At 37.3% G+C, this 72089-nt stretch overlaps 1 non-coding gene across 1 annotated transcript; it reads left to right on the top strand.

The window, feature by feature from the left end:
- Positions 1-42354: 42354 nt before the first annotated feature.
- TRNAS-GGA (transfer RNA serine (anticodon GGA)) lies at positions 42355-42426 on the top strand. The gene has a single exon. It is a non-coding gene; the product is annotated as a tRNA-Ser (tRNA).
- The last annotated feature ends 29663 nt before the right edge of the window (positions 42427-72089 follow it).

Raw genomic sequence — 72089 nt, 5'->3', positions numbered from 1 at the left:
TCCACTCCAGTATTCTTGCCCGGAGAATCCCATGGACAGAAGAGCCTGGCAGGCTACAGTCCATAGGGTTGTACAGAGTCATACACGACTAAAACAACTTAACACATAATAGGTTTATAAATTCCTATGGTTTATGCCAACTGAGTTCTTTCTTATACCCAAAAGTATACTAACTGAAAAGAAAATTTAGATGATAGAGAAGTGTATCGTTGCATAAGGCATAGACACATTATGGTGGATGGGGTGTTATAAATGTTTTGAAAAAAAGGAGGTATGATAAATTTGGGCAATTAAAGAGGATGTATAAAGTAAATATTTGTAGAGTTTTGCCACCCAAAATCATATCTCCTTTCCTATGTCTGGGTAATCCTCCCTCTTATATAAAGCAGAAATTTCTGCTATGCAAGCCAAAAAAATTAAAAAAGCCACATATGGATTTCCTCAGACTTTCTTATTAAAGAGATTACAGTATTGAGCACAAGACCTTGTATGTTGATCCAAGTCTGGACTCTGAAACTAGTTCTATGAAACAGATGAGGAATCCATTCTTGCAAGGGAGGTGTTCTGCTGGCAGTAAATCCAGTATTGATGGTATTAGAATCTGGTTCTTCAGAATATATTTATAAAAATCATTCTGTCACGTGACTTCAGGCTTGTTTTGGTTTCATAGTCTCAAACGCTAGACCTTTAGTTTTTCTGGAGTTACGAAATATGATTTTATCATTTCCTTTTTCATCTTAAATTAGTCATATTTAATCTCTGCTGCTTGCAAAAACAATGTCTTAACTGATATATTAAATGAACTTCTGAGATCTTCAAAGGAAATTATTCACAGAACTTAGATGCTCAGATGAAAATCTGAGCTCCTGCTTAGTTTAATTGAACCCAGAGATTAGACTGCTGAGATTCTGCCTTTTTTAAAAAAAAAGAGCAGATTCTGTAGAAGGAAGGCAAGTCAGGCCCACCAGTATCAGTAGAGCAAGGAAGTGAGGTAGGCATGTTCAAAGAGAGCATGGACTATGGTACACTTTGATGCTGATGTTTTGAGTAAAAAGTCAAATCCCAGAGGAGATTAGGGAGGTTTTCATGCAGAACTAAATTTTACTTTGAAAAAATTTTCAAATGTCTAATTGCACAGGTTTTAATAAGAGTGAAATAACCATTGTAAAGACACAAATTAAATTTAGGCAAAGCCTCACTTACTGTGGCTGGATTAAGATACCTGAATATTCTCTAAAAAAAAAAAAAAAAAGTAATTACTTTAAATGTATGACTTTTGTCTCTTTTAAATTACCTCCATCTCCATCTCCTGTAACTCTTTGAATACAAGGAGCTTGGAATGCGAAAGTATTTGCTAAAACGAACCATTGTAGCATGAACAAGATACAGTGATTATAGTGACTATTAAACCCAGAACTGTGTTTGAGTTAGTATTTTTTAAAATGTATATCATACACACTTTGAGGTACCTCTTTCAAAACGTTGTGATGCTCAGGAAACTAGAAATTCCCCATTGAAAGGAAACTCACAAACTGGTATATCACAGTAAAAACTAATTTATATTTTAAAATGTACCCTGCCACAGGCTGAGAGTTTAGGATCGTAAAATCTCAGAGTTGAAGAAGAACCTAAAAGTCTTCTGGTCTGTTGGTTCCTATGACTATTTCCACATCAAAATGAATTTGGGAGCTTAAAAAACACTTTAAGCTTCAACTTAGATAGATTAATGCAGTGAGATTTAGGAAGTACTAATCCAGCCAGCTCCGACTCTACAAGTTTCAGACTCATAGTAGGTTAAAATTAACAACAACACATATTAATTGACAGTCTAAAAGTATATAAGAAAGATAATTTGGAATAAGTTCCTGTTATTTTGATGAGGTCATAAGAAGTAGCATGAAGACAGAAAAGAAGACAGTAGTCAACAAGCAAGCTGAAAGGATATGGAACATCCAAGTGTTTCTTGTTTTTAAAATACTTGAGAGTATCCAACTCTAACACAGCTTAGTCATTTTTACATGCAAAATACATTTTAGATCCTAAGGGAAAAAAGTATATGGAAAGTAAGAGGGAAGTTTCTAAGCTACTTTTTGCTGTTCTGAAAAAAAAGCCACAATTATTGTATCAGACAGAATTCGCCGTAGAAGGGAACAGGAGGTTCAATGTAAACTACTTGATTCTCTCAGCAAACGCCAGAGTTGAACTGAAGAATGATAATCAAGGTGGAAGGAAAAGAAAATGAAATGCCAGCCACACAACTTTGTCTCTGCGTGGAAAGTTTTCTAGCTCTTATTTCATTGTTAAATTTTTTTCAGCCATATTACATGGTATATGTTTCCAAGCCTCCATCTTAGCTATTTATTCAATTAGTAGAGAAAAATCTAAAATACAGTCAACATTAACTCATTTCTTTCTAGAAGGGAATCAGTGATAGAATGCTAAGCTCAGCTAAGCTGCTCAGTCCTGTCTGACTCTTTGCGACCCCATGGACTGTAGCCCACCAGGCTCCTCTGTCCATGGGATTCTCCAGGCAAGAATACTGGAGTGGGTTACCATTTCCTTCTCCAGGGGATCTTCCCGACCGAGGGATTGAACCCATGTCTCCCACATTAGAGGCAGACGCTTTAACCTCTGAGCCACGAGGGAAGCCTCTCAGAATGTTTAACAACTATAAAATTGAGAATAGGATGATAAGGGATAAAATTATCCAAAGATTCTCAAAAGCTGCTGTATTCACTGTATTATTCTTTACTGAGAAACATGAACAAATCGGAAAATTATTCCCTTTGAATGTATGCATATAGCAGCTGTTGCACAGTAGGATTTCCTCATTTTTATAGCTGAATAATATTCCATTGTACACAAACACACACACACACACACACACACATATATATATATATATATATATATATATATATATATATATATTTATAGTCAACTACAGTCAGCACTCACCAAGATCACTGCAGACAACTGAACGAAAAGGGCATTTGCCATCTGCCTCTGTGGAGACTGAACCCTACACTGTAGCAGCTGATGACCTTCAACACGCCCTGAGGGAGTTCATGGTGGAGTAGGGACACTGCTCCAGGTGGAGTGAGGCACACTTCTCCAGGCAATCTGGTAGGGTAGGTCTTTCAGTTCAGTCTCTCAGCCCTGTCCAACTCTTTGCAACACCATAGACTGCAGCACACCAGGCCTCCCTGTTCAACTCCCAGAGTTTACTCAAACTCATGTCCATTGAGTTGGTGAGTCAATCCAACCATCTAATCCTCTGTATCCCTTCTCCTCCCCCTCTTAATCTTTCCCAGCATCAGGGTGTTTTCACATGAGTCAATTGTCCATATCAGGTGGCCAAAGTATTATCATTTCAGTTTCAGCATCAGTCTTTCCAATATATATTCAGGACTGATCTCCTTTAGAATGGACTGGTTGGATCTCCTTGCAGTCCAAGGGACTCTCAAGAGTCTTCCCCAACACCACAGTTCAAAAGCATCAATTCTTCAGCACTCAGCTTTACAGTGCAACTCTCACATGCATACATGACTACTGGAAAACCATAGCTTTGACTAGACAGACCTTTGTTGGCAAAGAAATGTCTCTGCTTTTTCATATGCTGTCTCGGTTGGTCAAACTTTTCTTTCAAGAAGTGTCTTTTAATTTCATGGCTGCAGTCACCATCTGCAGTGATTTTGAAGCCCAAGAAAAGAAAGCCTGTCACTGTTTCCACTGTTTCCCAATCTATTTGTCATGAAGTGATGGGACCAGACGCCATGATCTTCGTTTTCTGAATGTTGAGTTTTAAGCCAACTTTTCACTCCTCTTTCACTTTCATCAAGAGGCTCTTTAGTTCTTCTTTGCTTTCTGCCATAAGGGTGGTGTCATCTGCATATCTGAGGTTATTGATATTTTCCTTGGCAATCTTGATTTCAGCTTGTGCTTCTTCCAGCCCAGCGTTTCTCATGATGTATTCTGCATATATGTTAAATAAGCAGGGTGACAATATATAGCCTTGACATACTCCTTTTCCTATTTCGAACCAGTCTGTTTTTCCATGTCCAGTTCTAACTGTTGCTTCCTGATCTGCATACAGGTTTCTCAAGAGGCAGGTCAGATGGTCTGGTATTCCCATCTCTTGAAGAATTTTCCACAGTTTGTTGTGATCCACACAGTTAAAGGCTTTGGCATAGTCAATAAAGCAGAAATAGATATTTTTCTGGAACTCTCTTGCTTTTCCAATGATTCAGCAGATGTTGACATTTTGATTTCTGGTTCCTCTGCCTTTTCTAAATCCAGCTTGAACATCTGGAAGTTCATGGTTCACATTGTTGAAGCCTGACTTGGAGAATTTTGAGCATTACTTTGCTAGCATGTGAGATGAGTGCAATTGTGTGGTAGTTTGAGCATTCTTTGGCTGCAAAGAATATAATCAATCTGATTTTGGTGTTGACCATCTGATGATGTCCATGTGTAGAGTCTTCTCTTGTGTTGTTGGAAGAGGATTTTTGCTATGACCAGTGCATTTTCTTAGCAAAACTCTATTAGTCTTTGCCCTGCTTCATTCTGTATCCCAAGGCCAAATTTGCCTGTTACTCCAGGTGTTTCTTGGCTTCCTACTTTTGCATTCCAGTCCCCTATAATGAAAAGGACGTCTTTTTTGGGTGTTAGTTCTAAAAGTTCTTGTAGGTCTTCATAGAACCACTCAACTTCAGCTCCTTTAGCATTACTTGTTGGGGCATAGATTTGGATTACGGTGATATTGCATGGTTTGCCTTGGAGACAAACAGAGATCATTCTGTCGTTTTTGAGATTGCATCCAAGTACTGCATTTCTAACTCTTTTGTTGAGCATGATGGGTACTTCATTTCTTCTGAGGGATTTCTTCCCACAGTAGTAGATATAATGGTCATCTGAGTTAAATTAACCCATTCCAGTCCATTTTAGTTCGCTGGTTCCTAGAATGTTGACATTCACTCTTGCCATCTCTTAATAGACCACTTCCAATTTGCCTTGATTCATGGCCCTGACATTCCAGGTTCCTATGCAATATTGCTCTTTACAGCATCAGACCTTGCTTCTATCATGAGTCACATCCACAGCTGGGTATTGTTTTTGCTTTGGCTCCATCCCTTCATTCTTTCTGGAGTTATTTCTCCACTGATCTCCAATAGCATATTGGGCACCTACTGACCTGGGGAGTTCCTCTTTCGGTATCCTATCATTTTGCCTTTTCATACTGTTCATGGGGTTCTCAAGGCAAGAATACTGAAGTGGTTTGCCATTCCCTTCTGCAGTGGACCACATTCTGTCAGACCTCTCCACCATGACCCGCCTGTCTTGGGTTGCCCCGCGGGCAAGGCTTAGTTTCATTGAGTTAGACAAGGCTGTGGTCCTAGCGTGATTAGATTGACTAGTTTTCTGTGAATATGGCTTCAGTGTGTCTGCCCTCTGATGCCCTCTTGCAACACCTACCATCTTACTTGGGTTTCTCTTACCTTGGGCCTAGGGTATCTCTTCATGGCTGCTCGAGCAAAGAGTAGCCGCTACTCCTTACCTTGAATGAGGGGTATCTCCACATCACCACCCTTCCTGACCTTCAGTGTGGGATGGCTCCTCTAGGCCCTCCTGTGAGAAGCTCTATACAGCCAACAAAAACAAGACCAAGAGCTAACTGTGACTCAGATCATGAACTCCTTATTACCAAATTCAGACTTAAATTGAAGAAACTAAGGAAAACTGCTAGACCATTCAGATATGACTGACCTAAATCAAATCCCTTATGTTTATACAGTGGAAGTGAGAAATAGATTTAAGGGACTAGATCTGATAGATAGAGTGCCTGATGAACTATGGAATGAGGTCCATGACACTGTACAGGAGACAGGGATCAAGACCATCCCCATGGAAAAAAAATGCAAAAAAGCAAAATGGCTGTCTGGGGAGGCCTTACAAATAGCTGTGAAAAGAAGAGAAGCAAAAAGCAAAGAAGAAAAGGAAAGATATAAGCATCTGAATGCAGAGTTTCAAAGAATAGCAAGAAGAGAAAAGAAAGCCTTATTCAGTGATCAATGCAAAGAAATAGAGGAAAACTACAGAATGGGAAAGACTAGAGATCTCTTCAAGAAAATTAGAGATACCAAGGGAACATTTCATGCAAAGATGGGCTCGATGAAGGACAGAAATGGTATGGACCTAACAGAAGCAGTAGATATTAAGAGGAGGTGGCAAGAATACACGGAAAAACTGTACAAAAAAGATCTTCACGACCCAGATAGTCATGATGATGAGATCACTAATCTAAAGCCAGACATCTTGGAATGTGAAGTCAAGTGGGCCTTACAAAGCGTCACTACAAACAAAGCTAGTGGAGGTGATGGAATTTCAGTAGAGCTATTTCAAATTTTGAAAGATGATGCTGTGAAAGTGCTGCACTCAATATGTCAGCAAATTTGGAAAACTCAGCAGTGGCCAAAGGACTGGAAAAGGTCAGTTTTCATTCTAATCCCAAAGAAAGGCAATGCCAAAGAATGCTCAAACTACCACACAATTGCACTCATCTCACATGCTAGTAAAGTAATGCTCAAAATTATTCAAGCCAGACTTCAGCAATACGTGAACCGTGAACTCCCTGACATTTAAGCTGGTTTTAGAAAAGGCAGAGGAACCAGAGATCAAATTGCCAACATCTGCTGGATCATGGAAAAAGCAAGAGAGTTCCAGAAAAACATCTATTTCTGCTTTATTGACTATGCCAAAGCCTTTGACTCTGTGGATCACAAGAAACTGTGGAAAATTCTTCAAGAGATGGGAATACCAGACCACCCGACCTGCCTCTTAAGAAACCTTTATGCAGGTCAGGAAGCAACAGTTAGAACTGGACATGGAACAACAGACTGGTTCCAAACAGGAAAAGGAGTATGTCAAGGCTGTATATTGTCACCCTGCTTATTTAACTTCTATGCAGAGTACATCATGAGAAACGCTGGACTGGAAGAAACACAAGCTAGAATCAAGATTGCTGGGAGAAATATCAATAACCTCAGATATGCAGATGACACCACCCTTATGGCAGAAAGTGAAGAGGAGCTAAAAAGCCTCTTAATGAAAGTGAAAGAGGAGAGTGAAAAAGTTGGCTTAAAGCTCAACATTCAGAAAACGAAGATCCTGGCATCCGGTCCCATCACTTCATGGGAAATAGATGGGAAACAGTAGAAACAGTGTCAGACTTTATTTTGGGGGGGGGGCTCCAAAATCACTGCAGATGGTGACTTCAGCCATGAAATTAAAGATGCTTACTCCTTGGAAGAAAAGTTAAGACCAACCTAAATAGCATATTCAGAAGCAGAGACATTACTTTGCCGACTAAGGTCCTTCTAGTCAAGGCTATGGTTTTCCAGTAATCATGTATGGATGTGAGAGTTGGAGTGTGAAGAAGGCTGAGCGCCGAAGAATTGATGCTTTTGAAGTGTGGTGTTGGAGAAGACTGTTGAGAGTCCCTTGGACTGCAGGGAGATCCAACCAGTCCATTTGAAGGAGATCAACCCTGGGATTTCTTTGGAAGGAATGATGCTAAAGCTGAAACTCCAGTACTTTGGCCACCTGATGCGAAAAATTGACTCATTGGAAAAGACTCTATGCTGGGAGGGATTGGGGGTAGGAGGAGAAGGGGACGACAGAGGATGAGATGGCTGGATGGCATCACTGACTCAATGGACGTGAGTCTGAGTGAACTCTGGGTGTTGGTGATGGACAGGGAGGCCTGGTGTGCTGCGATTCCATGACTGAGCGACTGAACTGAACTGAACGGTGACTTTTTTCATTATGGAGATTTCCTTGTGCTGTGTTCCATATTGTTTTTTAGTCACTAAGCCGTGTCCAATTCTTTGTGACCCCATGGACTATAGCCCGCCAGGCCCTTCTGTCCATGGATTTTCCAGGGAAGAATACTGGAGTGGGTTGCCATTTCCTACTCCAAGGGACTTTCCCAACCCAGGGATCGAACTCACATCTCCTGCATGGCAGGCAGACTCTTCACCCTGTGAGTCTGTTACCTTTGTTCCTCTTGGGGGCTGCCTTGCATATCAGTCATGTGTGAATATCCTTGAAACTCACTGGTGGTAGGTAGAGGATAGAGATGATTCAGACTATCAGAACTCCATCTCCTTTTTCTCAGGAGAGATTTTTCTTTGAAACAGATGGTGATGCAGGTGAGTTTTTGAAGAGAGAATTTTCTTCTAATTCTTCCTGCCAGAAATGAGGCACTGTTTTAAACTACATTTTTCCATTTTGTCATGGACCCCAGAGATGAGCTGCATTGCTTTTGGGTCTTTGTTCTGCATGTTCTTTGACACTACTAAAATGTATCCGATTGATTTTAAATACCAGATTGTAAATTTCACTAATTTGACAAACCAAATACTGAAAAACTAAAATTCTTTTAGCATCCATTTCTAGAATAAACTCAGACATCAGGACCTATGATATAACTTGTATTCTTATTCATTTAAAAGCCAAAAATAATAACAAGGAAAACAAAGAACAATAAGCATTATATATATATATTTACTCAGTAAGAAGTTACTTCTTTCTCCAAAGACAAAATAATAGAAAAGATTTTATTCATCCATTAATTCATTCATTCATTTATCCTTCTAGTGAGAATTTGTCAACACTCACTAAGAAGGGTCAGGAATCTATTGAACCACTCTAATATCATGATATTTCCAAATTAATACAATAAAAAATCAAAACTACAATGATATTAAAACAGGATGACCCAATCTCAAGAAGTCTCATATTCATAATGAATGGCACCTTCCAGGAAATTGATTGTGTTCTGTCTTATAATATCTGCTGTTGCTGAACTATTTAAGTGGGTATTGATTTAAAAAAACCTAATCCATAATAACTCCTGCATTACATGCCTACCATGTATAAAATAGCCAGTGGGAGGTTTCTGTATGGTGCAAGGAGAACAGCTTGGTGCTCTGTGAAGACCTATAAGGGTAGGATGGTGGGGGTGGAAGGGAGGCTCAAGAAAGAGGGGATATTTGTATACTTGTAGATGATTCAAGTTTTTGTACGGCAGAAACTGACACATTTTTAAACAATTTTACTCCAATTAAAAAATAAATTTAAAAAGTAAAGATTTGGCAGATTGTATACAGAGTCATATGCTTTTCCTTTGCCAAAATTATCCTTTCACTTTATTTCAATGTTTATGTAGAAGTAGCCATAGCTTATAAAGGAATGAACAGATAAGATTAAAGTATATGGAAAAGAACCTCCTGATAATTTTGATTCCATAAGAGATGCAGAAATTATTGCTGGAATAATAATAAGAATCAATAGAAAAGTAAAATTCTTTTTACAAGACAATATATACTTTTAAATTTTAAGCTATTTTGTTAGGAATATATTTAGTATTTTTTAAAAATCTATCATGAATCTTAATGCATTTAGAATTAAAATTAGAGTTCTGAGATATGGATTAAGTTGAACACTCTTTCCATAGTTTGTGGGTATAAGGCTGAAGCTCATGTCTTCTCTGGCTCTATTCCATGAGGCCTACCATTCTTCACCAATGTACTCTGCAAATGAAGTTGTTATAAGTCTGATACGCATCATTTGATGGATAAGGAGCCTAGAAAGGGAAAAAGATATATTTGTTTCCTCAATGGTGAATTTATCTTACTAAGAACCAAGAGCTTATCTCCTCTCTCCTTCCCCCTCCTCTGCTCTACCTGACATTATTTCAAAATAGCAACATTATTTTGAAACACATTAATGAGATTTTAAATGAGTGTGTAATTTATTATGTAATTATGTTTACATTCTTTAGAGAAGGGACTGTATACTTCAGGCTGCCAACTTTTCTGTAGCCTGTGCCAGATTGTGGGGGTAGAGACGCTGTGTGTCAGGGAGATGAAAGCAAGTCATCCATCTTGGTGTCCCTGCAGCTGTTCAGGGTGTTGGAGAACACTCTACAGCTAGGGACAGGAAGCCTGGTTTCACTCCAGCATGGGGGAAAAAAAAATCACTTAACATCAGTGAAATAGGTTCCTTGCCTTCCTCCTAGTGCAATTAAGTGGAGCATTTAATTATGACATTAAAATACTTTCTAAATAAATTTTAGACAGATTATTACTTTCTCTCCTAAAATTAGGAGAAACCAGAAATGATATTTAAGCAGCACATCCAGAAGTTCTGTTAATAACTGAGGACAAACACAGTAGCCCCTGCCAGAGATGCTACAGGTCAAAGATACTATCTTAGCTGACTGAATGAAAGCACGCATTAAAATTAAAGGACTTAATTCATAAGTGGGAAGACCACTGGATTCTAAGTTTGAATCCCTGATCTGTGATATCGGCTATGTGGCCTGAAACAAGCTAACATCTGTCATTAACCCTCTCAAAAAGACAAAAGGAATGAGCAAAATAGCTTCAAATAAACATTTTTAGCTTTTTGACATGATAACATCCAGCTCCCACTCCAAACAATTTATATACCATGACATTATTAATGCAAGCAATTTACGTTTATATATCTCTTCTCAAGTCTCCTGTTTCGAATCAAGTGAATGTTGCTGCTGCTACTAAGTTGCTTCAGTCGTGTCCGACTCTGTGCGACCCCATAGACAGCAGCCCACCAGGCTCCCCCGTCCCTGGGATTCTCCAGGCAAGAACATTGGAGTGGGTTGCCATTTCCTTCTCCAATGCATGAAAGTGAAAAGTGAAAGTGAACTCGTTCAGTTGTGTCCCACTCTTAGCGACCCCATGGACTGCAGCCTACCAGGCTTCTCTGCCCATGGGATTTTCCAGGCAAGAGTACTGGAGTGGGGTACCATTGCCTTCTCCAGAATTAAGTGAAATAGTAATATCTAAATCCAAATCTGACATATAAATACAGAAGGAAGTTAGTCTGGAACTATTGCATTAAGGTTTCAGCCACATAAATTGTCTTCATTTTAAAGATAATTCAGTTAAAGCCTTGAGAGGTTAAATCACTTGCTAACAAGATACAGCTACTAAATGAGTGAGTACTGTTTTCTGCATTCTACAGTTATTTCTCAGCCATTAATAAAAATTTGTCATGATTTAGCAATCATTGTTCAGATACTCATATAAATGCATGGCCCAAAGTCTCCAAATTATTAGCCTGAATATGTTGTACCCTCATGATATTTTTATTTCAAAGAACTCTGGCTTACCATTTAGAATCAAGTTAGCTATGACACTTGAGGCCCAGGTGTTTTTAAACAAATCAATTATGCAGATTTTCTGTGGAAATGAGCTGCTTTTTCACTGGAAAGAAGGTTCAGAAGAAAGAGCTTGGGTTAGCTGAGATCGTGTCTCCTAAAGCGCACACTGAAGAACAATTATGGGCTTCCTTGGTCAGGTTTGTTTTGTTTAGTGATAGTTCTCAATAGTCAATGGAAAAGCCAGAATACTTTTTCATCTCTGGTCTTTCTTTTTGTGAAAAGGTCCTGATGTCCAAGTGGACACGCAGGTGAAATTTCAGGAAATGTGTAATGGAAAACTCACATTAAAAGAGTTTCACAGATTTTAGTTGTCTTTTATTTCCTCCTCATCCAAGTTTGCTCTTAAAGGGAGAGAGAATGAAGTTTACAGATAGATGTACTGAATGTGTAATCTCAGGCCTTCCTAGAGAATTGTATAAAATAATTCTTGTCATCCTATTCTTGCTGACACTCCATCCTGTTTCTCCTTTTCACTTTCTTTCTCCTTTCCAGTTCATTGTATTGATGTTAATTTTATTTAATGAATTGTATTTCTGTTGTTGAAGCCCCTTAAAAGTTATTTTATTTCTATTCCTGCAAGAGGAAAATGTCCAGAAAAGCCTTCTTGATTATTAGCACTAAAACTGGCTTTTCCATTGACTATTGAAAACTATCACTTTGCTTAGCTTCTGAAGGAAAAGACCACTTGCCTAATTTTAACTTCACTTACCTTTCCTCACATTGATTGCCCCATTACAACTTCATCACTTCTATCATTGGCATAGTATCTGCGGCAGGTTGGAAGGCTGTACCTACTCTGGTTTGGACACTAAGCTACTTACACTTGTGCCAATGTATATATAAAGTCTCACTTATTCCTTAAATAAACTTAAGTCACTATTAGCCCCAGTTTATAGATGAAGTAAATGAACCTCACAGATTTTAAGTAGTTTTGTTAAAGACATACACCAGATGAGAGACAGAAATAGACATAATATTTAGTGTTGTTTTTGTCATTATTGGAAGAAATAAAACTATCTTCTGTGTCTGCATCCAGATCTGGAAGGTAATATTCCAGGATTTTTACGTATTCCTTCAAAATTCATTTTCAGACTTGAAAAATATCTGACTGAAAAATAACCCCAAGAAATAAAACAGCAAGAAAACATGAACTGCATTGTTTTCTCTTTCCCATAATTTAGTATAGAGAAAAGTATAAAATGTCATCAATATTTATGTTTTAAAATCAGAGGTTGTTTAACACAATAATACTTGATGAGTAAAGAAACTATTCTTTCTTAAATTTAGGTACAAGCTGTAATTTTTGTTGCCATTGTGATTACCTCAAAATCTTAGCATCATTTCAACTTCTGTTTTCCTTTGTTGAATATGGTTAATTGCCAAGTCCAATTTTGATTTCATATTCCAAAAAGCACCACCTCTATTTCCTTTCCAGGAAGTACATGGTTTTTTATATTGGCAATTATGTGTGTTTGTGTTCAGTCATGTCCGACTTTTTGTGACCCTGTGGACTATATCCCTGTCCATAGAATTTTCCAGGCAAGAATACTGCAGTGGGTTGCCATTTCCTGCTTTAGGGGATCTTCCTGACCCAGGGATCAAATCTGCATCTCTTGCACCTCCTGCATTGACAGGCAGATTCTTTACCAATAGGCCACCTGGGAAGCCCCATTTGGGATTATATCAGTCTTTCCAATATGGCTAAGCCATGTTTTTCTTAACTAGCACTTCCCCTTCCTTATATGAACCCAGTGTGCAAGTAAAACTATTCTTCCAAGAAGATGTGAATTTCACTAGTGTTAGTCACTAGTGTTACCTAGTTTATTGGGGGTTTCTTAGGATATTTTTTCTTATTGGAAATCTTTATTCTATTATAAACTATTGTCTATCAAGCACACAGTTGTCTACATTTCATATATCCCTTTACATTCTAGGATGACTGCACTAAATACAATACTTAAATTTTATCAACTTTCTATTCTGGTGGCCCGATACTTATCATTTATCTCTTCTACTCATTATTTTAGCTCCAAAATGAGGTCAAGACAGCATAATTTTAAGATCCTCAGCTAAAAATGCCCAGGGGGGCAGACCTGAGCTTTATTTTCTACACAATTGTTTACCAAATTCTCTGAACAATATTACCCATTTGTTTGTGAAACCTTCAGGAATCCTCTTGAAAGGAAAGTGAAAGTGAAGTTGCTCAGTCGTGTCTGACTCTTTGCGACCCATGGACTGTAGCCCACCAAGCTCCTCCGTCCATGGGATTCTCCAGGCAAGAATACTGGAGTGGGTTGCCATTTCCTTCTCCAGGGGATCTTCCTGACCCAGGGATCGAACCCAGGTCTCTCACATTGCAGGCAGATGCTTTAACTTCTGCACCAGGGTGCTGGAATTAAATAATTATAGAACATAAGAAATAGGGAATTTAGAGATCTGATATTTCCTAAAATTGGAGAGATACTCTGAAAAAGAAATAAATTTAAGGTAGGAAGCACTCTTAATTTTATTCACTCCATTTCTTTCACACTAATTATTTATTTCAGTTAATATTTGAATGCTATTTTATTAACACTTAAATACTTGAATTTCATTTTATTATCATATATTGTCAAACTATAGTATTATACGATAGTAATAGTAGTAGTGTTAGTCACTCAGTTGTATCCAACTCTTTACAATCCCATGGACTGTAGCCTGCCAGGCTCCTCTGTCCATGAGATTCTCCAAGGTAAGAATACTGGAGTGGAGTGCCATTCCCTTCTCTAGAGGATCTTGCTGACCCAGGGTTCAAACCCTGGTCTCTTGTGTTGCAGGCAGATTCTTTACTGTTTGAGATAAAGGAAAGACCCTATTATACGATAGAGACATTATCTATTACATGCTCCCAGTACTTGCCAAATATTTTTTATAAAAACAAAAGTGTATGAGATGGTCAGATTATTATTTTTCTCTCCAGAGTTTAAATTTTCCCAACTAAAATAGGAAATCTCATCTCAGAAATTATATGCCAGATTTTCTAAAGGTAAGAAAGGGTTAAAATGGACACAATTTTAAAATTATGCTTTCCCTTCATATGGGGGTAAAACAAGTGGATTCTAGTTCATCAACTGTGAAACCTGGATTAAATATCCCTCTATACTAATCTTTGTGAAAGAAACATTAAAAGCCTATTTGATATTTTATACTGTAACACGGTAACACGTGCTTCTTTAAGGATTTATTACTTTGTTTCATCTATACTATCTTTTTTCTTTCTGTCTTAATTATTTTAAAACAAAACTCAGCCTTTATAATATTTTACCCCTTTACCAGTCAGAATGCTGCTAAGTCGCTTCAGTCGTGTCCGACTCTGTGCGACCCCATAGACGGCAGCCCACCAGGCTCCCCCGTTCCTGGGATTCTCCAGGCAAGAACACTGGAGTGGGTTGCCATTTCCTTCTCCAATGCATGAAAGTGAAAAGTGAAAGGGAAGTCGCTCAGTCGTGTCTGACCCTCAGAGACCCCATGGACTGCAGCCCACCAGGCTCCTCTGTCCATGGGATTTTCCAGGCAAGAGTACTGGAGTGGGCTGCCATTGCCTTCTCCAACCAGTCAGAATATATATCCTTAAAAATTTATCTGGATATTTTCCTTTATAACCAAATTTCTCCAATTGCCTCAAAATATGTTTTTACAGTTGATTTTTTCAAACAGAAAACAAGTAAGGTCCACACTTGCCAGCTGGTTGTGTTGCATACATCTCTTTGTATCTAAAACAGTCATACATCGCTTTGTTTATTCATTACATACTATTGATCTGTTGAAGACAACAGATAACTTGTCCTTTAGAATTTCCAGTCTTCTAAATTTTCTTTGCTGTTTGCTTTGTGATGTTGGTTAATTTGTTTCTCTCTCCTTAGTATTCTTAATATCCTAATTATTGGCCCTGCAGATATGTAAAATTTAAGATTAGATGTTCTATGTATTTTTGAAAAAAATACGTAAGTGGTGCTATTTATTCTGTAACATATTTGGAGACTTGCAGTGTAAAACTGTCCCTTCTTAGTAATGTAATGATTGATTTTGCAGTTAACTCAGGTCATAATAGCATGCTCTCTAGTGAGACAAAGACCTCAACGTTAACACAGCTCTCTGATTTCTGGCCACAAATAGTCTAAATCCTTCCAGCTAGTGACATCAAGGTGTGGATTAAATGACTGCACATAATCCCTTTCTGGGGTTCTTAGCCTGGAGGCTAAGGATCTGGGAAATTAATTTAGAAGTTCATGTGTATCCTAACACAGGCATACTGACCAAATTTTAAAAATAAAAACTGACTCATAAGGTTTACGAAGAGTACCAGAATCTGAGAACCACCCCCACCCAGTAACTCTCCATGAACAATACCCTTGAAAGGATACAGATAAGAAGGAAAAAGCAATGATGATTCCAGAAGCTAAGGATGAAAAGAGTGGAAACAGCAATATTCTGGAGGAATATCTTTAAAATTGGATGACATCACACAAAAGTCATTGAGAGCTGATATACCCTTTAATTCTTAAACTAAAAGAGCGCTGATGGAATTTTAGTCAAATTCCATTCATATACCCTAAATAATGAATGTGAAATTTAGTTTTATATAGAGCTGACCTTAGATCTTGGATTCTTGCCACTTATCTGCTTTATAATTCTGGGAAAGTTACTTCATTTCTATCAGTTCGTATTTCTTTATCTATGTAATATGGAGAAGATTTCATTAATTTCCTCAGAGTTTGGATGTTAAAATTAAGCCAGAGAATGGAAGTGCATATAACAGCATCATGTTGCTTTAAAATAGGTTTTATTATTATTTAGAAAAGTTAAGGCTGACAGAGACAACTGTCATTGAAAATACAGTTTATTATTCTTACAGATGCCAAGAGAAAGGGCGCATCAAACTGTGGCTCAATAAGGAGGTACAGAGAAATGGGGAAATTGTGAAGAAACTTTATTTTGGTTTCCATGAGAAGAAACAGGCAAGGCAGGTTAAACATTTTTAGGACGAACTAGCTTGAATAATTCCATGATCTCTGGGATACAGGAGCTGTCCTTAGTTACCTGGTACCTGACCCTGGGGTAATTAAGGCAGGTGAATGATGCCTCATAGCATGAGAATCCAATAGACAAGTTAGCTGGGGTGTGGGTTCTGGATCGCATTAAAAGGCATATGGCTAAATTTTTTTAAATTGAAATCTTCATCCCTTCCCCATTTATCTAAAATAATGCTGTTTTATAAATCAATTTCTTCTTAATTCTTAGATCTATTTTTCATCTGTGCATTCTTTCCCATGGGTCTCCTGCATCCTTTTACACAGTCTGAATTGTAATAGCTCTTCAACATATACTAATTGTTTTAAACTCTTTGTTCTGAAATAATTTTAGACTTGCAGAAAAGTTGCAATAATAATGCAGAGTTCATGTGTACGTTTCAACCTGTTTCCTATGGTAACTTTTTAAAAATTTTTTTAAAAATGTTATTGGCATATAGTTTATTTATGATGTGTTAGTTTCAGGTGTACAGCAAATTGATTCAGCTGTATGTATACATATAGCCATTCTTTCTCAGATTCTTTTCCCCATATGTTATTACAGAATATTAAATACTATTATAGAATACTATGCTATGCAGTATGTCCTTGTTGATTTTCTATTTTATATATAATACTGTGTATTTGTTGATCCCAAACTCCTAATTTATCCCTCTTTCTTCCACTTATGATAACATCTTCAATAAGCATAGTATAAATAATATGCTGATATTAAGTCGCTTCAGTCGTGTCCGACTCTCTGCGACCCCATAGATGGCAGCCCACCAGGCTCCCCCGTTCCTGGGATTCTCCAGGCAAGAACATTGATGGGTTGCCATTTCCTTTTCCAATGCATGAAAGGGAAAAGTGAAAGTGAACTCGCTCAGTCGTGTCTGACTCTTAGCAACCCCATGGACCGCAGCCTACCAGGCTCCTCCGTCCATGGGATTTTCCAGGCAAGAGTACTGGAATGGGGTGCCATTGCCTTCTCCAGTATATATAATATGATAACATCTTAAATAAACATAGTATATACAATTGTCAAAACAAGAAATTGAAGTTGTTATAATGCTATTAACTAAATGCAATCCTTTTTCAAATTTAACCAATCTTTTGCCCTAATATTCTTTTTCTTTTCCAGGATCCAATTTAGGGCCTTATATTGCTTATGTTGTTGTGTCTCCTTACTCTCCCCCAATTTGTGACTTTTCCTCCCTTTTCTTAGACTTTGTGATGTTGACATTTTGAATGAGGGCTCGTTTGTTATTTTGACTCATTTGGAGAAATGCCAGTTTGTTATTTTGAGGGGCTTCCCTGATGGCAATGCCAAAGAAAGCTCAAACTATTGCAAAATTGCACTCATCTCACATGCTAGTAAAGTAATGCTCAGAATTCTCCAAGCCAGACTTCAACATTACGTGAACCATGAACTTCCAGATGTTCAAGCTAGTTTTAGAAAAGGCAGAGTAACCAGAGATCAAATTACCAACATCCACTGGATCATCAAAAAAGCAAGAGTTCCAGAAAAAAACATCTATTTCTGCTTTATTGACTATGCCAAAGCTTTTGACTGCGTAGACCACAACAAACTGTGGAAAATTCTGAAAGAGATGGGCATACCAGACCACCTGACCTGCCTCTTGAGAAATTTGTATGCATGTCAGGAAGCAACAGTTACAACTGGACATGGAACCACAGACTGGTTCCAAATCAGGAAAGGAGTATGTCAAGGCTGTATATTGTCACCCTGCTTATTTAACTTATATGCAGAGTATATCATGAGACATGCTGGGCTGGATGACACACAAGCTGGAATCAAGATTGCTAGGAGAAATATTAATAACTTCAGATATGCAGATGACACCACCCTTATATCAGAAAGCAAAGAAGAGCTAAAGAGCCTCTTGATCAAAGTGAAAGAAGAGAGTGAAAAAGTTGGCTTAAAGCTCAACATTCAGAAAACTAAGATCATGGCATTCAGTCCCATCACTTCATGACAAGTAGATGGGAAAACAGTGGAAACAGTTACAGACTTTCTTTTCTTGGGCTCCAAAATCAGTACAGATGGTGACTGTGGCCATGAAATTAAAAGATACTCCTTGGAAGAAAAGTTATGACCAACCTAGACAGCATACTAAAAAGCAGAGACATTATTTTGCCAACAAAGCTCTGTCTAGTCAAGGCTATGGTTTTTCCAGTAGTCATGTATGGATGTGAGAGTTGTACTGTGAAGAAAGCTGAGTGCCAAAGAATTGATGCTTTTCAACTGTGGTGTTGGAGAAGACTCTTGAGAGTCCCTTGGACTGCAAGGAAATCCAACCAGTCCATCCTAAAGGAAATCAGTCCTAAATATCCATTGGAAGGACTGATGTTGAAGCTGAAACTTCAATACTTTGGCCACCTGATGTGAAGAGCTAGCTCATTTGAAAAGACCCTGATGCTGGCAAAGATTGAAGGCAGAAGAAGGGGATGACAGAGGATGAGATGGTTGGATGGCATCACTGACTTAATGGACATGAATTTGAGTAAACTTTGGGAGTTGGTGATAGTCAAGGAGGCCTGGCATGCTTCTGTTCATTTGATTGCAGAGTTGGACATGACTGAGTGACTGAACTGAACTCCCTGGTGGCTCAGTGGTAAGAATACACCTGCCAATGCAGGAAATGCAAAAGATGTAAATTCAATCCCTTGGTCATGAAGATCCCCTGGAGAAGGAAATAGCAACGCATTCCAGTATTCTCGCCTTGGAAATCCCATGAATGAATGAGGCTGGTTGGATACAGTTCATGGAGTAGCAAAAGAGTCAGACATGACTTAGCAACTAAGCAATGAAAACAACAGTCTGTTATTTTACAAACATTTTTCAATTTAGGTTTGTCTGGTGTTTACTCATCATTATACACTTAAAAAAACAATATACAGGAGTAGCATTAATTTCTTCTCACAGTATTGTATCAATATGTCTTCTTACTGGTGATGACATTGGTAATTTCACTAAGGAGGTGTTTGCTAGATTTTTCCATTGTAAAATTACTATTATATTTTTTCCTTTATAATAAATACAGTGATCGAAAGTAAGGAGTTCAATGAGTTCTGACAAAAGTGTACACCTGAATAACCCACTCAGCTAAGATATGGAATATTTCCATCCCTTCAAAACATTTGCTTATATGGCTTCCTAGCAACCACTCCTCCATGGTAACACCCAAAAAGCAACTCTTCTGATTTCTTTGGATGTACTTCTGGATTCTCTCTGCTAAAATTTGTTAAGGATATTTGGATATATGCCATGAATTATATCAGTTTATAATTACACTCTTTTAATGTTGTCTTATTTTGGTATCAGGATTATTCTGGTTTCAAAAGTAAGTTGAAAAATCCTACCTTTCTGTTTTCTGAAAGAGTTTATGTAACAGTGTTATTACCATTTTCCGAAGTATTTAGTAGAATTCATTACTGAAGCTATTTGTGCCTAAAGTTTTGATGGTGGGTAGGTTTGTAGCAATGAATTCATATTGTTTAATAGATACATGGTTATCTTTTGAAAGTTTGTGTCTTTAAATTGTCAAATTTATTGGCACAAAGTTGTCTACAAAATTGCTTTACTGTGTTTTAATGTTTGTAAGATCAGTAGGAATGTTCTGTCTTTGAACCCTAATCAATAGCTTGTGTTTTTTCTCTTTTGTCTTGATCTGTAGAGCTACAGGGTTTTCCAAACTGATGATCTTTTAAAATTATTAACATGAAAAAAATAAAATAAATAAAATAAATAAAATTATTAACATGTGATTATGTTTTTCCTTTTTGGTATTATATTTTCTATTTTGCTGGCTTTCTTAGTAGTATTTTTTTCCTTTTACTTATATTTGGATTTCTAGCTTATGAAGGTAAAAGCATAGATTGTTAATTTTAAAATTGCACTCATTGTTAATGTAAGTGTTTGAAGATTATAAATTTCTCCTTAAGTGCTCTGTTAGTTGCATTCCTCAAATTTTGCTATATTTCACCTATAAATTGCTTCCAGTTCTTCATAATATCCCACATGTTTTTCCATTTACATTACTGTCTACAATTCTCAAGGATAAACAGCTTTTGTTGTCTTCAATATTCCATTGACCAACATAAATACTACTTCAGTTATTTCTAATATCATACCCTTGTATTCTGAGAATTTCTTCAGGGTACATATACAGGAGCAACATTTTTTATCGTATATCCAACTACCTTAATCATCTGAACAATTTACAAAATATGTTTTTCCTTATTTCTATGTAAATATGTTTCACTTGTGCTTAAAGTGATGTTTTCTTTTTTCAGTCCACATATCTTTATTGAATAGAAGTGTTGTAGCATGTATCTGTCTTAACTAGTTTTGAAAAGACTGTATCTTAGACATTTACTCTGTTTTCAGACTAAACTCTTTCCTAAAATACCATGGTTTTCATCATTAATGAATATTAAATTTTAACAAAATATTTGTAAATATACTGAGTTTATTATATGTTTTTTCTTTAATAGATCTTTATAATGACTTTTTTCCCAGTTGAACCCAATGTACATTGCTGGATAAACACATTCTTGTTATAATGTATTTTTAAATATATTACCTTATATGTTTTACTTTTTTGGAATATATGCTCATAAATGAGATTAGTTTATTCTATTTCTTTTCTCATTCTATCCAAATCTTGTTTGGGCATTAAAACTGTACAGGTATCATAAAGTTGTGGAACAGTCTCTCATATTTTATTCTCTAGAAAAGCCTTTAATTCTATCCATTGAATCTTTGGTATATTTCAACTCTAAAAATAGCTGGGTTAAGCAACTATACTCTAATAAAAATTAATTAAAAAAATAACTGGGGTGTATGAGAGAGTATGTGTGTATGTGTTTATTTAATGGTAATAAACCAATTTTATTCTTTTTTCTGATACAGTTTTTGTAAATTTAATTTTTCTAGAAGTTGTTCATTTGTTTAAAATTTCAAAATTAGCACATACAATGTTTGTTTTGTGTTAGTAGTTAATCTCTGTTTAATTTGGAATTATATTCCTTTTATTTCTGTTGTTATTTTTAGTGGGTTTTCTTTCTTGTCATAAACATTTCATTTTACTTTTTGTTATCTCAAAGAAACATCTTACAATTTCTGCGATTATTTGGTTTCTAATTTTTTATTTTCTTCTAACTTATTGTGCTTCAGTTATTTTACTTTATGTAACATTAAATTGAAGGCTTTTCTCTTTCTGTTAATTAGATAAGGCTGACTACCACCAACAAAAAGAATCCAAGTCATTTGTTGTTCAGTCCCCAGGTTGTGTCCAACTCCTTGCAATCCCATGGACTGCAGCACACCAGGCTCCCCTGTCCTTCCTTGTTCCGGAGTTTGCTCAAATTCATGTCCACTGCATTGGTGATGCTATCTAACCATCGCATCTTCTGCCATCCCCTTCTCCTTTTGCCTTCAATCTTTCCCAGCATCAGGGTCTTTTAAATGAGTTGAGTGTTCGCATAAGACAGCATCAGTCCTTCCAATGAATATTGAGGATTGATTTCCTTTAGGATTGACTGGTTGGATCTCCTTTCAGTTCAAGGGACTCTCAAGAGTCTTCCCCAGCACCTCAATTCGAAAGCATCAATTCCTCAGTGATCAGCCAGTCAGTAGATTCCCAAAATAGAAGTCTCCTTCTTTCTCACTTTATACCCAATGAGCTTACATTCCTCAAATTGATTTTCAACCTCAAACCACTCTGCTTATGTAGAAGGTAGGTCTTCAGAGTCCTCCACAGGATTTTAGTATCCAGGTTTCAAGGAGAAAAAAGAGAGCATGTGTGGAAAAAGCTCTTCATTCCTCAAGGATGGCAGTCATCACAACCATTCACATTTACTCATGAGCCTTATTGTTTGGCCACAAGTCTGTGTAGTAAAGTTGGGAAACACAATCTAGCTGTGCACCAAGCAAAAAGAAAATACAGATATTGGTCAGCACTGGGCCAGTCGTGCCAGAGTCCTTACTTGTAGTCACAAAATATCCACTTTCTCCTTCTCTCTACACTCATATCCTCCTGAGAAACATCCCAAGGACACACCCTATCACTGTATACTGCTCAAAGTCCAGGATTTTAAGTGATTTTCTGTCCTCTCCTTCAAATTCAGACATGATACCTCTTCCAGCAGGTTTTAAGTAATAAAACTAGTTATCTTCTCCTTTCCACAAACCTTACACAATATTAAACCAGGGACAGAAAAACCACTCCACAAACTCTGATTCAAAAAGTATAGGAGACATAAAACAACCATTATTCACCTCTCCTTGATTGCCTCATCTGAGCACACTCTTACCGGCAACACTAGTGGTTAAGAATCCAACCACCAATGCAGGAGACACCAGAGATGAAGGTTCAGTCCCTGGATTGGGAAGATGCCCTGGAGGAGGAAACAGCAACCCACTCCAGTGTTCTTGCCTGGAAAATTCCATGGACAGAGGAGCCTGATGGGCTATAGTCCATGGAGTCATAAAGTGTCAGACATGACTGAGCATGCACACACCACCACTCTTATTCTTATTGAGACATAAATAATGATGTAAGCAAAACTGACTTTGAATTCCAACTCTGCCACTTGCTTTATGGACAGATTTTGTGACATAACTAGTGATTATTTTGCACTAAATTGTTTTGCATGATGAAAATCTAACAGCATTTCTTGCCCTTGAGCTAAACTAAAAATTGATATAGCACACTGTTTCTCAAGGTAGGAGGGGGAACTTCCATATCTTTAAATAAATTTAGTTTTGGTTCTCCCCAAAAGCAGAGCTTGAGATAAAGTCTAACATGTGTGAAGTGATCCCAGGTCATTGGAAACATGGAATTGTAAGAGTGAAATAGGAAGGAAAGGAAGACTAATTTTAATTCTGCTATGAGCTAAATTCCCCTGCAGAATTTCTGAAGAAGACTGAGAATATATCTCAGAATTATCAGCCTGAGACTTCCTTGGTGGTCTAGTGGTTAAGACTTTGCCTTCCAGTGCAAGGGGTTGAGGTTCTATCCCTGGTAAGGGAGCTAACATATCACATGCCTTGAAGCAAAAAGCTTAAAACCTAAAACAGAAACAATTTGTAACAAACTCAATAAAGACTTTTTTAAATGGTTCACACCAAAAAAAAAAAAAAAAGAACTGTTTGCTTAAGAAGAGGGATTTTTATCCCCTGATTCCTGTCTACTACACATCAAGCAAGATACTGTCTCTCTGGCTGTTTCAGAATCTCTATGTGCCCATATTGAGACATAAAAGAACCCCTAGGGCAAAAAGCAAGACATGAAGAAGAGGTGAGATATCTGAAGACCACTGGTTGTCGCAGCAATAACCAGAACCAAAAGGTGGCAGGAATTTATAAACTGGCATAAAGTAGTCCAACCTAATTCCACCTGCAAATTTGGTAATTTGCACACACAGGGTCAATTTGTAGATGTTTGTTCAATGAGAAAATGCAAACTGTTCTTTCATAGTTGCTTTAGATTTCATTCCTCTAGATAAATACAGAATTATCAGACTTCTATTCAAGGGAGAATCCTGACTTTTGAGTTAGGAATCTTGATGCTGGGGAAAACTACAAGGATTGTTCTCTGGATGCCAAGACATATGCTGTTCAAATAAACTGTGACAGCCATAAATCCTGCCTCTGAAACTTTATGATTTATATTAGTTCTGTGAAGTAATTCATTCAGACTTGGATTTTCCATTTGCTTGATGATTATAATATTTGCTGCTGTGGTTGTAAAAAATGCCTGTAACACAGCCTTACAGAACACTTGAACATTTTTTTTTAATGAAAAATGTGTATGTGTGACTTTTCCTTAACCTAAGTTTATTTCTATGACCAGTGCATTCTCTTGGCAAAACTCTATTAGTCTTTGCCCTGCTTCATTCCGTACTCCAAGGCCAAATGTGCAGGTGTTTCTTGACTTCCTACTTTTGCCTTCCAGTCTCCTATAATGAAAAGGACAACTTTTGTGGGTGTTAGTTCTAAAAGGTCTTATAGGTCTTCATAGAGCCATTCAACTTCAGCTTCTTCAGCATTACTGGTTGGGGCATAGGCCTGGATCACTGTGATATTGAATGGTTTGCCTTGGAAATCAACAGAGATCATTCTGTTGTTTTTGAGATTGCATCCAAGTACAGCATTTCAGACTCTTTTGTTGACCACGATGGCTACTCCATTTCTTTTAAGGGATTCCTTAGAATCCCTTAGATATAATGGTCTTCAGAGTTAAATTCACCCATTCCAGTCCATTTTAGTTCGCTGATTCCTAGACTGTCAATGTTTACTCTTGCCATCTCCTGTTTGTCCACCAATTTGCTTTGATTCATGGACCTGACATTCCAGGTTCCTATGCAATACTGTTCTTTACAGCATTGGACCTTGCTTCTATCACTGGTCCCATCCACAGTTGGGTATTGTTTTTGCTTTGGCTCCATCCCTTCATTCTTTCTGGAGTTATTTCTCCACTGATCTCCAGTAGCATATTGGGCACCTACTGACCTGGGGAGTTCCTCTTTCAGTATCCTATCATTTTGCCTTTTCATACTGTTCATGGGGTTCTCAAGGCAAGAGTACTGAAGTGGTTTGCCATTCCCTTCTCCAGTGGACCACATTCTGTCAGACCTCTCCAACATGACCCATCTGTCTTGGGTGACCCCACATGGCATGGCTTAGTTTCATTGAGTTAGACAACTCTGTGGTCCATGAGATCGGATTGGCTAGTTTTCTGTGATTATGGTTTCAGTGTGTTTGCCCTCTGATGCCTTCTCACAACACCTACCATCTCATTTGGATTTCTCTTACCTTAGATGTAGGGTATCTCTTCACAGCTGCTCTAGCAAAGCACAGCCGCTGATCTTTACCTTGGACGAGGTCGCCCCTCCTGACCTTGAACCTGGAGTAAGCTCCTCTCAGCCCTCCTGCACCCACACAGCCACCGCTCCTTGGATGTGGGGTAGCTCCTCTCAGCTGCCGCCCCTGACCTCAGGTGTGGGGTAGCTTATCTAGGCTGCTGACCCTGACCTCGGACAAGGGATAGCTCCTCTCAGATGCTCCTATGCCATTGCGGCCTGGCACTCTAGGTAGCCGCCCCTGATCTTGGGACTGCGGTAGCTCCTCGTGGCCGCGCTTCTGCGCTGTCCCTTGCAGCCTAGCAACACAAGAGAAGACTCTAAACATGGACATCACCAGATGGTCAACACTGAAATCAGATTGATTCTATTCTTTGCAGCCAAAGATGGAGAACCTCTAAACAATCAGCAAAAACAAGACCGGGAACTGACTGTGGCTCAGATCATGAACTCCTTATTGCCAACTTCAGACTTAAATCGAAGAAAGTAGGGAAAACCACTAGACCATTCAGATATGACCTAAATCAAATCCCTTATGATTGTACAGTGGAAGTGAAAAATAGATTTAAGGGACTAGATCTGATAGACAGAGTGCCTGATGAACTATGGATGGAGGTCTGTGACATTGTACAGGAGACAGGGATCAAGACCATCCCCATGGAAAAGAAATGCAAAAAAGTAAAATGGCTGTCTGAGGAGGCCTTACAAATAGCTGAGAAAAGAAGAGAGGCGAAAAAAAAAGGAGAAAAGAAAAGATATAAACATTTGAATGCAGAGTTCCAAAGAATAGCAAGGAGAGATAAGAAAGCCTTCCTCAGCGATCAGTGCAAAAAAAATAGAGGAAAACAACAGAATGGGAAAGACTAGAGATCTCTTCAAGAAAATTAGAGATACCAAGGGAACATTTCATGCAAAGATGGGCTCGATAAAGGACAGAAATGGTATGGACCTAACAGAAGCAGTAGATATTAAGAAGAGGTGGCAAGAATACACAGAAGAACTGTACAAAAAAGAGCTTCACAACCAAGATAACAATGATGGTATTATCACTCATCTAGAGCCAGACATCCTGGAATGTGAAGTCAAGTGGGCCTTAGAAAGCATCACTATGAACAAAGCTAGTGGAGGTGATGGAATTCCAGTTGACCTCTTTCAAATTTTGAAAGATGATGCTGTGAAAGTGCTGCACTCAATATGCCAGCAAATTTGGAAAACTCAGCAATGGCCACAGGACTGGAAAAGATCAATTTTCATTCCAATCCCAAAGAAAGGCAATGCCAAAGATTGCTCAAACTACCACACAATTGCGCTCATCTCACACACTAGCAAAGTAATGCTCAGAATTCTCCAAGCCAGGCTTCAGCAATATGTGAACTGTGAACTTCCTGATGTTCAAGCTGGTTTTAGAAGAGGTAGAGGAACCAGAGATCAATTTGTCAACATCTGCTGGATCATTGAAAATGCAGGAGAGTTCCAGAAAAACATCTATTTCTGCTTGATTGACTATGCCAAAGCCTTTGACTGTGTGGATCACAATAAACTGTGGAAAATTCCTAAAGAGATGGGAATACCAGACCACCTGACCTGCCTCTTGAGAAATCTGTATGCAGGTCAGGAATCAACGGTTAGAACTGGACATGGAACAATAGACTGTTTCCAAATAGGAAAAGGAGTACATCAAAGCTGTATATTGTCACCCTGCTTATTTAACGTATATACAGAGAACATCATGAGAAACGCTGGCCTGGAAGAAGCACAAGCTGGAATCAAGATTACTGGGAGAAATATAAATAACCTCAGATATGCAGATGGTACCACCCTTATGGCAGAAAGTGAAGAGGAGCTAAAAGGCCTCTTGATGAAAGTAAAAGAGGAGAGTGAAAAAGTTGGCTTAAAGCTCAACATTCAGAAAACAAAGATCCTGGCATCCAGTCCCATCACTTCATGGCAAATAGATGGGGAAACAGTGGAAACAGTATCAGACTTTTTTATTTTTTTGGCTCCAAAATCACTGCAGATGGTGATTGCAGCCATGAAATTAAAAGACGCTTACTCCTTGGAAGGAAAGTTATGACTGACCTAGATAGCATATTCAAAAGCAGAGACATTTCTTTAACAACAAAGGTCCATCTAGTCAAGGCTATGGTTTTTCCAGTGGTCATGTATGGATGTGAAAGTTGGACTGTGAAGAAAGCTGAGTGCCAAAGAATTGATGCTCTTGAAGTGTGGTGTTGGAGAAGACTCTTGAGAGTCCCTTTGATTGCAAGGATATTCAACCAGTCCATCCTAAAAGAAACCAGTCCTGGGTGTTCATTGGAAGGACTGATGCTGAGGCTGAAACTCCAGTACTTTGGCCACCTCGTGCACAGAGTTGACTCATTGGAAAAGACCCTGATGCTGGGAGGGATTGGGGGCAGGAGGAGAAGGGGACAACAGAGGATGAGATGGCTGGATGGCATCACTGACTCGATGCACATGAGTTTGGGTGAACTTTGGGAGTTGGTGATGGATAGGGAGGCCTGGCATGCTGCAGTTCATGGGGTCACAGGAGTCGGACACGTCTGAGCAACTGAACTAAACTGAAGTTTATTTCTAAATTTCAGAACTAATATACAATCTAAGATCTTCTATTTGACCTCATCATTCAAATTTCTAAATTCCCACTCCTCCTCACCCCACCTCTGCCATAATCTTTAATAGGATTTATCTAAGATACGACAAATTCATCTAAAAATATATATATACTTGTTTTGGTTTGGGGTTTTTTGGTCAGTATTTAAAAGCAAAATTCACATTTATGAAGGACATATAAAATGTTATAACACAACTTAATTTAGTGAAAGTGGACACGACAAATTACCATTCTCGATAGTTTTACAGAAATAGATGGCTTATAGAGGCATTATGCTTTGTTGCATGTAATACAAATCTTTGGTTTGTAGATTAAAATCCATTTTTAAGACCTGGAATTGTTTAATTAAATCTAGGAAATCAGAGATGCAGAAGTTATTAAGTCATTGGAAGTGTTTTAATTCATTTCACATTAGGCATTTTTCATGTCTCTCCTCAATACACAAGAAATGCATGCCACCTGCAGATGACTAACTTGACAGCAAATTCACACTTTCAGCCTCCCCTTATATCTTACTTCTTCTTCCCAATGATCACAGGATATATTCTTTTTCCTATCCTTCTTCCAACCACTTCTCCTATCAAGACAGTTTTCATTTCATTTCATAAATTACCAAAACCTAATATAAGAAGAATCAGAAAATCTGAACATCCTTGTGTGTTAAATAAATTAAATTTATAATTATAAAATTTCTCACATAGAGAACTCCAGGCCCAAATGGCTTCATTGGTAAAATCTATCAAACATTTAATGAAAAGAAATCCAAGAGTACACAAACACCTTTAGAAAACAGAGAAACTGTATTCATTCCACTTCTCTTTTTATGAGCAAGCATAACCCCTGTGTCAAAATCAGTCATTGATTTTTAGTTAAAAAGAGTATTAAATATGAACATATACAGAGTGACAGAGATATAAATTTTAGTTTTATTGCTTGTAAAGCTGTGTGACATTCATCTGTCAAGTTTTTGGTTTAGAGTCACATGCATCTTTAATTAAAACAGGTGTATTTTTTACATATTGTTTATAATATTTTATTAAGTTTATGTCATGAATACTTTTTCATGTCATTAAATATTCATCTATCATTTTTTAGCTCTTCTCAAGGTACTGTTTCTGTTTAAGCAGTCTTGATCAGCTTTATAGAAGTACTACTTCTGAGTATTCTACACATTCTTTGTTTTGTGTATTAAAACACACACACAATATGAAAAATTCCCATTAGTGTTGAACATATTTTCCTTTAAAAATCATTTTGTTACATTTGATCTAAGTTAATCTCTATTCTTTTTAAAAGTGTTAGCTTTAACAAAGTTTTACATGAGGATTTTGAAAAAAAAATGACATAAATTTTTCAGGATAATAATAAACAGGCCAAAATTACTGAAAAGATGAATAATAAGCAAAAGATCTCACTATGTTATAAGTGTTATAAAAATCATAAATATTTGAAAATTACCAGATGATGGTCTAGGGCTATGCAAATTTTATGTACATGGTATAAATTTTGGGGAAACCAAGACCAAACTCTCTGTGCTGCTCTCTCACCCTGTCTATGAGCCACCAGGGAAGCCAAACTAAACCAAGACTTTTAACCAAACTTTTAAGTGAAACTAACCAAACTTTTAAGTGAAACTAACAGTTTGTTTACAACTCTGTACAGAACTGCCAGCTAATTATTGAGCATATATTACCGGTGTAGAAATAAGAGAACATATTATAAAGATATGATGCCTTTTCAAATGTATTTATATTTCTTCCATAACCCAGGAATATTATGAAATAGCTACCTTAATATATTTCATGAAATAAAGATTGTTTCATATCAAATGGAACCATGTATTTAAAAAATTCCCAACTAGATTCATTCATTGAAGACTCCTGATATCCTTTCAATCTTAATAGTGGTTTAAATGCTAATCAGGAAAATTGACAGTCTCCTAATTTGAGTTCAGATTTTGCTCATGAATTCCATAGAGCATTTTCCCTTTAATGCTGACCATACATAAATATTGTATATTCATAAAGTTTAATGAAACTTAATTTTTAAAATGTACCACAAAAGAGAAACAGCTATAAATCCAAGGTTTTCACTGACTAATGTAACAGGAGTCTATAATCACAGACTCCAATCTTCCCCCAAACAAATTACACTGTGACAAAAACTGTCTGCAATAGAAAAATCAAAATGAATATAATATGGAATCAGCTTCAGTGGATTTATCCAACAGAATAATCACTAAAGATTAAAATGGCATCTGACAGCAAGGCAAGATATGACTCCTGGATCCAGAGTGCAGAGGTTTATTGCCAATGCTGAGCTGGAAACCTGGCCTAGAAAGGGGGGATGTCCAGAAGGAAGCCACACTGGGATTGGAAAGCAGGCTTTTGCCCATAAAGGTTAGTGATGTTGAAACCTCCAAAACCTCAGAGGTTCAAATTGGGCAAGTCAGTATTTCAGAGTGGCAGGGTGGGGTGGCCTGTCTGGTTCTTCTGGGTAGCTGAGAACACAGCATACTGGAGCAAGGCATTTGGAGTTCTGTTCCCAAGCCCTGGCTCTTATTTTCCCAAGAAATCAGTGTCAGCCACTTAGCATTCACTATTCCAGTTTTCTTCTAAGTATAATTAGATGAATACATTGACCACATATTGAATTTACTAGGATGTTACCAGTTGGTGTTTTAAAATAGAAGAGAATAAAATAGACCAGAACAGAAATTATAGAGCTATAAGAGATTTTACAGATCCACTAATCCAGTCCTTTCAACGCTATTGCTTTGAGAGAAGAGACATAGTCCAAATCTAGTTAGTGCTTTGAAAGCTTCTGTTTTTCAATTTGGAAATAAAGACTAGAATATGTCCTTTGAATATTTTATTGTGTCTGGGGTTGGAAAAATAAGTATTGCTTTGTGGAGAACTAAAAATTATGATGTAGATAGATATGCACTGACCTGAAAAATATTAATGATATATACCTTAATGAAAATTGAAGCTTCAATTCTTTTGGCACCTGACATGAAGAGCCAACTCATCAGAAAAGACTGATGCTGGGAAAGACTGAAGGCAGGAGAAGGAGATGAGAGAGGGTGAGATGGTTGAGTGGCATCCCCAACTAAATGATAAGAGGTTGAACAAACTCCAGGAGATGGTGAAGGACACAGAAGCCTGGCGTGCTGCTATACATTCAGTTGCAGAATTGGTTGGACACAACTTAGTGACTGAACAACAACAATCTTAATGAAAAATAGTAAACAATAATAAACATAATACTAGTCTGTTTCTATTAAAATTAAATAGATATGAATATACCTCTAGGAGAAGGACATATTGTCAAGTAGCAACAATAATTTTATGGTGGGATTATAAGTTATTTTTATTTTCCTTTTTTGGCTTATCAGTGATTTCTAATATAAGGAATATGCATTTTGTTTGTAGTAGAAAAAATATTATATTCTGTGTCCTAAAATGCAAAATTTGACTAACTTAGATCTTCATTGTTAGCATAGACTTCTCTTTTAAGCTACAGACACATTTATCCAAATTTTCTACGTATAATTTAGAGCCCCATTGTTCTCTAGTTAAGTCTCCTTTGGGACATTAGCTCTCAATCAATCATAATACTACCCTACCTTTGGAGTGGTAATTGACTACTTTATATCAAGGCCTCAGGCCCACTTTTGATAACAAGGGAAATGAACAGCTAGGTCCCAAAGTGCAAACCTTCTTTTGTCAGCACATAAGCTAGTTTACCTTTCAGAACAATAAGAAATACATCTCGGATTCTGACCACAACCTTCTATAAATTCCAGCTTATTGGATCATTTACCCTCAGTACAGCTGAACTTCAAACTCAGTGGAATCACTGATTTATTAAGTCTTCTGCTTTCCCCCATCTGTTAGTTCTTTACTCTCTTCCTATCCAGGTTAGAGTCTGTGGTTGTTATGGCAACCACTCTCTTCCCTGCCCTCTTTATCTTTCCATTTCACATTTCCAACAAATCACATTCTCCAAATTAATGTGACTTTTTTACTTTTCTATGCCCGTACCCAAGGTACTAAGCATTATTGGGGGGAAAAACAGTTTCCTTATAGATTTACAATCATTAATCTTAAGTCTGCAAGACAATTACTTGGCCCTCTACAGTCTGATTTGCCCCTTACATTCCACCAAAGCTGTTTTCATCATTATTATCAATATCATCTATTTCATCAAGTCCAGGAGAAATGTTTTCTTCCTTAGCTTCTTAGATCACTTAGCTATCTCCAATCAACAGTTAATCACTTTCTTTTTTAAAAAATAATCTGTTCCTTTAGCTTCTAAACCTTAAAGAATTTTAATTTTCCTTTTACTGGCTGTTTAATCTTAGTCTTACTTGAAGGCCCATCTTACCTAATGGAACTATAAGAATTTTCTCAGTGATCTGTGCTAGGCCTCTTGTCCTCTACTCTGCATTTTCCATCTAGAGCTATATCATCTTTTCCACTCCTTTGATTTCAATGAGCACTTATATTCTTGTTGTTGTTCAGTCACCAAATTGTGTCCAACTTCTTGTGACCCCATGGACTTCAGCATGCCAAACTTACCTGTCTCTCATCATCTCAGAGTTTGCCCAAGTTCATGTCCATTGAATCAGTGATGTCATCCAACCATTTCATCCTGTGTCACCTTCTTCTCCTTCTGCTTCAATCTTTCCCAGCACCAGGGTCTTTTCCAGTGAGTTGGCTGTCCATATCAGGTAGCCAAAGAATTGGAGTTTCAGCTTCAGCATCAGTCCTTCCAATGAGTATAGAGGGTTGATTTCCTTTAGGATTGACTGGTTTGATCTCCTTGTAGTCCAAGTCTCAAGAGTCTTGTTCATCACCACAGTTCAAAAGCATCAGTTCTTTGGCGCCCTTGGATACCAAATCTATACCATTAACCCACGCCTCTCTTTGAAGTTCCAGGCCATTTATCCAACTGTCTACTTCACATCTATTATGTTTAGTTGCTTCAGGGACACTCAAGCACAACAGATATTAAAAACATGATCCTCTTCTTGAAGCAGTATTTAGTTTTCATTCAGTGCTGCTCAGCGCTGCTTAGTCAATGACACCTCCTACCAGATATTCAAGACAAAACCTGCTTGTCATCTTTGACTTCTCCCATTTCCTTTCTTCCCCCAACTAGCTTCACCAGCCAATTAAAGCTGTCTCCAAGACAGGTCTTAATCCACACGTCTTTCCCTATTCTAGTGCTCACACCTTAAACTATGCTATTGTTATTTTTCACCTGTAGTAAAGTCTGACAGGGCTTCCGCTTCCTACTCTTATTTTCTTCCAATATATTTCCACATTGTTGTCAGCATGATCTTTTTTTTATTTTTTATTTTAAAATCTTTAATTCTTACATGCGTTCCCAAACATGACCCCCCCTCCCACCTCCCTCCCCACAACATCTCTCTGGGTCATCCCCATGCACCAGCCCCAAGCATGCTGCACCCTACGTCAGACATGGACTGGCGATTCAATTCTTACATGATAGTATACATGTTAGAATTCCCATTCTCCCAAATCATCCCACCCTCTCCCTCTCCCTCTGAGTCCAAAAGTCCGTTATACACATCTGTGTCTTTTTTCCTGTCTTGCATACAGGGTCGTCATTGCATCTGATCATTTCTTTTTCCTACTAAAAATCTTCATATAGCTTCCCATTGCCCATAGGACAAAGGCCAAATTCCTTAACCCTATCTGCAAGCCCTTGCCTGATATGCTTCATACGTACTTTTCTAGTCCCATTCAATGATAGTCACTTCTATAAAACTGTAACAGTGGACAAGAATTATTATCCCTCTTTTATAGCTGAGGAAACGATAATCTGAAAAAAAATTATTTAAATCTGAATTATTTTCTCACCATCAGTGCTTAAATTTAGTAGAGTCAAGATTCTAATTTAATCAGATTGATTCCTACCCTCTTTTACAGAATACAACCTTATCTCTATAGCTCTAAATTCATTTAAAATAGTACATAAGTCTCAAAAGAGGATCATGTTGAAACTGAGCAAATACTTCACATTAAGGAATATGTGTCTGGTATAAGACAAAGATTGACTGAAATAAAACATAAATTATGGATTTTTTGTTTTACCAAATACTAGTAGATACAATATTAATAATAGCCAGGATGTATTGAGCACTTACTCAATATGACTAGTTTATACTCATCTATTCATTTATGCCCCATAAGAACTTCAAGAAGGCCATAAAATTATGAGCCCCATTTGACAAATATCTAACCTGAGACATAGAAAGATAAAATTGGTCCAGAATTACATACAAAATATAGGAGCCGAGGTTTGGACATAAGTTAAAGAATCTGTCTGCAATGTAGGAGACACAGGAGATGCAGATTCAATCCCTGGATCAGGATGATCCCCTGGAGGAGGAAATGGCAACCCACTCCAATATTCTTGACAGGAAATCCCATGGACAGAGGAGCCTGGTGGACTACTGTCCATGGGGTGGCAAAAGATTCTGACACAACTGAGCAACCAAACAACAACAAAATAACCAATATCTACCTCCAGAGCTTATTTTTCCTAATAGTCTTACCTTTCCTAAAAGTCTTTCCTAATATTACAATCTCATTTTAAAAAATTATGGAAGATGTGCAGTAGGCTTCCTAGGGAAGGATAAAAATCCAAGCTCTCCACTCACTTCTCTAGATTTTTCATCACCATAAGACCTCACACTAACACTCTGTAGACTTTCAGCACAATACAGCACTCATAAATCCTTGACATTTCCTGCAATTTTCAGTCTGTGTACATGATTACATTGTCCTGTAGATAACATGCTGCTCCTTTTTATTTTCATAATCTTAATTATAAAACTCTAAGCCCCTAAACATAGATAACACATTTCTTTTTCTTTTTCTTTTTTTAATTTTACTTTATTTTACAATACTGTATTGGTTTTGTCATATATCAAAATGAATTCACCACGGGTGTACATGAGTTCCTAAACTTGAACCCCCCTCCCACCTCTCTCCCCATACCATCTCTCTGGGTCATCCCAGTGCACCAGCCCCAAGCATCCTGTATCCTGCATCGAATGTAGACTGGCGATTCATTTCTTACATGATATTATACGTGCTTCAATGCCATTCTCACAAATCATCCCACCCTCTCCCTCTCCCACAGGGTTCAAAAGTCTGTTCTATACATTTGTGTCTCTTTTGCTGTCTCACATACAGGGTTATTGTTACCATCTTTCTAAATTCCATATATATGTGTTAGTATACTGTATTGGTGTTTTTCTTTCTGGCTTACTTCACTCTGTATAATCGGCTCCAGTTTCATCCACCTTATTAGAACTGATTCAAATGAATTCTTTTTAATGGCTGAGTAATACTCCATCATGTATATGTACCACAGCTTTCTTATCCATTCATCTGCTGATGGACATCTAGGTTGCTTCCATGCCCTGGCTATTATAAACAGTGCTATGATGAACATTGGGGTACACGTGTCTCTTTCAATTCTGGTTTCCTTGGTGTGTATGCCCAGCAGTGGGATTGCTGGGTCATAAGGCAGTTCTATTTCCAGTTTTTAAAGGAATCTCCACACTGTTCTCCATAGTGGCTGTACTAGTTTGCATTCCCACCAACAGTGTAAGAGGGTTCCCTTTTTTCCACACCTTCTTCAGCATTTATTGCTTGTAGACTTTTGGATCACAGCCATTCTGACTGGCATGAAATGGTACCTCACTGTGGTTTTGATTTGCATTTCTCTGATAATGAGTGCTGTTGAGCATCTTTTCATGTGATTGTTAGCCATTTGTATGTCTTCTTTGGAGAAATGTCTATTTAGTTCTTTGGCCCATTTTTTGATTGGGTCATTTATTTTTCTGGAATTGAGCTACAGGAGTTGCTTGTATATTTTTGAGATTAGTTGTTTGTCAGTTGCTTCATTTGTTATTATTTTCTCCCATTCAGAAGGCTGTCTTTTCACCTTGCTTATAGTTTTCTTTGTTGTGCAGAAGCTTTTATTTTTTTTATTTTTTTAGAAGCTTTTAATTTTAATTAGATCCCATTTGTTTAATTTTGCTTTTATTTCCAGTATTCCGGGAGGTGGGTTATAGGGGATTCTGCTGTGATTTATGTCGGAGAGTGTTTTGCCTATGTTCTCCTCTAGGAGTTTTATAGTTTCTGGTCTTACATTTAGATCTTCAATCCATTTTGAGTTTATTTTTGTGTATGGTGTTAGAAAGTGTTCTAGTTTCATTTTTTTTCAAGTGGTTGACCAGTTTTCCCAGCACCACTTGTTAAAGAGATTGTCTTTAATCCATTGTATATTCTTGCCTCCTTTGTTGAAGATGAGGTGTCCATAGGTGTCTGGATTTATCTCTGGGCTTTCTATTTTGTTCCACTGATATAGATTTCTGTGTTTGTGCCAGTACCATACTGTCTTGATGACTGCGGCTTTGTAGTAGAGCCTGAAGTCAGGCAGGTTGATTCCTCCAGTTCCATTCTTCTTTCTCAAGATTGCTTTTGGCTATTCGAGGTTTTTTGTATTTCCACACAAATTGTGAAATTATTTGTTCTAGCTCTGTGAAAAATACCACTGGTAGCTTGATAGGGATTGTGTTTAATCTGTAGATTGCTTTGGTAGTATACTCATTTTCACTATATTGATTCTTCTGATCCATGAACATGGTATATTTCTCCATCTATTAGTGTCCTCTTTGATTAGATAACACATTTTAAAGTGGCAATAAATCATGGTGTGGTGAATTGAATTGGTCCTCCAAAGAGAAGAAGTACCTATCTCTTTAAATGTACATATTGATGTCTTAATGTAAGCAACTGAGATTCCCCATCAGTGTTTCAACTTATGCCATAAAAGTGGATCAAAACAATTATCTGTATCTCATTCAGTAGAAAGAAAATTACAAAAATAATATTAAATAAAGATTTGAATACTATAAAGTAACTTTTGTAGCATATTCAGAAAAATGAAACTAGTAATTATATTTAATATCAAAATTGATTTTTTAAGTCTTCACACAGAAATGAACAATACTTCTTATATTCACAGTTGGCATGATACCCTTTTCATAGTATTTATTGGGCTCTCAAGGCAAGAATACTGAAGTGGTTTTCCATTCCCTTCTTCCAGTGGACCACGTTTTGTCAGAACTCTCCACCATGACCCATCTGTCTTGGGTGGCCCTAAATGGCATGGCTCATAGTTTCATTGAGTTAGACAAAGCTGTGATTCATGTGATCAGTTTTCTTAGTCTTTTAAAAAGTGGTTCTGGTTTTTATTCTGTCTGCTTTCTGATAGTTGAGGATAAGAGGCTTGTGTAGATTTCAACAGTATGTGAACCAAGAACTTCTAGAAATTCACGCTGGATTTAGAAAAGGCAGAGGAACCAGAGATCCAACTGCCAACATCCACTGGATCATTGAAAAAGCAAGAGAATTCCAGAAAAACATCTGCTTCATTGACTACACTAAAGCCTTCAACACTGTGGATCACAATAAACTGTGGAAAATTCTTCAAGAGATGGAAATATGAAACCACCTTACCTCCCTCCTGAGAAACCTGTATGCAGATGAAGAAGCAACAGTTAGAACTGGACATGGAACAATGCACTGGTTCAAAATTAGGAAAGGAGTATGTCAAGGCTGTATATTGTCACCCTTCTTATTTAGCTTATATGCAGAGTACATCACGTGAAAATCCAGGCTGGATGAAGCACAAGCTGGAATCAAGATTGCCAGGAGAAATATCAATTATTTCTCCAGATGACACCACCTTTATGGCAGAAAGAAAAGAGGAACTAAAGAGGCTCTTGATGAAGGTGAAAGAGAAGAGTGAAACAGTTGGCTTAAAACTTAACATTCAAAAAAATAAGATCATGGCATCTGATCCCATCACTTCATGACAAATAGATGGGGAAACAATGGAAACAATGACACTTTCTTTTCTTGGGCTCCAAAATCACTGCAGGTGGTTACTAGAGCCATGAAATTAAAAGACCTTTGCTCCTTGGTACAAAAGCTATAACAAACCTAGACAGCATATTAAAAAGCAGAGACATTCCTTTGCCAACAAAGGTCTGTATAGTCAAAGCTATGGGCTTTCCAGTAGTCGGATGTGAGAGTTGGATCATAAAGAAGACTGAGCATTGAAGAATTGATGCTGTTGGACTGTGGTGTTGGAGAAAACTCTTGAGAGTCTCTTGGACTGAAAGATCAAACTAGCCCATCCTAAAGGAAATCAGTCCTGAATATTCATTGGAAGGATGATGCTGAAACTGAAGCCCCGATACTTTGGCCACCTGATGCAAAGAGGTGACTCATTAGAAAAGATCCTGATGCTGGGAAAGATTGAAGACAGGAAGAGAAGGGGGCAACAGAGAATGAAATGGTTGGATGGCACCAACTCGTTGGACATGAGTTTAAGCAAGCTCTGGGAGATGGTGAAGGACAGGGAAGTCTGGCCTGCTGTAGTCCACAGGGTCACAAAGTGTTGAACATGATTGAATGACTGAACAACAACAACATGCTACCCTTACTAATTATATATATATAATAAGATTTATTGTATTTTTTCCTTTATTTAAAAGTGTTATAAGCAACAATTTTCCTATCATACATGCTATGGATATACCTAATTTGTTTTTTAATATTTTGCCCATTTTGAATTTTGGAAATGAAAGAAGCTTAAATTTAGATATTTTACATATAACACTTTATTTGTTATCTAGTTCAAGCAGTAAGTCTGATTTTGGAGCTCTTTCTGTTGTAAGAGATTTTCTTAGTATAGTAGCCAAGTACTTAATCACAGTTTAGTTTTCCAGAGGCTGAGAACATGTCTTATGAATAAGTAGGGTGTGGTTGGAAGAGCCCTGGGCAAGCACTAAAGATCTCTGTCTTCTATGCTCAACTATTCAATGCCTCAAGGCAAATATTTTCTCATTTTTTAATTGGAGGATTTGTAATGTATGATTTTAAAGTTTTCTCCTCTTTACCTTAGGTTCTGTGATTGTGGATCAAATAGGGAAATTTTTACAAAGCTAAATTCTTCAGCCCTTGTCTTTACCATTGTCTTCTCAAACTTAAGAAGGATTATAGGAACATCAGAAGGACTAAAATTCCAGTCTGAAAAGCCAGAATTTTAGTAAAACTTTGATACTGGTCATTTATTTTGTATAATTGTAGCTTATGTTTCAGTGCATCAGTGGTTTATCCAGGAATCTAAAAGTACATGAACACAGCAAGCACCCATAGCTTTAGTAAGGACTTATATTCAAACTGTGAAATATGCAAAGAAAAACTTTTATTTTTTTTAGAACTGTGAAGGATCAGAAAAGGAGCTCTGAATTCCTTAACAGAGGCTCTGAGATGGAAAACAACTTTGGCTAAATCCCTTAGAAAGTAAAAACAAACTTTACTTTCTCCCAGGGGTACCATATGACAGCTTGGTTCTAAAGATGACTTCAGTCCAGAGTCCTGTATTTGTGACCCAAGAAAACCAAGAAAGTGTTCTTTACTCAAAGTTGCAAGAAGAAGGAAAATAAGAAACCCAAAGTTAAGCATGACCATCCAGCTGGCAAATGTGCTTGGGCCACAATTGGCTTTGGCAAATCCTCATCCTTAAGGTCTCCAATGGCATGGAGGCACTCACCACAAGAAAATCATGGGTTTTAAAATACAAGAACTAAAGAACACATTGATGTAATTTTGGTGCAAGAGAGTTCAGAGAAATGTGTTTGTCTTTGAAGGTTGGCCAACCTTGTGAATGCTTCATACCTGTAACGGAACTATTCACCTAGGAGATACTTCTGTCCCTGAAGAGATGAGCCACATGAACCATCCCCACAGTGCAACCTTGAGTCTTTGCCCTTTCACTCTCCCAGGCCCAGGAGGAGAAATTTCTACCCAAACTCCTTTCTAAAATCAGAAGTATCTTTTTGCATATAGACTATCACCTAGAGTCTTAGAATAAGCAGAAATCAGTTTTTAAATGTACTTGGAAGACTTTCTTTCAAATGATTGTATAATCTCTGCTTGATTAACTTCTTTATGAGGGAATTCTTAAGGAGTTCGTCCACATAACAGAGTCAAATTTGTCTCCTTTTCTCTACCCATTTATTCTTGTTCTCCTCTAAGGGCCACAAAGAATAAACTACCCTGCCCCAATCTCTATTCCAGACTAAATATTCCAACTCCAATTATTTCACCTAACATGGTTTCAAGTACTTTACCATCTTAACCATTCTTTCCTGCATGTGACCAGCTTAATTTTCATCTTTTAATAGTACTTACTGTAATTAAAAAAATATTTTCTCTGGGTTGCATTGAAATACTCCTACAAAATAAAGAAGAATCTTTGTGTTCTATGAATTAGGTTTACTCATATAATTCTGGCTTTTAGAAATAATTTCCCAGGTGGCACTAGTGGTAAAGAACCCGCCTGCCAATGCAGGAGATATAAAAGACTTGGGTTCAGTCTCTGGGTTGGGACTATCCCCTGGAGGAGGGCATGGCAATCCATTCCAGTATTCTTGCCTGGAGATTTCCATAGACAGAGAAGTTTGGCAGGCTACAGTCCCATAGGGTCACAGAGAGTCAGACACAACTTAGCCAGTAAACAACAACATATAATTCTGGCTTCTAGAATAATTTCTAGATTAAAATAATTAATGTTAATCACAAAATCTCAGTCATGACTGTTTTCTCCCCCATTGTTATCCCATATAATCACACAAACTAACTTTCAGAAATTTAAAAATTATATTTGTAATCCTTCATTACATTATGAAACTTGTTTAAGAGAAGAAATTAAATAGATGTTCAATCTAAAATGTGAGCCTTAGTTATTTAACTAAGTCCAGACTCTTAGTATTTGATTAGACAGGAATTTAGATGTCAACAGGTTTCTCCCAATTTGTTTAGAGATGAGGAATCAGACACTGGGAAGAGTAAGTAGCTTCCCCAAGCACTTGCTTACACCGTCAAATCACTGGGAGAAGCAGGATTCTTTCTCCAATCCAAACCTTTTTCTCATGAACACTGTATGTCCAACTTGCCATAAATTGCACTTAGATCCAAACGTCAGCTTAGCTCATTAAATGACTTACCTTATATCCTATGCAGAGAATATAACATAACCATAAGACATGCTTTATTATGTTATTAATAAACATGACAAAACCCTATAAGCAAAATGTCATAAGAAATAGCATATAAGACATTAGCTTATGGGCAAAATCCTATTTTAAGAAATAGCATATATAGAAATGGGCTACCCTGGTGGCTCAGTGGTAAAGAATCTGCCTGTCAGTGTAGGAGACAGGATTCGATCCTTGGGTCGGGAAGATCCCTTGGAGAAGGAAACGGCAAACCCACTCCATATTTTTGTCTGAAAAATATCATGGACAGAGAAGTCTGACGGACTGCAGTTCACGGGGTCACAAAGAGCTGGACATGACTGAGCAACTGAACACACACACAGAGAACATCAGCTCAGCTAGAATGTTCCAAATCGTCTCATTGAGCTAGGGCGGTTGGGAGGACTGGGCCTCTCTTTCCTTGTGGTGTCAGTAGGGCTTCCACACATGTCTGAGCCCTCAGAGCTTCCTCGCGTTGCCTTTCTCTCAATTCACGTATACAACCTGGACATCTTATACTGTGTCTGGGTTCTTCCTGAGCAAAAGCAGAAGTTTCAGCGACTACATTTAAGATCTGGGTTTAGAAGTCCCAAAGGGTCAATTCCATTGTAGTCTATTAATCAATGCAAGTGGCAAGTCCAACTCAGATTTCTAAGTTTGGCAGAATAAAACCTATTTTTCAATAGAACACGGAGTTTATGTGAACAGAGACAAAAACCTCATACAGAAAATCTTTCCATCTGCTATTCGCTTTGTAGTTGGCAAAAGGGGAGCTGGGTTCAGCCTTGATTCTGCCACCAAGATAAAAGAACTCAAAAAATCTCATCCACCAATATAGAAACTGGTATAAACACACACAATGAAGAAATAGTAGACAAAGATATAGGATACAGTATTGTTCACATGGTTTCTCTTCTTATCCTTATAGAGTAGTTTCACATCAAACTGTATTTTTAACCACATTACTAAAAGTTTTATCTTTATCTCTGAGATACCAGTTTAGTTCTTATCATTTTAATAAAATTGCTTCACAACCAAATAATACCTATGTATGTCCTAAACAATTTGATGTAACATACACACACACATTCACACATCAGTTTTAGAACCTTTAAAGTTTAACATATTTCAGTAACATTTTATTTCTTAATTACATCATGCTCCACTTCACAATGGTCCATAGCAGTACCTTATCATACCATGCAGCCATATCATCATTTACTTAATTAATACTAAAAATCATGTTGCTTAAAATAGTTTGCCATTTGAAATACTACTTCAGTGAATTTGTGTATTCATAAAGTTTTGTATATATTCATGTCACTTTCTTTTTATACATTCCTGACTTATAGTAGGGGCTTCCCTGGTGGCTCAGAGGTTAAAGCATCTGCCTGGAATGCTGGAGACCCAGGTTCGATACCTGGGTTGGGAAGATCCCCTGGAGAAGGAAATGGCAACCCACTCCAGTACTCTTGCCTGGAGAATCCCATGAAGGGAGGAGCCTGGTAGGCTACAGTCCATGGGGTCGCAAAGAGTCAGACATGACTGAGCGACTTCACTTCACTTCACTTGACTTGACTTATAGTAAAACTGTCTGAAAAGCTTTTGATTGTTCTAAAAGATGTTAACATGAGCACACTTCTACGAGCATTTGCCCATATCCTTAAACCTTTACCAAGCCTGGATATCATCATTAATTGTTAGCCATTTTAAATTTATTAAATGAAATGTAGCTTTCTTATTATTTTAAATCATTTCTTTGACTACTAGTGAAGTTAATCTTCTTGCATTTCTAAGGCATACAACAATATAATCTTTCTTCTAAAGGGATGATTTTATGAATATATATACACCCACACTTACACAAGAAACCAAAATTTTTGCAAGTCACTTTTGGGTCTTTTTTCTTTTTCTTTTTCTTTTTTTTTTTTTTTTGAATTATAGGTGAGTACTATTTTTTAAAGTATATTTTCTATACATTTTCAAAAATTCTCTGATTAATGTGAATAGATAAAATCATACAATGAACTATTATCATCTCTAGAGTTCACTCCTCAGAATTATATTACAATGAAATTCTCTGAAAACCACTTTTTAAAAATCTCGATAGAATAGAACTCAAGTGGGACCTGTCTATTTTGAATGCTGGCTCCTCACTCTGAACACAAATACCCAGAATAGAATATTAAGCCTGCCAGTCATGCCCAAATAAAGATGGTTTGGACCAAAAAGTTTTTTAATTCTGACATTATTTCAGTCCTGAATCTCCTTAGTGGTAGCTCTGGTGAGCCAGTTCCTTTCCTTTTGCTCTCTTGGTTAGGCTTTTTATCAAATTTCCTTCTCAACTAGGTTTGGTATTTTCATCATATAATCAGTTCTGCTCCATCCTTCAGCTGCCAGCTTTTCTTGGCCACTTGCCACCATCTTCACTCTTTCCAAGGAAAATTCTTTGAGTCTCAGTCACCATTCCTCTATGAAGCTTTGATTCTCACTCCCCAGCCATGGAATATGTTCTTTACTTCTAATAACTTATAAACTGATCCTTCAAAGAATACAGCATTTTTATATTAGAACTTAAGTCATACTTGATATTTGTATCTATTTTTTCAATTGATGTATAATTAATTTACAATATTGTATTAGTTTTAAGTATACAATATAGGGACTCAATATTTTCATAGTTTATACTCCATTTAAAATAATGTAGTAATAAAATAAAATAATGATTTTATTTCCCTGTGAAAATGAAAGTGAAAGTCACTCAGTCATATCTGACTTTTTGAGACCCCATGAACTATACAGTCCATGGAATTCTCCAGGCCAGGATAATGGAGTTGGTAGCCATTCCATTCCCTTATCCAAGGGATCTTCCCATCCCAGGGATTTTCTGAACCCAGGTCTCCTGCATTTCAGCCAGATTCTTTACCAACTGAACCACCAGAGAACCTCTTATATTTCCCTGTACTGTACAATATATACAAGTGTGTGCTAAGCTACTTCAGTTATGTCCAACTCTTTGTGACCCCATGGACTGTAGCCCAGCAGGCTCTTCTGTCCATGAAATTCTCCAGGCAAGAATACTGGAGTGAATTGCCATGCCCTCCTCCAAGGGATCTTCCCGACCCAGGGATAAAACCCAGGTCTTTTATGTCTCCTGCAGTGGCAGGTGAATTATTTGCCACTAGCGCCACCTGGGAAGCCCTATACAATATGTATTTGTGGCTTATTTATTTTATACATTAATAGTTTGTATCTCAGTCCCATACCCTTATTGTTCCCCTCTCCCCTACCTTCCCCCTACTGGTAACCATAGTTTGTTCTCTATATCTGTGAGTCAGTTTCTCTTTTGTTATATACATTCATTTGTTTTATTTTTTAGATTCCAAGTTTAAGTGATAACATAGAGTATTTATCTTCATTAAGCATAACATCCTCTAGGTCTATCTATGTTGTTGCAAATAGCTGAGAGAAGATTAAACCATGTTCAGTACCTTACTGTTATCAGAAGCTTACTATCTTACTTTTGATGATAGTAGAGGTACTGAAGATGTTTTAATTCCCTCTCTGTGATTCATCATGGCCAGCTGTGCTTTGCACATAGAAGTTTTTCAGCATATATTTGGCTGAATAACTGAATAATGATGTAGCCGCATATCCAAGACCTAGATTGTCCTTCCTAGGCAGAATGAGCTTCTCACTCTGTCACAGGTTATTATTCTTAATTAGCCTGGGTGGCTAAATTGACACAATTCATTTTAGAGGCAGCAGTGACAGAGGTGCATCCTGATTTAGGAAAGAAAATCATGACCTCATTTTCCTGAGTTTTGAAAAAGCTACCTACTCTCTCCAGAACTCAGTTTATACCTATGAAAAAAAAGTGACCAATAGCCAGTCTTCCTGACTTCTTGTAGTGGGGGCATTCTTGAACTATTTTCTTATATTTTATTCAGGCTTGACCCAAAACGACCCTGAACATAGGGATCATCTCTGCAACCAAATGAGTTTTAGGGCTGAGAGCTAGAAATAAAGAAGTCTCTATTAGTCTTTCCTTAATTTGCATACTAGAGCCCATGTAGGAATGCATTGTACTCTACAACTGTTGAGCTCAAATTAACTTCTTTCAGAATTATCTCCCTACGTTCACTATGCTGATAGAATTCTCTTTCATAAAAAATAATAATCTATTAAATCAAACACTTGCATAGCATTGTTATTGTAAAATATTAACAGGTATTGTTCTAAAAAGTGTGCAAAATAAGTGTATATATATTAAATTCATTTTCTGATGGAACTACCTTGTAATTTCCAAGATTAAATAAAACTTTTGGTTAACTATCAAGGGAAAGATTTTTGAGGTTAAATTTCTTTGATAGACAGCCTCTCCATGAAATACATCTTTTAAAACAAAGAAACAAATATATTAAATGTCTTCCCTTAGAGTGATTCCTAAAGGAAAAACTCTAGTTTCTGGGAGATTACTCCTAATTAATCAGCTATATAAATCTGAATGCTAAGAGTTCTGATCCCTTTAATGTAGAAGATATTGGGCCAACTATTATAATCCCAACTCAGTCTTTTCTATAGTACTTAAATAAAAGCTTCTAGTTACAGAATTCAGGTAGGGTCTACTGTATTCTTATAATTCATCACTTTTGTCGTTTGGCTGTAAGCTAATGAGGCTGAGTTGAAATTTTTAATTTTTTCACATCTCTTGTTTTTCATTAGATTACTATAATATTTTCTATATAATCATTGTATTTAATTATGACTAGTAGCACTAATTTTGGAAGAAAACAGAACACAAGGTCAGGACTGATTTTATGGAATAAAAATTTAGCGTCCATATATTCACGTTATATATTCAAATTCAATTAAACTGATGCTGTTACTGGGAAGAATATAATGTGAGTTCATTAGAGACTTTGCCTCTGACAGAACTGTCTTGAACAGTTGTTATATTTAATGCAAAGTTAGAATATGTTGGGTTTTCCTGGTAGCTCAAATAGTAAAGAGTCTTCCTGCAATGCAGGAGTCCCAGGTTTGATCCCTGGGTCGGGAAGATCCCCAGAATATATTGTGCATCAGAAAATCAGCTTGTCTGCTTGCACTGGTCTCTTGTAACTCTGACTTCTAGACTTGGGCAAGAATGCCCCATATTTTGGAGCAGTACCACTTTATGAGTGGACCCATGACAAGCTAAGAAATTTGTATCAGAATATAAATTAATATTGGCTTCTTTACCAGGCCATCCTAAAGAGAAAAAGAAAAATGTCAGCAAAAACAAACAAATGCTTAGTGATGTAGCTTATTTACATTCTGGTGAAACATCTTATCTCACTGTGAACCAGTAACAAATAGTCAATTTCAGTACTCTCTCTATTGCTTTAGAGATCCTCTGAATTTCCACTCTGGCTTTCCTGCAGCCATGTCCCTCCCATGGGATGAGGAATCCAAGGGACCTAGGAGACACACCCAATCAGAAATACACCCCCAATTTCTAGATCTGGCCACACAAGACCTTGGAATTCTTAGTTCAAACTGACTGTCTAAGCTTACCTGTCCTTTCTCCCAAAGATGAATTACACCCCTGGGTGCCTTTTTGTAGCTACATAATGAGAAACTGGGTGTGTGGGCTGGAGTGTCCACTTCATGCACAGCCCCTAGTGGCACAGGTCAATGGAATTTGGGGTGGGGACAGAAGGGAGTGGTCTACTCTTTAGGGGCAAGAGCCAGCTCTTCATGCATCACCACTTTTCCAGTGAGTAGTAATTCGTAGCTTCAACCTGGTCTTCTAGTTCATTATAGGAGAACAACTTCCTATATGATATGTATGCCTCCACTGTACTCTTGCCCCAGCCCTGCAAATGTTAGGGAAAGATGACTTTCAGTCTATGGGCATACTTTTGAGAAACAATGGTATTTCAAAAAACATACAACTTTAAATTTTTTTCAAACTTATCTTCTAATAGCATTTGCTTACATTGTTGTGAAGGTTTTAGAATGCTGTATATATATATGTTGGATCGGGAAGATGCCCTGGAGGAGGACATAACAATCCACTCCAGTATTCTTGCCTGGAGAATCCCCAGGGATGGAGGAGCCTGGTGGGTTACAGTTCTTGGGGTCACAAAGAGTCAGACACGATTGAATGACTAAGCACAGCACATACACACACACAGACACACACATATATAAATATATATTACCAGATTATTACTATGCCTTCATTTTTTTAAGAAAACCATCTTTTTCCTATGCTATTTCATTTACCAGAAATTTCTTTTCCTCTGCCATTCCCTGGTGCATTGTATGCATCCCCAGTGCTGTTCTCCTCCTCACTTCTCATACCTTTTACTGTCACAACTTAGTGATAAGATCGCTCATCCTTAGAATTGGCCAAATCTCCCAGAATTCTGACTGCTTCCTTCAGTTTTTATGTGATTTATGGGACATTGTTTGAAGTATTATTTCTTAACATCCTTCTTTTCAACTTCACTGTTGTTGTTTTTTTTTTAATTTCATCTCTATCTTGAATATGCCTGTGTTGTTACTGCTCAGTCACCCAGTTGTATCCAACTCTTTGCAACTCCATGGACTTTAGCAGCCAGGCCTCCCTGTCCCTCACTGTCTCCCGGAGTTTGCCCAAGTTCATGACCATTGCATTGGTGATGCCATCACCCATCTCATCCTTTGAAGAGACGTATGTATATATTCAGATATTTATATGCATGTAATTTCTTTTTATATTCATTTATTCCTCCTTAGTTGTAAGTCTCCTTCAGGCCAAAAACTATATCTAGCTATTTCACTTATTCATAGCACCTAATATAGTGATTGTCACATTAAATACTATAATAAAATTGTTATATACTAAGATTGTTATATACTGTTAGAATAATTTGGGCTTCCCTGGTGGTTCAATGGTAAAGAATCCACTTGCCAATGCAAGAGGAGATGCCAGTTTGATTCCTGGCTCAGTAAAATCACATGAAGAAGGAAATGGCAACCCACTCCAGTATTCTTGCCTGGAAAATCCAATGCACAGAGGAGTCTGGAAGACTACAGTCCATGGGGTTGCAAAAGATTCAGACATAGTGACTAAATAACAACAATTAGAATAACTTACAGAGAGAAGGAGTTGCCTGGATATTTAAGATTTTCAACATGTATTTCAATAATAAAAATAAGGAATAGAAAAGTCTATAGAAGTAACAACATTTCTTCTTTACCTCTGATAAAGTTGAATATCAAATTAAAAAATTTTTTTAAAAAGCCAATAAAGAGGTAATGTCTTAAAACTCTGGAGAGGCATTAGAATGGGAAAATAACTTTTTATTGTCTTTGTCATTGTTTTTCAAAAATGGGTGTCTTCATTTTTGAAATGTATTATTTTAGGATCTATGGGTTTCCTGCTAATGCTAAGTTATCTTTTTTTATATACTTACATCTGGCTTACCATTGAAACCATTCATTTATTCTGTTTCCATAAAACCTCTAATAACTATTTAAATTTTTTCTGTTCTTGGCTCTTTTCAAAATCATAAATACAGGCTTGAAAACTAAATTTGATTTCAGTGCAAATAATTCTCCTCCCTGTGTCCATCCCCACTAATTGCTAAGGAACTGTGACTATGTCCATCAGTTTTATTTATGATAGGCTTATTCCTATCATCTTATTCCCCAGGAAATGGGAAGCTTGTTATGGATCGGATGATACTGAATCATTGTAACTACCTTCCCTCCAACTTAAACCAAAGAAAATAAGTGAAAATAAGAGTGAAAAGAAATTTGGTTTTAAATCAAGAAAATTAAATGTAATTTTCAAGTGCTTCTCTTATGCTTGCTTGTTTGTCATATCAAACAGCTAAATATCCTATTTTTTAGGATATTTATAGCTAATGTAAAAGCAACTCATGAGCAAATCAAGCTAATAATATGGTAATTTTTATGTTGTTTTGTTTATTAGCTATTATATGGTCAATTTTTTCCACAAATATAGGTGCATTTCTTAGGTATAAAGTCACTGTTAAAATTTATATTTATCACAGAGAACAAGATGGTGGAGGAGCAGGTGGACGTGAAGTACATCTCTCTCCACGGATACATCAGGAATATACCTTCTGACACAAAAGTGCACACGGAGCATGAGCTGAGAGTGGCAGGAGTACCTGATCAGTGGAAAAGAATATATAGAGCCACAATAACTTGGTAGGACAAAGGAACTAGGGGGAAAACAGGAGTGTTAGTAAGACTAAACCTGCCCTCCGCTGATAGGGGAACTGAAGCAGGGGTCTGATCCCCACATCGGGGCAATTGTCTGAGTCAGAGGAGAAACACTTAAGGCTGAGAGTGAAACAGCTGATCTATGGCAGCCTAAACGGAATGAGAATCAGACAGTCCTCCAAGCAAGAATTCTGGACCGTATTGGCCAATACTGGTTGCCATACCCTTCTAGATCACTATATTTCCTGCTGCCCTAGCTGCCAACCCCCCTGAGTATCTGGTGCTATCAGAACCCCTGAGACCCAAGCAGCTGCACCACCTCCATACCTGGCCCTCACAGGAGCAAACCCTAGTTGACAACCCACATATAGAGGTGGAAATAAAACGACAGTTGAAACCCAGTGGCAGAAAGTCACTTTCTGTGGCTAGGAAAGAAGATCCAAAACCTTTCCACCAGCTGTACAAGCGGCAGATTAAATCCACATGATCAACTAGGCAGACTCTGTGTCTATGGAATATATAAAAGGCCATTGAGAGCTCCCAGAAAAGAAAACACACTAGTTCTGATAGCTGTGGACATTGGAGGCAAGAACACACAGGAGTGGGACCAGATTAGAATCTGAGCTGCCCCCGCAGCAGGTCCAGAAATCAGCATAGTGTTAGAGGGCATATTAGGGAGGCGAGGTGGACTGTGACTCCCAGCAAGGGAAAGGAATCAGACAGCAGTGACTCAAAAGAAACATTTGTTATTATTATGTTTTGACTTGTTCTGTAGATTCTTTTGGATTTTTTTTCTCCCCCCACCCCCCCCCCCCCACCCTGTTGTTGTTATCAATTTTACTGGCACTAAGAAATCCAATTGAGCTTTTGAGCTTTTTTTATTTCTTTTCTCCGTCACATTTTTACTATTGTTATAAACTTCTGCCTCCCATTTTGTCACCTTGCTTTTAGCTTTTCCAGTTTTGTGCTTTTTAATTAGTTTTTTAATTTTTATTTTAGCATTTTGAACCTACCTGTTCATCTTTTCCCCATGCAGTTAATCTAGACTTAATTCACATGATAGTATAAATGTCATTCAAATCATACCTCTTTAGTCTGTGTCATATCCATATTCCATATATTGTCTTATTCTTTTCTTTTATAATCGGCTTTCATCCATCTCATCAGAACATTCAAATGAATTGAGTTAGTTATATGTTTTCATCCATGCCATTTTTCCCCTATTATAAACAGTGCACCATGTGTCTCTTGCTTTTGTAGCCCAGTTTGCTGGTCATTAGTTCTATTTGCAATTTTAATTTTGTTCTTGGCTGTACTAGTAACCAGGTAAAATAATTTTTGATTTCCTTCTGTTCACCATTGGTCATTTCTAATGTGACTTTTATGTGTTTTGTTAGCCATATTTTGATTTTGCTCATGGGTGTATCTGTATATGTGTATATTACATTATTTCAATTATTATTTGCCTGATTTTGTAACTGCCATTTGTCAGGGTTCATCTTTGCTTTCTTGTTTGTGGATATTTGTTTTAATCTCACTTAATACCATAACAAACCACTTGTGGAATCTTTGTTCTTGAACAGAGATCAAGCCCTGAGCCTTTGGAGCAGGAGCATTGACTCCAAGACCCTAGACTACAAGATAACTAACCCTGCTGCTGCTGCTAAGTTGCTTCAGTCATGTCCAACTCTGTGTGACCCCACAGATGGCAGCCCACCAGGCTCCCCCATCCCTGGGATTCTCCAGGCAAAAACACTGGAGTAGGTTGCCCTAGGGCATATCAAATAGTGAGAACTCACACAAAGAAAACCACGTGAATACAGGACCCAGCATCACCAAACTAGCAGTAGCACTCTGTGCAGGACACCTCATCTAAACAACAAACAAAACAAAAATACAAACCCAGTCATAAGCAGCAGGATTACTACCTCTCTCAGCCTTGCTCATCAGAGGAAAAACAAACAAAACATCAGTACAAATCTCGTCCTGTACAAAGCTTACACAAACCGCTGAACCAATATTAGGAGGGAAGAAATCAAAAGGAAGAAAGAATTCAACTTTTTTTAAGGGAAAAATTCAACCTTCCTTGAAGCCTGGTAAAATGAGACCTCAAACACAATAAGTTAAAAAAATAAATGAAAAGGCAGAGAAATACTACACAAATGAAGGAACAAACTAGAAACATAGAAGTCCAAATAAATGAAGAGGAAATAGGCACACTACCTGAAAAAGAATTGAGAATAATGATAGTGAAAATGATCAAAAACCTTGCAAAAAAAATGGAGAAAATGCAAAAATCAATTAACAGACACCTAGATGAATTAAAGAATAAACATACAGAAACAAACAGCATAATTACTGAAACTAAAAATACTCTAGAAGGAATCAGTAGCAGAATATCTGAAGCAGAAGAACGAATCAGTGAGCTGGAAGATAAAATGGTGGAAATAATTTCTGAAGAGCAGAATAAAGTAAAATGAATGAAAAGAACTGAGGATTGTCTTAGAGAATTCTGGGACAATATCAAATGCACCGACATTTGAATTATAGGAGTCCCAGAAGACCCCTATAGAGAAGAGAAAAAGAAAGGGTATGAAAAAATTTTTGAAGAGATTATAGTTGAAAATTTCCCCAATATGGAAAAGAAAATATCCAATCAAGTCCAAGAGGCACAAAGGGCCCCATTCAGGATAAACCCAAGGAGAAACACACCAAGATACATACTAATCAAACTAACAAAGACTAAACACAAAGAAAGAATATTAAAAGCAGCAAGGGAAAGTAAAAATAAAAAATTTAAAAAAAAAGCAGCCAGGGAGAAGCAACAAGTAACATACAAGGGAAACCTCATATGCTTAACAGCTGATCTTTCAGCAGAAACTCTGAAGGCCAGAAGGGAATGGCAGGATATATTTAAAGTACTGAAAAGGAGACATCTACAACCAAGATTACTGTACCCAGCAAGGATCTTATTCAAAATTGATGGAGAAATTAAAAGCTTTCAGACAAGCAAAAGTTAAGAGAATTCAGTGCCACCAAACCAGCTTTACAACAAATGTTAAAGGGACTTATATAGTTAAGAAATAAAAGAGAAGGAAAAAGATTTACAAAATCAACCCCAAACAATCAAGAAAATGGCAGTAGGAACATATATATCAATAACTACTTTAAATGTCAATGGATTAAATGCTCCAACCAAGAGACACAGACTGGCTGAATGAATACAAAAACAAGACCCATATATATGCTGTCTACAAGAAACCCACTTCAGACCTCAAGACACACATATACTGAAAGTGAAAGGATGGAGAAACATATTCCATGTAAATGGGAAACAAAAGAAAGCTGGAGTAGCAATCCTCATATTAGACAAAATAGAACTTAAAATAAAGAAGATTACAAAAGATAAGGAAGGATACTACATAATGATCAAGGGATCAATCCAAGAGGAAGACATAACAATTGTAAATATCTATGCACCCAACATAGGAGCACCTCGATACATAAGACAAACACCAACAGACACAAAATGAGAAATTGACAGTAACACAATATTAGAAGGCAACTTTAATACCTCACTCACACCAATGGACAGATCATCAAAACAGAAAATTAATAAAGAAACACAAGTTTTAAATGATATATTAGATGAGATGGATCTCATTGATATCTTCAGGACATTCCATCCAAATGCAGAAGAATACACCTTCTTCTCAAGTGCACATGGAACATTCTCCAGGATAGACTACATCTTGGGTCATAAATCAAACCTTAATAAATTTAAGAAAATTGAAATCATATCAAGCATATTCTCCAACCACAATGCTATGAGACTAGATATCAATTACAAGAAAAAAACTAAGAAACACAAACATATGGAGATTAAACAACATGTTTCTAAATAACCAACAGGTTACTGGGACATCTCTGGTGGCTCAGACAATAAAGCATCTACCTACAGTGTGGGAGACCCAGGTTCAATCCCTGGGTCAGGAAGATCCTCTGGAGAAGGAAATGGCAACCCACTCCAGTATTCTTGCCTGGAAAATCTCATGGATGGAGAAGCATAGTAGGCTACAGTCCATGGGGTCACAGAGAGTCAGATACAACTTCACTCTCACTTTCTTAACAGGTTACTGAAAAAAATCAAAAGGGAAATCAAAAAATTTCTGGAAACAAATGACAATGAAAATAGGAGGACTCAAAACCTATGGGGTGAAGCAAAAGGAGTTCCAAGAGGGAAGTTTATAGCAATACAATTTTACCTCAAGAAACAAGAAAAACATCAAATAGATAACCTAACTTTACAACTAAAATGACTGGAAAAAAGAAAAACAAAAAGCCCCAAAATTAGTAGAAGGAAAGAAATCATAAAGTTCCAAGCAGAAATAAATGAAAAAGAAATGATAGAAACAATAGTAAAGATTAATAAAGCTAAAAGCTAGTTATTTGAGAAGATAAGCAAAATTCACAAAACTTTAGCCAGACTCATCAAGAAAAAGAGAAAAGAATCAAATTAACAGAATCAGAAATGAAAAAGGAGAGGTTACAAGAAACAATGCAGAAATACAAAGGATTATAAGAGACTATTATGAACAACTATATGGCAATAAAATAGCTAACCAGGAAGAAATGGACAGATTCTTTGAACGTTAAATCTTCCAAGACTGAACCAGGAAGAAAGAAAAATTATGAAAAACCCAATGACAAGCACTGAAATTGAAGTTGTGATCAAAAATCTCCCAAAAGACAAAAGCCCAGGACCAGAGGGTATCACAGGAGAATTCTAGCAAACATTTAGAGAAGAGCTAATGCCTATCTTTATAAAACTCTTTCAAAAAATTGCAGAGGAAGGAACATTTCTAAACTCATTCTCTGAGGCTACCATCAGCCTGATACCAAGATCAGAGAAAGACAACACAAAAAAAGAAAACTAAAGGCTGATATCACCAATGAACATATACGCAAAAATCCTCAACAGTATTTTAGCAAACAGAATTCAGCAACGCATCAAAAAGCTCATAAACCATGATCAAGGTGGGTTTATTCCAGGGATGCAAGGATTCTTTAATATATGCAAATCAATCAATGTGATACACCATATTCACAAACTGACAGATAAAAACCATATGATAATCTCAATAGATGAAGAAAAAGCCTTTAACAAAATTCAGCATCCATTTATGATTAAAACTCTTCAAAAAACTCTTCAATAAAAGGAACCTATCTCAACATAGTAAAGGCCATATATGATAAGCCTACAGCAAACATTATTCTCAATGGTGATAAACTGAAAGCATTCCCCCTAAGATAAAGAACAAGACAAGGGTGTCTACTTATGCGACTATTATTCAACATAGACCTGGAAGTCCTAGCTACAGCAATCAGAGAAGAAAAAGAAATAAAAGGAATCCAGATGAAGAAGTAAAGCTCTCACTGTTTGCAGATGAAATGATACTGTACATAGAAAACCCTAAAAATAGTATCAAAAAATTACTAGAGCTAATCAGTGAATTTAGCAAAGCTGCAGGATACAAAATCAATACATAGAAATCACTTACATTTCTATATACCAACAATGAAAACTCAGAAAGAGAAATTAAGTAATCAGTCCCATTCACCATTACAGCAAAAATAATTAAATATCTAGGAATAAACTTACCTAAGGAGACAAGAGAACTGTACACAAAAAATCATTCATGTCAATGTATGGCAAAACCAATACAGTATTGTAAAAGTAAAATAAAGTAAAAATAAAAATTAAAAAAAATCATAAGACACTAATGAAAGAAATTAAAGATGACATAAACTGATGGAGAGATATTCCATGTTCCTGGGTAGGAAGAATCGATACTGTGAAAATATCTATACTACCAAATGCAATCTACAGATTCAATGTGATCCCTATCGAATTACCAATGGCATTTTTCACAGAACTAGAACAAAAAAATTTCATAATTCATGTGTACACTCCGAAGACCCTGAATAGCAAAAGCAATCTTGAGAAAGAAGAATGGAGCTGGAGGAATCAACCTTCCTGACTTCGGATTATGCTACAAAGCTACAGTCATCAAGACAGTATGGTACTGGCACAAAAACAGAAATATAGACCAATGGAACAGGATAGAAAGCCCAGAAATAAACCCATGCACCTATGGGTACCTTGTTTCTGACAAAGGAGGCAAGAATATACCGTGGGGCAAAGATAGCCTCTTCAATAAATGGTGCTGGGAAAACTGGACAGCTACATGTAAATGAATGAAATTAGAATACTTCTTAATACTATACACAGATAAGCTCAAATGGACTAAAGCCCTAAATGTAAGACCAGAAGCTATAGAACTCTTAGAGGAAAACATAGGCAGAACACTCAATGACATAAATCAAAGCAAGATCCTATATGACCCATCTCCTAGAGTAGTGGAAATAAAAGTAAACAAGTGGGACCTGATTAAACTTAAAAGCTTTTGCGCAGCAAAGGAAACTATAAGCAAGGTGAAAAGACAACCCTCAGAATAGGAGAAAATAATAGCGAATGAAACAGCTGACAAAGGATTAATCTCCAAAATATGCAAGGAGCTCATAAAACTCAATGCTAGGAAAACAAAAAACCCAATCAAAAAGTGGGGAAAAGACCTAAACAGATATTTCTCTAAAGAAGATATACAGATGGCTAACAAACACATGAAAAGATGTCCAACGTTGCTCATTAATAGAGAAATGCAAATCAAAACTACAAAGAGATATCACCTCGCACTGGTCATAATGGTCATTATCAAAAAGTCTACAAACAATAAATGCTGGAGAGGGTGTGGAAAAAAGGGAACACTCTTGCACTGTTGCTGGGAACATAAACTGATACAGCCAGTATGGAAGACAGTATGGAGATCCTTAAAACACTAGGAATAAAACCACTGTGTGACTCAGCATATACCCTGAGGAAACCAAAATTGAAAAAGACACATGTATTCCAATGTTCATTGCAGCACTATTTACAATAGCTAGAACATAGAAGCCACCTAGATGTCTATCAACAGATGAATGGATAAAGAAAATGTGGTACATATATACAATGGAATATTACTCAGTCCTAAAGAGGAACACATTTGAGTCAGTTCTAACGAGGTGGATGAACCTAGAACCTATTACACAGAGTGAAGTAAGTCAGAAAGAGAAAGATAAATATTGTATTCTAATGCATATATACAGAATCTAGAAAAATGACACTCAAGAATTTATTTACAGGGCAACAGTGGAGAAACAGACATAGAGAATAGATTTATGGACATGGGGAGAGAGGAGGAGAGGGTGAGATGTATGGGAAGAGTAACGTGGAAACTTTCATTACCTTATGTAAAACAGATACCCAACAGGAATTTGCTGTATGGCTCAGGAAAATCAAACAGGGGCTCTGTATCAACCTAGAGCGGTGGGATGGAGAGGAAGATGGGAAAGAGGCTCAAAAGGGAGGGGATATGTGTATAACTATGGCTGATTCATATTGAGGTTTGACAGAAAAACAGCAAAATTCTGTAAAGCAATTATCCTTCCATAAAAATAAATTAATTTAAAAAATTATATGTATAATGTTCTTGAGATTTTTATTAATTTCAAAAATTGACTATGAAAGGATACATTAACTGTTCTATTAGAAAATGAATATTTTCCTAGTGTGTGGCTTCAATTTAATTTCTATCTATCTACTTTAGTCTATTACACTGAGAACAATTTGTAGGCAAATGTTTTTAAATCTTTATATCTCAGAAGCAAAAATGCTCCCTGGGAGAGGGACAGCACTTTTTTTTTTTAGTACTTATATTGTTAGTATGTTTAGAATCAGTAAAAACCTGTTAAAATATCACATTTTCATTTTATTCTTTTGCATAATTTATGAACTTTTCTTTGCAAAATATAGCCAGTTATATGAACAGTAAGGTTTTGTCCTGGTCATTAAGTAAAGCATTTAAAATATCAACTATGAATATTTACAACATAATAATAATGAATATATAGTGTATGCTACCATGTAGCAGGCCTAGCACTAAATGCAATACCAAACTGATCTTATGTAACCATCAAAACTACTTTATAAGATAGTCATTGCCATTTTCCACAGTATCTGGATCCAAAAATGAATACTTATGAGAGCTTAAGGACACCAGGCTTCCGTGTCCTTCACTATCTCCCTGAGTTTGCTCAAACTCATGTCCATTGAGTCAGTGATGCCATCCAATCATCTCATCCTACTACTAAACACACTTATACTTGGGGAATTCCAAATACTTAAAAAATATTATTTGTGTTAGTTCATGAAAAAATATTACTTGTGTTAATTCAGGAAAATATTATTATTGTTAATTCATGAAAATTTAGGGGCTTCCCTGGTAGCTCAGCTGGAAAAGAATTTGAGACCCTGGTTCCATTCCTGGGTCAGGAAGATCCACTGGAGAAGGATAGGCTACCCACTCCAGTATTCTGGCCTGGAGAATTCCAAGAACTGTATAGTCCATGGGGTCGCAAAGAGTCAGCATAACTGAGCAACCTTCACTTTCATGAAAATTGTTAATGTAAATTTCTCATTGAACTTGTATAATGATTGTGCACTATGTATGTCATAGCAAATCATAGAATTCTAAACAAACAAAAGCCCTCCAAAATTCATATTTTTTAACCCCAAACTTGGGAGGAGAAAGCTTTAATTGTAATTTATGTTGCAGCTGCTCCACAAATATTTGTTCTTGGCTGCTTTCTTAAACACTCTCAAGGAAATTTTCATACCCATAACAAAGGTCAACCATAAGACTTTAACTTCTTTAGGGCTTTCTAATTTCTGATATGAATCTCTTTATACAGTTTTAACATCTTTCTGAGGCTACAACATTCAATCAATCAATCAATCAATCTACCCAATGCCATTCTTATAATAATTTTAACACACTCAGTTTTAAATTTTTCCAGAATCAATTACCTAGGTCCCAGCTGGATTAAATGATAATAAACAAATTCACTGTCTACATTACTGAGGTGCCATAAAAATAAAATTATGACTCAGAGTTACTTTAAAAGACTTGAGAGACTAAAAATGCTATATTTTATCATCTTTGTTTTGACATACTGAGGTTATTTAAATCAGAATTAGTGTTGATTATTATAGTTATTCATTTTATACTGCTATAACTTTACTGTTTTTTTAGGTAGAACCAATTCTTTGTCCTGTCAAATCACAGAAGAATAATCTAAAGGGCAAAAGATACTATGTACTATATAAAAGCCTTCCCATTCAGAAACCTCCCTACGTATTAATACAGGAATTGAAAGTTCTTTACCAAATGTAGGCAATGAGTGAGTGAAAGTCACTCAGTTGTGTCCGACTCTTTGAGACCCCATGGACTATACAGCCTGTGGAATTCTCCAAGCCAGAATACTGGAGTGGGTAGCTGGTCCCTTCTCCAGGGGATCTTCCTAACCAAAGGATTGAACCCAGATGTTCTGCATTGCAGGGTTCTTTACCGACTGAGCCACCAGAGAAGCCCAAGAATACTGGAGTGAGTAGCCTTTCTCTTCTCCAGCAGATCTTCTCAACGCAGGAATGGAACCTGGCTCTCCTGCACTGAAGGTGGATTCTTTACCAGCTAAGTTACCAGGTGTATACATTCGTCCAGGCTGTATTCTAGGCACTTAGGTTCAGCCACAAACATAACATAAAATTCCTTGTTCTTGTGGTTCTGTTGAAAAAAAAAAAGACTTTAATAAAGTAAAATGTAAACCAGTATACTAGAATCACTGGACATAGGTTATACATAAGCTCAGCTATTCAAAAGCAGAGGCATTACTTTGCTGACTAAGGTCCGTCTAGTCAAGGCTATGGTTTTTCCTGTGGTCATGTATGGATGTCAGAGTTGGACTGTGAAGAAGGCTGAGTGCTGAAGAATTGATGCTTTTGAACTGTGGTGTTGGAGAAGACTCTTGAGAGTTCCTTGGACTGCAAGGAGATCCAACCAGTCCATTCTGAAGGAGATCAGCCCTGGGATTTCTTTGCAAGGAATGATGCTAAAGCTGAAACTTCAGTACGTTGGCCACCTCATGTGAAGAGTTCACTGATTGGAAAAGACTCTGATGCTGGGAGGGATTGGGGGCAGGAGGAGAAGGGGACGACCCAGGATGAGATGATTGGATGGCATCACCGACTCGATGGACGTGAGTCTGAGTGAACTCCGGGAGTTGGTGATGAACAGCGAGGCCTGGCGTGCTGAGATTCAGGGGGTCACAAAGAGTGGGACATGACTGAGCGACTGAACTGAACTGAACTGAACTGACTGAACAAAGAGTTGTTCAAGTAGTTGTGACTGTATATTTCCACGCAATGGCATCCCACTCCAATACTCTTGCCTGGAAAATCCCATGGATGGAGGAGCCTGGTGGGCTGCAATCCATGGGGTCACTAAGAGTTGGACACAACTGAGTGACTTCACTTTCACTTTTCACTTTCACGCATTGGAGAAGAAAATGGCAACCCACTCGTATGTTCTCGCCGGGATAATCCCAGGGACAGGGGAGCCTGGTGGGTTGCCGTCTATGGGGTCACATAGAGTCGGACACGACTGAAGCCACTTAGCAGCAGTAGCAGTGTATGAGAATTCCCATTGCTCCACATCCTTACCAACAGCAGATAGTCTATCTTTTGATTTCTAGTTATGTTGGTCAGTGTGAAGTAGTATTTTATTTGATTTTCATTTCCTTTTAATTGATCACCATTTGAATAGTTTGTTGTCTGTTTGAATATCCCCCTCTGAAGTGCTTAGCCAGTAATTTTATACTTTTTTTTACTGAATTATAGGAACTCATCATATATTCTGAAAATAAACTACACTGTCATATGAGTTACAATCATCGTATTCAATTCTGTGGCTTTTCACTCTATTAATATGTCCTTATGAACAGAACAGTGGTCAAACAAGAGATGGCAAGGGTGAACGTCGACATTCTAGGAATCAGCGAACTAAAATGGACTGGAATGGGTGAATTTAACTCAGATGACCATTATATCTACTACTGCGGGCAGGAACCCCTCAGAAGAAATGGAGTAGCCATCATGGTCAACAAAAGAGTCCAAAATGCAGTACTTGGATGCAATCTCAAAAATGACAGAATGATCTCTGTTCGTCTCCAAGGCAAACCATTCAATATCACAGTTATCCAAGTTTATGCCCCAACCAGTAATGCTGAAGAAGCTGAAGTTGAAAGGTTTTATGAAGACCTACCAGACCTTTTAGAACTAACACCGAAAAAAGATGTCCTTTTCATTATAGGGGACTGGAATGCAAAAGTAGGAAGTCAAGAAACACCTGGAGTAACAGGCAAATTTGGCCTTGGAATGCGGAATGAAGCAGGGCAAAGACAAATAGAGTTTGGCCAAGAAAATGCACTGGTCATAGCAAACACCCTCTTCCAACAACACAAGAGAAGACTCTACACATGGACATCACCAGATGGTCAACACTGAAATCAGATTGATTATATTCTATGCAGCCAAAGATGGAGAAGCTCTATACAGTCAACAAAATCAAGACCAGGAGCTGACTGTGGCTCAGATCATGAATTCCTTATAACCAAATTCAGACTTAAATTGAAGAAAGTAGGGAAAACGGCTAGACCACTCAGGTATGACCTAAATCAAATCCCTTATGTTTATACAGTGGAAGTGAGAAATAGATTTAAGGGCCTAGATCTGATAGATAGAGTGCCTGATGAACTATGGAATGAGGTTCGTGACATTGTGCAGGAGACAGGGATCAACACCATCCCTATGGAAAAGAAATGCATAAAAGCAAAATGGCTGTCTGGGAAAGCCTTACAAATAGCTGTGAAGAGAAGAAAGGCGAAAAGCAAAGGAGAAAAGGAAAGATATAGGCATCTAAATGCAGAGTTCCAAAGAATAGCAAGGAGAGATAAGAAAGCCTTCTTCAGCAATCAATGCAAACAAATAGAGGAAAACAACAGAATGGGAAAGACTAGAGATCTCTTCAAGAAAATTAGAGATACCAAGGGAACATTTCATGCAAAGATGGGCTTGATAAAGGACAGAAATGGTATGGACCTAACAGAAGCAGAAGATATTAAGAAGAGGTGGCAAGAATACACGGAAAAACTGCACAAAAAAGATCTTCATGACCCAGATAGTCATGATGATGTGATCACTAATCTAGAGCCAGACGTCTTGGAATGTGAAGTCAAGTGGGCCTTAGAAAGCATCACTATGAACAAAGCTAGTGGAAGTGACGGAATTCCAGTCGAGTTATTTCAAATCCTGAAAGATGATGCTGTGAAAGTGCTGCACTCAAAATGCCAGCAAATTTGGAAAACTCAGCAGTGGCCATGGGACTGGAAAAGGTCAGTTTTCATTCCAATTCCAAAGAAAGGCAATCAAAAGAATGCTCAAACTACCACACAATTGCACTCATTTTACATTCTAGTAAAGTAATGCTCAAAATTCTCCAAGCCAGGCTTCAGCAATACGTGAACCGTGAACTCCCTTACATTTAAGCTGGTTTTAGAAAAGGCAGAGGAACCAGAGATCAAATTGCCAACATTGGCTGGATCATGGAAAATGCAAGAGAGTTCCAGAAAAACATCTATTTCTGCTTTATTGACTATGCCAAAGCCTTTGACTGTGTGGATCACTATAAACTGTGGAAAATTCTGAATGAAATGGGAATACCAGACCGCCTGACCTGCCTCTTGAGAAATCTGTATGCAGGTCAGGAAGCAACAGTTAGAACTGGACATGGAACAACACACTGGTTCCAAATAGGAAAAGGAGTATGTCAAGGCTGTATATTGTCACCCTGCTTATTTAACTTCTATGCAGAGTACATCATGAGAAACGCTGGACTGGAAGAAGCACAAGCTGGAATCAAGATTGCTGGGAGAAATATCAATAACCTCAGATATGCAGATGACACCATCCTTATGGCAGAAAGTGAAGAGGAGCTAAAAAGCCTCTTGATGAAAGTGAAAGAGGAGAGCGAAAAAGTTGGCCTAAAGCTCAACATTCAGAAAATGAAGATCATGGCACCCGGTCCCATCACTTCATGGAAAATAGATGGGGAAACAGTGGAAACAGTGTCAGACTTTATGTTTTGGGGCTCCAAAATCACTGCAGATGGTGACTGCAGCTATGAAATTAAAAGACACTTACTCCTTGGAAGAAAAGTTATGACCAACCTAGATAGCATATTCAAAAGCAGAGACATTACTTTGCTGACTAAGGTCCGTCTAGTCAAGGCTATGGTTTTTCCTGTGGTCATGTATGGATGTCAGAGTTGGACTGTGAAGAAGGCTGAGCGCCGAAGAATTGATGCTTTTGAACTGTGGTGTTTTAGAAGACTCTTGAGAGTCCCTTGGACTGCAAGGAGATCCAACCAGTCCATTCTGAAGGAGATCAACCCTGGGATTTCTTTGGAAGGTATGATGCTAAAGCTGAAACTCCAGTACTTTGGCCACCTCATGAGCAGAGTTGACTCATTGGCAAAAACTCTCATGCTGGGAGGGCCTGGGGGCAGGAGGAGAAGGGGACGACAGAGGATGAGATGGCTGGATGGCATCACCGACTCGATGGACATGAGTCTGAGTGAACTCCGGGAGTTGGTGATGAACAAGAAGGCCTAGCCTGCTGCGATTCATGGGGTCGCAAAGAGTCAGACATGACTGAGCAACTGAACTGAACTATGAACAGAACTCCTAAATTTTAATAGAGTTCAATTTTTCAAGTCTTTAATTCTATGGTTAGTATCTTATTGTGTTTTACTTAAAAATAAATCCTTGCCCATCCACAGTAATGAAGGTGTTCTCCTGTTGTTCTGTATCATCACATGTATTATCTTTCACATATATGTCTGCAATCCATTTGGAAATGGTAAACTCTAGGTCAAATTTACTTTAATACAGGTTTCCAGCTGTCTAGGTATTATTTATTGGAATAGTAAAAGCACTTTGTCCTCCATTGCTGTGGCACTTTGTATAAAAAAGACATTTGCTTAAAATGGTACAAGTTTCAGCAAGTTTGAATGCTGATAGCAAAATATCCAGTAGAGAGTAGAAGATGATGATGAGGGAAGGGAAAACAGAATGAACTGGAGTAGGCTACTGTGGATGTGAAATGAAGTGTAAATGGAGATGATGACCTTAGTTGAAAACATAGATAGTCATTCGTAATGGCAATATTAGTGATAATAATTAGTAATGCTTATATTATTTACTATAAACTAGATATTTACTGTTCAAAGCACTCACACACACATATATGCCTATGAATTCATATAGGTATATGTATTTTATGTCTAAATGTTTATAAATTCATATACATATATTTATATAAACTAATTTTATATTCTAGCAATACTATGTATATATGTACCCAGATGTACACATACAATATTGTTAGATAAAATATATGTGTAAGTGAAATTAGCTCATATATTCTATTCTGCATTTAATTTAAAATATACTATGCTATAGACGTCGATTTTATGCGAGAAATATCTTAAACAGAGTATAAAGGTAATTTGGCCAAGAGTGGTGAAGCTGGAGCTGAAATCTTGGCCAATACATTCAAAATCTCTAGGTTTAAAATTTTATGCTATATTTACCCATAGATATATTTTTAGTCAGATTAGTTAATAGTAAATTGATAAATACTTATTAATCATCTGTAGCTAACAGACATTTAGCCAAATATCTAATTTTGGTTATTTAGATATTTTGGCAAATATCTAATATCTATTTTCCTGTGTTTTGAGACATCTCACTAAGTTTAAGTTAAATCTCATTTCTAGTATAACTGTCATAAATTTAGTTGTTAAAAGTAATGAAAGAAAAGAATTTGATCAGTCACTTTGAATTTCCTATGCAGTGTTTTTTTTAAGGTGAATATTCCTCCTTTATCTGAAACCTGTCACTCACAAAAACACAAGCCAGTTAATAGATTCAGCCTGTCAGTCACAAAAATACAAGCCAGTTAATAGATTCAGCATTCAAACTTCCATTTTTGGTTGTATCCTGCCACACTCAAAATGTAAAGTGAAAACTGTGTGGAATGAATCCAAACACCACATTGGTATCTGCTTTAAACACATGCACAGTTGCTCTAGTGCTACTTGTTTTATCTAATATCATGTTTGGATGGAACATACGCATGGTTTTTTAAACACACATTTTAGTCAAATTGTAGACACTAACGTCAGCATAATGTTTGTGTGGTTTTGCAACAGCAAATTCCAAATAAGCTCCTTAGCCCTCTAACCTCTGGAAAGCAAACTAGAGCATGATGCCCATCAGACATTATATTTCTCTGTTGCCCATTAAATCACTGGCATTTATCAGCCCGTTCTGTGAAATTCAGACCAATGCAAGCAGAATGAAACTTGAACTTGTGTTTAATGTCACATAGGTTAGAATCACTTCCCCTAGTTTCCCTACAATTTCTCTGAGGCTTTTCATTTATATGTCCTTTAAAAATGTATACATTGGTCATTGCATTTCAAGATTTAAAAATACTGCTGTAGAGAGTTGCTAAATATATCACACGTCCACTACTAATTTTCAAAGCAGAGAGACAGCATTCTAAGTTAAGAGAAAAGCCCAAGAAAAGGAATAAGCATGTCACAGCATGTTTGGGAAACGAGGCAATAAGTTAGCTGGCGCACTGGGTGGGTGGTTAAAACCAGAGTAGGAAAAAAATGCAGAACTTGTATTGAGTCACATTATAAAACCCTGGAAATTAAACTGTGATATTTAATTAATTAGCTAATTAATTTTAATAGTATTTGGAGTACTTACTTCAGCAGGCACGTACAGATGATTCAGATTTGAACATGATATGATGTCTGCTCTCAAGGAACTCAGAATTTCATAGGGAAAAGATGCATGAAAACGAGACAATACTATATGATAAGAGCTATAAAAAGGAGATGTTTAAAATGCAATTAGGGTTTAAGGTTAAGGCTTATCCAATCTTCCTAGGGAAATGAGAGGAGAAATGTTTCCCAAACAGGTTGCAGTTGGTCTGAGCATAAGACCAAGTAATGGTTTACTGTTCATTTCTTGTGGAGAGATCAGCAGTTACAAAAATCCAGAGGCAGATCCCTCCAGAGGCAGATATTTGAATTCAGATGGCACACTGTCAGATAACAGTTTCTATTGCTCCCTTCCCTCTAAATATCACAATGACTGATAAAATATACATCTAAAAACTTCAAACAGAAACAAGTTTGTTTAACCAAAACAAAAATTTGCAACTGTGGGCTTCAGTGAGTGTTTTCTGCGCTCTGACACCAAGAATAGACTGAGACAATCAATTTCACCAACTACAGGGTATATACGTATGTTAGGTGACACGAGCCGTGTTTACTGTATTAAATCAGAAGCCAGAACTGGTCGCTCCAAGAGAAAGGCTAAAACACTGTGCCCACTTGTGATTACTTCTCCAGTAGAAATGGGTTGTTGTGAGAAAGAAAACAAAGCCATACACGTAGGACGTGGGTCAAGAGATCTGGTGTTCAGTGAATGAATAAGTCTTTTCATGGTTTTGTTACAGGGGAGAAGGGCCCAGTTGTAAATATTGGATCTCATACCAGACTGGGAGATGAGGCTACAGGAGTGCATCTGCAAAATGGCTATATTGGATCCAAGCACTGCAGAGATCAAGAGCAATATAACAAATGACAAACAAAAACCTCCTGTTCAGACTGAGCTTGAAAACAAAAGATCTAAGGCACAGAAGGAAAATCAAGAATAAGAGTCACTCTTTCACTAGAGCATAGGTAGCCAGGGTGACCTTTTCGAATAAAACCATATAATGATGAAATGCACATTCACAGACATCTTTTAAAACTAATTTTATGGAATTTCCCTGGTGGTCTAATGGTTAAAACTTAGCCTCCCAAAGCAGGTGGTACAGGTTCTATCCCTGGTCGGGGAGCTAAGATTTGATATGCCTCATAGCCAAAAAATCAAAAACATAAAAGAAGCAATATTGTAACAAATTCAATAAAGACTTTAAAAATAAATAATAAAACTCATTTTAAAGGGATCTGAAAAATAGGAATATGTTGAAAAGAATGAACAAATATAACAGAAATCCTGGGATGCATAGCATTAGTATAGCCATTTACCCTGAGAGTGTCTGCCAGACCTCTGAGAAGGCACTTTGATGACTACATGCGATATGGGGGCATAAGGTGAATTTCAGGAAACTCTCAAGTTGACATTCTTCAGATAAAACTAGGACCCCCAAAGAGCTCTACAGAAAGCAAGTGTGAATCAAAAGCAAACACATGGCACAGTCAATAAGAATTTGAATTTATTATCTCTGGCACTAGATGGAAGGGAAGGAAAAAGTGATATCCCCCTAGAAATCTTTTTTTAAAACATTTTTAATAGAAGATAATGTGAATATATTAAATTTCACAAATCTAAAGTGTACTGATGTTTGAATTTCACATTCAACCACAGCAGAGATGAGAATACAGAATATTTCTGTCACTCCAGAAAATAACCTCAGCTTCTTCCCAATCAATCCAGCCTTTATCCTTGGGGTAACTATTATTTTGGCTTCTAACATTATAGATTCCTTTTTGCTTGCCCTTGAACTTCATATAAATGTAATCATACAGTGTGTCCTATGCGTGTTTGGCTCCCTTCACTCACTGTGATAGGAAGAATAATGAACCTTTAAAGGTGTCATCAATCACTTCAGCTAAAGTCAAGGACACATTTCTTGTCACCTTTTCCTGTTGAAGTTAAGATGCTTGCAGCAGTGTGGAAGAGTCTTATCAGGGCATTTTCCTCCATGAGGAAGGTGACAGTGGTGGATATTAAAGAAAAAAAAGATCATTAATGTATCTCTCTCTGCTATATTCTGGAGGTTTTTATTGTTCCTTCCATAAGTACCTGATTTATTATCTCACCACCATTGCTGCAAAGTTGGTTTATCCCATAGCTATAACAGTTATTTTTCAGCAGTTACCTATTCATGCCACGCCTGTGATCAAGAGAGTTCAAGTGCAGGAAGGACAAAGACAATTCTGTAAAACTTACAGAGATTCATTATATCATCCACTTTGGCTCTTGTACATTACATATGGGCATTCAGTGCATAGCATATTTGCATTTTGTTTTAAAAATTGTAATTTGTTTCAATAATACATGGTTCCAAATAAGAGTATCTTTAATCTGTTAATCTGTATTTCTTCAAGTGGAAGACCAAACTGTTCTATCATGGCCAACTGAACCAAATATAACAAGGTTCCTTCAGGGAAATATGGCCAGAGTTATGAGAAAGGACTTGATTTCTGCCCACAGAGAGTAGCAAACACAGGCAATTTGGATTCTCCACTTCTAGCACCTATGGTTGAATAGTTGCAGCAGCCCAGAACACACTGTTGAATAGCAGTTTAGCTCAACCAGGAGTGTACCTGGACTAGGTATTTAGGAGGCCTCTGTGAATCAAGGGCTTCATTAATCTAGTGACTTTGCATGAGACAGCAGAGTGTAAAATAGACTTTTTCCCAAATGCAAGGGGTAAAGCTGAGATGCCTTTGGGATGATGCTATCTGTATTCTTTGATATACTATTTCCATTTGATGAGCAACATCTTTTGAACCCTTCCTACCATATTATTCATTGTGTTCAAGTTGACACAACTTATCAGACTATCAGCTGAAGACTAACAAGGAACCCATGAGTCAGGTATTTCTATAGAAAGTTAATAGCTACTTTTCAAAGTGGACATGACTGTTAGATATGGCAGAGGGACAGTTAGTCCAAAATCTCAAGGGAAGCCTCGAGGTGGAGCTGCTTCACTTGCCTGAGTCTGTAGCTGGCAAAATCATCAGTCACAAAGTAGTCATTACGACTGTGGGACATCAAAGGTACAGGCTCTTCTCTACATGTTACTCTGTCCAACTGAGAGAATCCACTTGGTCACAGATGGAATTGGGAAATAAAAGCATACAAACATCAATCCCTATCATATATTTAGTTGTACGATAAACAACAAAAATTCATTGAGTTGGCCCAAAGATACTCTTCCACAAAGTCACCTTAGTTTCCCTTCCACATCATGAACTCTGCCCAAACTCCCATAAGGTGAATCTAAACACCTCTTCTCACAATGGGACTGGGTAAGATGCTGACTTCTGGCACCTGTGGCAAATAGAGTTGTAAAAGTATGAGTTTATTCTTTTTATGGTACTTTTTAGCCTATTGAAATCAGTGCATTTGTACTTTAGCCCATTTTGGGGACAGGGAGAAATTGTCCTGCCCCTAAGTATTATTCTTTTTATTTATTTATCTATTTTTTATTTTAATTGGAGGCTAATTACTTTACAACATTGTGGTGGTTTTGCCATACATTCACATGAATCAGCCATGGGTGTACATGGTTCCCCATCCTGACCCTCCCTCCAACCTCCCTCCCCATCCCATCCCTCAGGGTCATCCCAGTGCACCAGCCCTGAGCACCCTGCCTCATGCATTGAACCTGGACTGGCGATCAATTTCACATATGATAATACACAGGTTTCAGTGCTATTCTCTCAAATCATCCCACCCTCGCCTTCTCCCACAGAATCCAACAGTCTGTTCTTTACATCTGTGTCTCTTTTGCTATCTCACATACAGGGTCATCATTACCATCTTTCTAAATTCCATATATATGCATTAATATACTGTATTGGTGTTTTTCTTTCTGATTTACTTCGCTCTGTATAATAGGCTCCTGTAATTAATCCACCTCATTAGAACTGATTCAAATGTATTCTTTTTAATAGCTGAGTAATATTCCATTGTGTATATGTACCACAGCTTTCTTATCCATTCATCTGCCAATGGACATCTAGGTTGCTTCCATGTCCTGGCTATTGTAAACCGTGCTGCAATGAACATTGGGGTACACATGTCTCTTTCAATTCTGGTTTCCTCCGTGTGTCTGCCCAGCAGTGGGAATGCTGGGTCATATGGCCGTTCTATTTCCAGTTTTTTAAGGAATCTCCACATTGTTCTCCATAGTGGCTGTACTAGTTTGCATTCCAACCAACATTGTAAGAGGGTTCGCTTTTCTCCACACTCTCTCCAGCATTTATTGTTTGTAGACTTGGATAGCAGCCATTCTAACTGGTGTGAGATGTTACCTCATTATGGTTGTGATTTGCATTTCTCTGATAATGAGTGATGTTGAGCATCTTTTCATGTATTTGTTAGCCATCTGCATGTCTTCTTTGGAGAAATGTCTATTTAGTTCTTTGGCCCAATTTTTGATTGGGTCGCTTACTTTTCTGGAATTGAGCTGCAGGAGTTGCTTATATATTTTTGAGATTAATTCTTTGTCAGTTGCTTCATTTGCTATTATTTTCTCCCATTCTGAAGGCCATCTTTTCACTTTGCTTATAGTTTCCTCAGAGAATTCAGTATTATTCTTTTTAAAGTGACCAAAATCAGTATAAAAGGGTAGGCGAGAGCTACTATATGCCAGGAAGCAAGTGCATCCACTTTCCATTTTGTGCTACATAGCAACTGCTTGCAACCCAACGAAATGAATTTCCAATGTTTTGTTCACCCAAAACTCTATATATTGAGAGATAAAGTCGTCATTAGTGACACCATCTGTTCCAGCTTTGAGAGAGCTTTCATTCAGCGGTCATGGCCATTTTGCTCCCATCTGAGACTAGGATTTTGGCTCTTTGTCTTATTTGAACTTGAATCACACAATGACAGCTTTTAAAAAAAGAATCTACCTTAATATGGGGTATTTGGTGATCCATTTTCATGATAGCATCTTTTCATTCTTCATCAGTTTTAAACATAAGGGTTAGAGGGCCTATTAGTGTGGTGGACCTGCCTGCAAACATGTAACCTATATTACTTTGGATAGTTTCTCCTTCTCCAGTGAGTCACCATCATCAACATTGTACCAAATATACGGCAGTAAGAGCTAAAATACTAGCCAATGCCTTGTTTATAATTTCCCATGTGAACTGGTCTCTATAAATTCTCCCCAAGAGGGTCAAAATTTACTTATAGCCACCAGAACTTCAAAACTGCGCAACTTTGAAAAGTTTTACAAACTGCATATTAAATAATATTATTGCATTACTGATTACCTTAATTTGGAAATTATGCTTTAATGTTGGGCTGGAAGAAGCACAAGCTGGAATCAAGATTGACAGGAGAAATATCAATAACCTCAGATATGCAGATGACACCATCCTTATGGCAGAAAGTGAAGAGGAGCTAAAAAGCCTCTTGATGAAAGTGAAAGAGGAGAGTGAAAAAGTTGGCTTAAAGCTCAACATTCAGAAAACAAAGATGATGGCACCTGGTCCCATCACTTCATGGGAAATAGATGGGGAAACAGTGGAAACAGTGTCAGACTTTATTTTTGGGGTTCCAAAATCACTGCAGATGGTGACTGCAGCCATGAAATTAAAAGACGCTTACTCCTTGGAAGGAAAGTTGTGACCAACCTAGATAGCATACTGAAAAGCACAGACATTACTTTGCCAAAAATGGTCCATCTAGTCAAGGCTACGGTTTTTCCAGTAGTTATGTATGGGTGTGAGAGTTGGACTGTGAAAAAGGCTGAGCGCCGAAGAATTGATGGTTTTGAACTGTGGTGTTGGGGAAGACTCTTGAGAGTCCCTTGGACTGCAAGGAGATCCAACCAGTCCATTCTAAAGGAGATCAGTCCTGGGTGTTCTTTGGAAGGATTTATGCTAAAGCTGAAACTCCAGTACTCTGGCCACCTCGTGAGAAGAGATGACTCATTGGAAAAGACTCTGATGCTGGGAGGGATTGGGGGCAGGAGGAGAAGGGGACGACAGAGGATGAGATGACTGGATGGCATCACCGACTCAATGGACGTGAGTTTGAGTGAACTCCGGGAGTTGGTGATGGACAGGGAGGCCTGGCATGCTGCAATTCATGGGGTCGCAAAGAGTCAAAACCGACTGAGCGACTAAACTGAACTGAACTGAATGAATTAAATATCCTTTTCTTTGGTAATATACACTGAATTATTTAGGCACAAAAGGTCATCATGCCTGTAACTTACTTCCAAATGTTTCATTGATAATATGAAGAAGGAAGAAGAGCAGAAGGAGAAAAACATATACATGGAAAGAAAGAAAATGTGACAAAATATTAATAGTAATTAATCCAAATGAAAAGACCATGAGAAGTTATACTTTTGTGTAGGGCCAAAAATTTTTAAGCAAACTGGAAGAAAGGAAACATATAATATATAGCATTTAAATTTTTTCACAGATGCATGAGATGCATTTGCCAAGAACACTTGATAAATGATACACAGTTAAATATTATTGTAGGTTAGGGTAAAGAAGGAAGAAAAAATATTAATATAGTTGAAGAGAAAATTATGGAAAGAACATGGAACTTTCACCAAGAGTTTATAGATTCCTTCACCAACTTGGGAAGTAATTTTACTACATTCCTAATTTAGAAAACATAATTCTGGTGGCAAAGAGGGTGACTGGAGATATGTTGAAGTTGGAGAGAGGAAGACAAATTAGAAGTGTATTATAAAAGTCTAAATACGATATGATGCACGCCTACATTAAAATGAGTACAAAAAGGGAAAAATATCAGAAGTTATATTAAAGGCCTCATTTTTATTTCCTTCTCACCTGATGGCATTTTCAGATTGCTTAATAGTACAGTGGTCATCTTCTTTGCATTTGCTTGTTTGTAGTCTATAGGACCTAGATAGATTCAACTTCCAACTGCCTTTCTGGAAAGCTAGGTCTTATCACTGGCAAAGAAAAGGTCATAGTTTAAGTGCTTTTCTAACATTAGTTC

This window comes from Ovis aries, chromosome 1, assembly GCF_016772045.2.
Source record: "Ovis aries strain OAR_USU_Benz2616 breed Rambouillet chromosome 1, ARS-UI_Ramb_v3.0, whole genome shotgun sequence".
Classification (NCBI taxonomy): Eukaryota; Metazoa; Chordata; class Mammalia; order Artiodactyla; family Bovidae; genus Ovis; species Ovis aries.
This window is presented reverse-complemented; position numbering and strand designations above follow the sequence as displayed.